Source organism: Fringilla coelebs, assembly GCF_963513975.1.
Source record: "Fringilla coelebs genome assembly, chromosome: 2".
NCBI lineage: Eukaryota > Metazoa > Chordata > Aves > Passeriformes > Fringillidae > Fringilla > Fringilla coelebs.
Genome location: NC_140029.1, coordinates 48,070,309 through 48,142,397, shown reverse-complemented (window position 1 = coordinate 48,142,397; position 72,089 = coordinate 48,070,309). Strand labels below are relative to the sequence as shown.

At 37.9% G+C, this 72,089-nt stretch overlaps 1 protein-coding gene across 2 annotated transcripts; it reads left to right on the top strand.

Annotated features, from left to right (window-relative positions):
* The first annotated feature begins 16,472 nt into the window (after nt 1–16,472).
* NDFIP2 (Nedd4 family interacting protein 2) lies at nt 16,473–61,645 on the top strand. 2 transcript variants are annotated; one of them, XM_084201344.1, is made up of 9 exons: nt 16,473–16,669; nt 34,655–34,811; nt 36,254–36,381; nt 40,071–40,130; nt 43,175–43,262; nt 51,514–51,638; nt 54,698–54,764; nt 58,112–58,217; nt 60,094–61,645. In XM_084201344.1, the coding sequence occupies exons 1-8, from the start codon at nt 16,634–16,636 to the stop codon at nt 58,213–58,215; spliced, it is 765 nt and encodes a 254-aa protein (XP_084057470.1). In that variant the 5' UTR covers nt 16,473–16,633; the 3' UTR covers nt 58,216–58,217; nt 60,094–61,645. The 2 variants fall into 2 exon arrangements, with proteins under 2 accessions (XP_084057470.1, XP_084057471.1); XM_084201345.1 differs by lacking the exon at nt 40,071–40,130.
* The last annotated feature ends 10,444 nt before the right edge of the window (nt 61,646–72,089 follow it).

The window sequence follows — 72,089 nt, the reverse complement described above, 5'->3', positions numbered from 1 at the left end:
TTTCCAGAAAAAGCTGTTTGCTTATGAGATTATTAAGAAGCTTACTCAAACATTCTCTCAATTTTTCTATAACTGTATTCTTTGAAATAAAAATATATCCATTTTCATTCTCCATTAGAACTTCTCCACTTCAGTGATAGTGTCTTCCATATTTCCCTCTGCTCCATTTCATCTCCTTCAGAGCTATATAGCCAGGGATTCTACAACCAGCTCTTCATTGGTTTGGAAGTCTGAAAAGGAGGAGAAAGCAGTCTACATAAGTAAGGTGAAGTGTATGGACAGAAGTCAACTGCTGATTATCTTTTTGAAAAAAAGAAATAGGGGTGTCCAGTAAAGGTGGTGAGGCTCAGATTAAGAAATGAGAAAAAAAAAAACCAAACAGAAAAGGAAATACTTCACACAATGTAGAAGTTTTGGCCATGTGGCACTGGAATATTAAAATGTCACAAGAGTTCAAAAAGCAATGAACAAATGTATTGAAGGAAATTCTGTGGGGACTGTTAGCTACAAAGACAGTGCATGCACTTTGCAAGATACAGGCTGGGAAATTATTCTGTGATGTGTCACTATGTACTTGTCTTGTTCTTACTTCCTTCTCTGAGCATCCAGCAGATTTTGGGAGTCAGATCAAGGTAGTCAACTTCCCTTATTAGTAGTCTGACAGAAAAAAGTTAAGTTGCCACCAGCTAACATCATGATATTTCAAAGCATCTTATGAACTCATCATTTTGAATATGTAAAGCATATCTATAAATTCTACATATCTGATATAGAAAAAAAGTCATTGTGAGTAGTGCAAGCTACATATCCCTCAAATGATAAATGCTTGGGAGGTAGAGGCTATTAGGCCACTGTAATTACTATCCATAGCTTTTACTTCTCATCAATACTTAATTGCAATCCAGTCAGATTCCAGGAAGGAATATTACAGAATCAAATGCAAGGTTATTATACACCAAGTGCAAGGTGTTGCACCTGGATCAGGGCAACCTCTGGCATCAACACAGGCTGGGGATGTGCAGATGGAGAGCAGCCCTGCTGAGAAGGGCTTGGGGGTGCTGGTGGGTGAGGGGCTGTACATGAGCCAGCCATGGGCACTCACAGCCCAGAGAGCCAAATGTGTCCTGGGCTGCATCCAAGGCAGTGTGGGCAGCAGGGACAGGGAGGGGACTCTGCCCTTCTGCTCTGCTCTGGTGAGAGCCCACCTGGAACCTGCATCCAGCTCTGGGGTCCCAGCACAGGGAGGACATGGACCAGTGGGAGTGAGTCCAGAGAAGGGCCTCAGCATAATCATGTCTCCCACGAGGAAAGGCTGAGACAATTGGGATTACTCAGCCTGAAGAAAAGAAGCCTCTGCAGGTACCTTATGGCACTCTTACAGTGCCTAAAGGGGGCCTAAAAGAAGGCTGGAGAAGGTCTTCTTACAAGGACATGCAGTGACAGGACAAGGGTGAATGGCTTCAAAATGAAAGAGGGAAGGTTTGGGTTAGGTATTTGGAAGAAATGGTTTACTGTGAAGGGTGGAGAGACCCTGGAACATGTTGTGCAGAGAAGTTGTGGGCACCCCATCTGTGGAAGTGCTCAAGGCCAGGTTGGATGGAGCTCTGAGCAATTTGGTCTAGTGGAAGGTCCCTACACAGGCCAGGTGGGTTGGAACTATGTTATCTTTAAGGTGTCTTCCACCAAAACCATTCTATGTTTCTATGATACTTTATTATCCAAAAAAATCCAAAAAAACCCCTGTTTTCCAACAGAGTCAGATAATGGCTAGAAAAGGGACTCTGACAGCTCAAGTCCTGGCTGTTCTCAGTATTCTTGATCTGTTCCTCTGCCTTCTCTAGAGTTTACTGTTTGTTTCATTTGTAAAATATGTGTGGAAATAGTGTTAAGATTTTCATGACAGTCCATCCAAGAATAGAAATTAGGCAAGACCTGTGAGGGAAAGACTTTAATTTAATAGATAACTGCTAGATCAGGGAAAAAGGCAAACATTACTAGTTATTTTTTCAGGATATTCTTTCTCTCTACATGCTTTTCCTCCTTTATCTAATAGCTGCATAATTTAAAATCCCCATTATTTTTCTGGGCATTTCTCTTATAATAATAGCACATTGTTAGTGGATATAGTTGCAGATCTATACACTATTTTACTCATCTGCTGTGCCTTTATTGTCAGCATGTTTCTGTTTCACTTACTAATGATTTGTTTCTGTGAAAATTTAAACCAGTCTGTTTTTAAACTTTGAGAAGTTTAAAAAATTTATTTCAGAAATATAATGTTATCAATTTAAAAAAATGAAGTGCTATTGTGAATACCTCAATTTCAAATGAGGCTGCTGTGTGAGTTTACTGAGCAGAGTGGGGAGAAGGAAAATAATCAGACAGAAAAAATGCAAAGTTGGTTCAGTTGCTTTAACTTTCAGTTGCTATTTGAAAGTCCCTCTGGTTTCTGAGGTAGATACCTTCAGACACCCCTAAAAACTGAGGTATCACCTAGGTTTGGCCAGGACTATAGGGATGTCTTGATTATCCCAGGGAATTTCAGATGAGTCTCAGATAGAGCCTCAAATGATGGGAAAATGGAGGGAGTGGGAGTAGCTTGTTTCTTTGTTTGTTTGTTTGTCTGTTTTTAATCTAGCATTTCCAGTTGATTTGGTAACTTGTGTAGCACAACTAAGCAAAGGGAGACAATGAAAGGAAATAATTGCAGTCATCCAGCCTTACTTTCCCAGGAACTGGGGCAAATCTAATCACTGCCACAAGTTATTTCATGGCTATGCTTTTTTAAAATCCAGTAGTCTGTGTTCTGTTCCATGGGAAAGCAACTCTGTTCCAGAAAATAATATCTAAACAAAAAGAAGTTTTGGAGCAATACAGCAGTTTGATAACACGTGAGTTTATTTCGTTGGGATTTATGAATCATGTTTTTAAAGCTATTTCCTTATTTTGAGCATATGAAAGCAGTTAAGGACACGCAAAGTATCTGGCCCTCACTTTCCAAGATGTTTAGTTTAGCTTTGCTTATTTTAAACATACGAAGTTCTACTATTGTGGTACTAACTGTTAGTGCAAAAGGCAGTATTATTTTATTCTAGACTTATTTTTCAATAAATTGTAACGACTCCCTGAATCAATTACTCATACTTTGCTGAAGTGACAACATGGTTTTTTTCTGTACTAATATACAGGAAAATCTAAAATTGTATTTGTTCCTTAGCTGTGGACACAATGCCATTTTTAAAAAATCAAATACCAGTGTGTACTTTGGCAGAACATTGTCAGCATTTGTGCCTCCCTCTGATAAAGTGCAATGCAAGACCTTTCTTACAGCCTCTGTACAGACAAGGACACTGCTTCGGGGGAATGCCAGCCAATGTAGTAGCTCTCTGAGGTAGCCAGGGAAAACATAGTTTCCCTTACAGTTAGCTGCTAGAGTAACCTTGTTTTTATCATTTTTCCTTTATAAGTGACCAGTTTTACTCTCATTCAGGTGAATGAGTGTTTTTGCAGGAAATCTGTTTTTGTTCCATAGAAATTTATGGGAAGGAAGTGGTCCTTCAGGAAGAGTTCATTCCTGTGCATTTATGAATTTTCTATAGCAAGGTTTACAGCAATTTCACTACATTTACCTGCAATTCAGAAATAACCTTAAATTCTCATTGTTGTCAACTACATGTGTTTATTTGTCTTTAAATCATGACAGACATTTAAGATCCTCCTGTGACCTTTGTAAACTAACTCTATGTGCTTTCCTAAAACACCAAATAACTTAAATTTATGTCTTTATGTATCCATTCCCACCCTCTTGAGGGGATAACTGGTGCTGAGGGGCTGCACATTAGATGTTGCATCTATTTTGCTCTCATAATGGGAAAGGAGTTAGTTTGTACCATTGACTATAGTTACTATGAAAGAAAATTAGATTTCACCTTGAACTGTGAAACAAAAAAAAGAGGAAATTGCAGTAGGTTTTAGCGTCTACAGGAGATACTGAATCATAAAGAAACTATTCAGAAGTCACAAGCAATTATTACACTCATTCTTGCACGCTTCATTTTGTGCAAACAGTGAGTTGTGTAAGATCTGCAGCTTTTCCTGGTTATCGTGGACATAAAGACGTGACAGTTTGGAGGCAAGTACTCCAAATCTTGAACTCTGCATGACATTCAATACAAAGTCAACATACTGTTCCTTATTTTTCTGAAGAATCAAGTTGGAGCACTTGGCTATGAATATTCCACCTGTGGTGTACACAGTGCAACACTTTAAACATATTCTAGTTAGCAATGTCCATGGTGATTGTGTTTGTGTCCTAAGTATTGACAGATTTCTGTACTGAAAATATGAAGAACGAAAGAAGCCTAATCACCACACAGTGGTTTGTTTTTTCCTACTCATGCTGTTGGGAAGTAAGCCAGTCATTAACTGCTGGGGCCATCCATGGACTGACTCATTGCCATTTTTGCCTTAGTCATTTGTTTCTGTACAGACAGTATTTTTTTCCCTGATAGAAGTATTTAATCTAAATTTTTCAGATTTATGAGCTCTTATAGGCAGGCTGTGAGATGATGATCACATAAGCCAATTCTAATGGGGTTTACAAATAGAAGCACTAAATATAATTATGTGCTTTTAGTGGCAACAGTACTACTAGTGAAATGAATTAGCAACTTGATCTATTTGATATATTAATTTGCCAGCCAGATTTGGACAAAATAGCCTTTTTATCTTGAAAAATAGAGGACACTGGCAGTGATTTCCTGAATTGCATCACTATTATTCTCTCTGGCATATGAATCACTATACTTTTCACTAACATATGTCAGGTATAATGTTTAGAAACAGCAGAGTTACAAGTTACAGCAAAGATCCATACTGCTTTGTCGTTTGTTAAATCCGAACTTTGTACCCTGGTGATAAGCAGCCTTCTCAGAACTAGAAGGGGTTAATTACATGACAGATACCTAAACTCCCATGAAGAAAATATTTCCTATTTAAGCTGTACCTTTCTTTCTGGGGTGGGGGGGAAAGGCCTAAAAAGCTGTATTTTTTCCCCTCTTAGCTCTGGTCTTATGAACATCTGGTTCAGATGGAATTAAGGGTCTTCTAGTTCATTCAGACATCTGGTACTAAAAATATTCATGAATTGGTATGATTCAAATTTTTTTTTTTTTTGTGTCCATTGGTTTCTTTTGCTAAAAAATATTTATGAGGAGTTTATATGAGAGGAACTTTCCTCCTTGTGAGTGCTTGCTCAGAGTTATGACTGTATCTCTAAAACTGCTGAAGAAGGAAGAAAATGGAAGTTGTATAAAAGCATTATAACTAGACTGAGTCAGACAAAAAAAACACACCACAAACATTTAGACAATCATCGTCTCCATGACACCAATCCACAATTACACATTCAACTGGGATTTTACATCGAGTTCCTCAGTGTTTCATTAATCCTTGTTTAAAGTTACCAGAGAAGCCCTTCTTATAGCCAACTTAGAGAACAGAATTAATGTTTTACAGTTGAAACAGATTCTCCATCCTGGCAGATAGTCAAAATTTGACTGGGTAAGGTCTGAGCAACCTGACCTTACTGGCCCTGCTTTGTGCAGAATTGGCCTAGCTGACCTTTGCATGTCCCGTGTAAGCCACATGATTCTGTGACTCTGATTGTTGTATTTAGCCTCCATGAATTGACTGCTCTCACCTGGCATCTCTTCAGTTGTACAATGAGAATGTCAAAACACACATTCAGTATATTTTTGACAGCACACAGGGCATAGCTAGATGCCTGTGTATGAGCTTGACACTGCACCTCCCGTTACAATCTGTGAAAACCAAATCAATAGTGTTGGTAGCTACATCAAGATTTAAGAATCTAGGCCCACAAACTGGGTCCTCCACAAAATTAATACTGATTTGTTGCATTTAACTTACAACTTAGGTCACCAATTCAGTGCAATAAAACTTATGCAGTTTATGTGAGTCACTTACATTTTATGCAGAATTGGGAATTTACTGCTAGTCTAATTCATGTCTCAATAGTCCAATCAATGAATTTTTATTATCCTGAATATAATGATACTATCAATTTTAATTCCTATTATCCAGACATTATGGCTAATCCCTGTAATCATAGGGTGAAAATCAAAATACTTAAACTTTATAGTAATTGTCCCTTTCTCTGGTATTATGCTCACACTTCCAGTGTTACTCTGGTGACACAGAGATCCTGCCCTAAAGTTGATGGCTTCTGTCTGGGGGGGTCTGGGTGTGTCATGGTGAGACATCCATGGAAGAGATGTGACATGGAGGGTTTCTTACTTCTCTCTACCAAAAATATGATGTTGGTATTCATGGTTTTCTCCTCCTCACTCTTGGGTCTTCTTAGTGTCATAATTATGTACTTCCTAACATGATTTGCTTGCTTCTTACTCATTGGTTCACAGTTCCCTATTACAGCAAAATCTACTATGTACAGTGTGTTTTAACATAGATACCTGTTTTTTCCTCTTTTTGTCACCCCTAAATTGTTTTACCCACCTGCCAAGGTAGTATTCCTTTGGCAGCCAGTAACTGTCTTCTCCCAAGTTGTTTACAACCAGAGGCCTCTGTTATCAACCTGTGTCTCCACTGTTAAGGCTGCAGTTATCATCCAATGCCTATACATCTTTACCCTGTATTTTTATTGTAGCATTATCATAGATCACTAGAGAAAGAAAAATTACATGCTGCATTTACATGTATATTTATAAAAATATGTATTGTAATAAGCCTTATAGCATTCAGCTGTACAAAGCTAAGAAAAGGCTGAAAGAAATCAGGTAACTGTCAGCTGGTTATCAGACAACAGCTGTTACAGCTAAACAAACTAACCTCAACCTTCAGGCAGGTCAAGGCAAGTCCACATGAACCCTGATATGTCTTAATAATTGTGTTGTCAACTTAAAACACGCAGAGCCTGCAGCCTGCTACTCATACTGGTACTGCATGTGCTGGGCTGTAAGGCTGAAGAGTCTGCACAGATAACTCAGTTATCTGAGTTATCCTCACTCTGAGGAAATGCCTCCATTTGAGGCACCCAGTCCTGCCTATAATGTCCTGAAAAAGTTTTGAAGCCTGGCGATGAATGCTCAGAGTTATGACTGTATCTCTTGATCTTCAAGGACAGTGAATTATTAACATTTAGTTTACCTAGTTCTGATAGTGCTCAGATAAACTAAAGTTTCTAAATGTCATCTTGAAAGGCACATGCTTGGCAAAACTGTTTTGATATACAAACACCATGGTCTTATCTCAGACGCTTTACCTCAGCAAGAGCTCATACATCAGAACAACTGGCATATTCCACATTTGGAACCAAGTTTTCTATCAAGTCTGATGTCCCAATGAGCCAAACAAATGCCACACTTCCTGCATGACTGGGACATCTGCCACAGAGTGGAAGTAGTTGAGACCAGCACATCCTGCCAAGTGGACATTTGTGTGCTGAGTTAAACATTCTGTGCTACATGTTAACACCTGAGTTGAAATCCTGCTCCTGTGGCACTTCCTGAGTTCTAACTACAGCTGCTACATGTAGATTCACTTTTACTGGGATTCTGGCACAATTCCAGTTGAAAATACCAGTAAAAGATGCTCTAAAATACTATGGGTCCCATTCAGCTCACAAGTCCTGACTTTGTTTCAATTGAAACATGGTATGTTAAATATCAAAGGCAAGGGAATTTGGTATAATGCATGCCTGAGTAGGTTCCTCAAATGGAGTTGAGATATGGTCAAGGGAAACTGGACCTAGGAAAGCAGTCTTAGATCTCTAAGTATTGGGAGCAAAGGATTATTTTTTAGTTCTAGTCAAACTCTCTCAAAGTATCAGCCAGCATCTTAGACAATATGGTTTCTCCCATTTGTTGGTTTCCAAGTTTCCAAAGATTATCGCAAATTATTTTTCACCTTTTCTCCTTCTCTGGTGCCTACTCTTCTTTCTGAGACTCAATATTGCCTGCAGATTTTACAGATGTTTCCATTTTCAGTTGCCACCATCTTAAAAGAGTATTGTCAGCACACGACCCAGCACTTCTGGAAGATCTCACTGAAGAGCTTTCCAAATTACATGGAAATCACCTCACTTAATTGTTACTCGGTGTACTTATAGACTTATGGCTGGAACATGCCATAGTCCTGATCTCCAGTCACTCATTCTCTTTTCTGATTTTTGGTCTGTTTATTTAAATTTCTGCTTTGGCCACATTGCAGAACTAGCATGGTGGTTGATGCCCCAAGGTTCTCATCTCCAAGAGAATATGGCTGGCTTGTGAATACATTCCCAGAAGCACAGGAGACTTATCTCCTGTTCAAATTCTTGAATATCCCTTGCCTCTTTCATCTTTCCTCCCCTATTTCATGGTGAGAAAAAATTAGCCCCTTAACATCCTTTCCCTCAACTTTCCAGGTAGAAAGGGATAATCAAATGATATATCCAAATAAAATAAAATAAAATAAAATAAAATAAAATAAAATAAAATAAAATAAAATAAAATAAAATAAAATAAAATAGCTCCAACATTGAAATAAAGTACTTTCTGCTATTTTTTTGAAAAACATACCCTTATTAAAGATACATTCTGCACATCTTGTGGGTCATCTGTCATTTCCTTTATCTCATGTACTTCTTTTTTATATCTGAATTAGTTTAGGAGCTCCTTGCTCATCCATGCAGGATTCCTGCTGCCTTTGTTTGATCTCTTACTTGTTGGGGTGGAGTTTTCTTTAGCTTGAAGGAGGTGATATTGGAATTTAAACCAGCTCTCCTGGAATCTTCTTCTATCTAGGGTCAAGGGTCACATCCTATGGGATTATTCCAAGAAGTTCTCTGAAGAAGTTGGAGTCTGAGCTCCCAAAATGCAGGCTTGCGGTCCTGACTTTTGCCTTTCTTCCTCCTCTCTGGATTTTCTTCCCTCTGTATCCTTCTGGATCTTGTTACTCCAGTGGTAATACGCCACTGCAGGTAAGGCTGCTCCAACTTTCATATCCCTGACCAATTACTCCTTGTTTATAACTATGAAGTCCAGAAAAGCACCTTTCATTATTGGCTCCTTGAGGAGGCTGAGAGAGTTGGGCACAGAGAAGAAAGGCTGAGGGGAATCCCACCCATGTGTGAGAAAATTCCCACCCTGCAGGGAGGGAATGAAGAAAAGATGGCCACACATTTTTCAGTGGTGCTCAGTGACAAGACCAGGAGTATGTATCTTAGCATCATGAAAGGGCCTTTTTTCATCTATTCACTATAAAAAATACCCAGATTTCTGGATTCATTGCAGGCATCTGTGACAGAAACATCTAAATTTAGGTGAGCTAACTGCTCTGTAGTGGAATAAATCAGGGCAACACAGCTGACAAATATTTCAAGATAAGTGCTCCTCCTTTTAATTAGCACGTGCGGGATCAGACCCTTACTGAGCTTCTTGGTTTAGAGCCCTTCTGCATATTACCAGCAGCATTTAAGACTTTGAAGCCTAGCACTACTTTCTTTGTCTCCAAACTGACAGGAATGCTGAAATATCATGCCTGAAGCTACCTACACATACCACACAATGGAACAAAAGCTAGCTTCAGTGGAAATCTCCACTGAAGATTATTTCTCAATATTTATTTCGCCTTTTTACCACTGCAGCCCTGGGTCCAGTCAGATGTTGATGGACACTTCCACTCAGATTCACCAAAGGAGGCATTTTTTCCAGAGAGCTACATACTTCTCAAAACAAGAATATGCAAAAGACCTGAGCAACTTTTATGTGTTTACATATTACTAGTTCCTGAGCAGTGACTGAATAAAATTTAGGCAACTGTATCTGAAATAGTAGAATGTATTCTGACAATGGGACACAATGTTGTTTGACTGTCAGCATGCTGGAACAGTGAAAAAGAATATTTTTCTCCATGTTTAAGAAATTATCTATTGAGGTAAGTGGTCATATTGACATGCTACCTAAGCTTATGTGGCTAGCTAATAGGTAAAATCTACGTACGTCAGAAATCCTCTGAAAGTCATTTGTAGAATCAAAGAAACAGAATGCTTACTCAATTGGAAACTCAAGGCATGGGGCCTTAGCCAGAATTTAGGCTGAGTTAGCACTTGCTGGCTAGGTCTGGTTGATGATCTGGTGGTTAACAACATTTCTGTTATATTCTGCTCTATTTCTGTTTGTAATCTGCCTTATGTTCAAAGGAGACTAAGCTGGCATTACAAGGAGCCACTTTAACAGCTCAACTGTTCTGAAACTACTGTGTGGTTTTTAATGCAGTTGCATTACAAACAGAATAAAAGAGGGGAGCATAATAAAAGAGGTTTATAATTTATGTGGAGCTGTATTTTATGTAGAAGAAAATCAATTTGGGCACAAAGCCTGCTCAAGAGCTGTATATATGGGGAACATATACAGTGATGAACAGACTGAAACTTATTTAGAAAAACCTACTAACATTGTGCAGGGCAGTACTGTGCAGGGCAGTTTCACAGCACATCTGATTTGAATGATCAGCATCATCTGGATAACTGCAGAGATCATTTTCATCTTATAGCTTTTTCATATAGATCTTTATATTGTGTTGTAAGCGTAAGGAGAAATGCCAACACTTCAGACTTACTGATCTAGCAGTAAATGATTGTGAATATATATCCAGCTTCATTCTGTTCCTTTAGGACAGAGACTATGCTTTGCAGTTAATACTTACAGCAACGCTGGCACTACAAGACCATGGAGTTATTTGAGTATCTAGTGCTTAGTCTTTCCTTTTTTGGTTGTAGAAGAAAATTATTTTCAGATAACATCAAGTCCTTAACTGATTGGATTTTGTTTTGCATACAGCCAATTTAATATCAAAGTAGCTTTCAGATAACTGGATTATCAAATGTTTGAATAATCTTTTTCCTACAGAATACATGCTAAAACTGTTTTCTACTTAATCATGCCATATTGATGTTACAAAAATGACAAGTAATGCCAAGATCATAATAGAAATATCTTGTCCAAATAAGACATAACAGCATTGGAGCTCTTCTTGTAGCATGCATCTGTGTTGACTCTGATGCACTAAGCTTACAGATGTCTGTATTTTCTACCATTTCCTCCATTTTTTCCTCAACAGATTTTAAGGGTTTGGGGATTGCTTTGTTGTTCATTGTTCTCCAGCTGGAGGTATTTTCTCACATATTTCCCACATTTCTTCACAGTTTGGTGTACATTTACATTCTTTATTCTGTATTTCAAATTTACTGTCATCGGTTTTATCAACTCTGACTGACTTCTGCACATTCCATTCAACCTCACTTATTAAATAAAAACTTCAAAGCCATAGGGGTTTTTTTGTTGTTTGTTAAACATTGTGTATTTACATAATAGCACATGTTGGCAACTGTCAACATCAGGTTTTTAACATCAGATCTGTAGCTGAAAACACACTGAAAAGCTAGGCCATATAAACTTTAGAAAATTCTAGTTACTTCTCAGTTTTTGACATTTGTGGTGTGTTTAGGTAGTGTCCACCATTGTTCTTCACACACAAATATTTAAATTATTATATATTATTACAAGGGACTTTTAAAAAATAGTTATAAACTCATTTTTAAAGTGAGAATCTAGTTTTAAATTGAACAACTTCAAACTGGCACACACTCATGTGTCTATTCCTGTGATTCTCCTGCTTTAAACTGACTTCTCTCATGTACATGTCTCTCCAGAAAGGTGGGACTTGGCAGGTTCTTTTTCTCATCGTTAGGCCCTCCTCTGTCACCTGTGTGAAACACCAGCAGCCTTTGCATTCATTCTTCATTCTCAATGTGTCACATTATATGGAAATATGACTTTCGAGAAGAATCGACTCTGAGAGACAAGCACATACTACCTCAGCATTTATTTATGGACTCTGTACCATTTCCTCTAGACTCATAGCTTACTGCACAGAACTGGCTAAGCAATCATCTTGCAGTGGCAGCTCATTATGCTTTTTTTTTCCTCCTTAAAAAACATTGAGCTGTACTGAAGAAGCTGTACTGCTGCTAATGTGAGCATTGGCTCCCTGAACTTGTCTGAAGCCTTTTTAGAAGATGGTGTTCCTTCACTTCTGTGGTGTCCTGCTTTAACTGTGCTTGCAGTCAGCAAAGGCTGACTACTATTGTAGGCTGTAAAAGTGACAACAAAGATGTAGGGATCTAACCATGCTACCAGCTTAGACAAAGTACAGCTGTGCAATGCACAGCTGTGTGGAGCTTGTCAGAATACAGCTGAGCTAGTTCAGAACTGTCTCTGTGACTTAGCAGGAAATAGCTGCAGCAGTAAAGAGATCCATGCAGGCAAAATCTGTCCTAGACCAAGGCAAATATTTGAGATTTTTCCCAGCCTGAGCTCAGTGTTGCAGTAATGACTTTTAAACCTGGTTTAGACACATCTGCATGGTATTTGGACATATCCAAAGGCCAGGTTTGCAGGACTGTACCCATGTATATAGACGCTGAACACAGATGATGACAATGTAATTGAAAATCTACATTGGGCTACAAAATCTTAAAGTAGCCCAGTGTTCCTGCTAGTGATGGCTCTGGCATTGCTTATGTTGCCTAAAAAAAGGAGAAGAAATTAAAAAAAACAAGCCAAAGTCCTGCTGCTTCTTTCTAAGAAATTCAGTCCCAGTGGTTTGTTTAAGCCAACTTCCTGCTTGAAGTAGCTATCTAAGGACATATAGAGATCACAAATTTGTGCAGTTTATATAACCAGGAACATAGAACTAAAACTAACTAGCTTATAAAAGGAGTTTGAAAATACAGAGGAAAATAAATACAGTCAATAAATTCACAGCCTGCTTTAGGATCGGTTCATGAGTAAATTAATTACATTAATTTAATTAGATTTACCTTTGGGAAAAAACTATTTATTTCTCACTGACATTATCTGTATTAGACATTTAAAAACACATGCTAAAGGTATAAAACAAAGCTATAACACCTGAAATTTTACTTTGTTTTGGAAAGGTATGTACAGCTTTTATTTTAAAATTTTAAAATTATTTTTACAGTACAGCAAGTAAACTACTATAGTAGAATCTATATTTACTTAAAATAGTACAAAATTATGTACTATTAATGTAATATAAATATTTGTATTTTAACCAATATAAGATTTGGTTTATATATCTTTATTAAGATAAAATTAACTTAGTTCTGAAATCTACCTACTCTGTAAACTCCATAAGAAACCTTAAAAATTTGAATGAAGAAATGAAAATAAATACTGAAGAAGAAACTGGTGAAGGAAGGTAAAGATAAATACTGTGCTTTTTTATTTGCTGGCCATTGATTGAATAATGAATGAAAAACAAGATTAAAATTTCTAACAGTTCTTGCCTTTTTGCAGTTAAGTTCAGACTTGTCTGAATTCAGATGCCATCCTTCAAGACAACTTTTCACAGAACTGGGCTTGCAAGAGCTGTTGTTACCGAGAAGAATGTTTTCTTGGCTCCTTTTCATGGTGGAACAAAGTTTAAACTGTTTTAAGTTTGCTGACTAACAGCAATTAAGTTTCTTTTTTCCTTAAAAAAACTGTCCAAAGCAGTTTTCCTTTTAAATGTAAATTTGAAACTATTTTGCTCATGTGCTATTTAGACCACTATTTCTGTTTCTTTAAATAGTTCTTTTTTGACAGAAAAATAATATTCTTCAGGATCCAAAATAAAGTCCTAACCATTACTGTCATTGCAGGCCTGTTAAGGTTTAAGAAGGTCAAAATAAAAAAGTAAATCTTAAAACTAGCATTCAAAGGTTTTAGTCAACAGGACAGTCCACATGATTTGTACATCTAAATAATAAAGTCCTAGCACTTCTGAAAGACACATTGCCTACATTCAATATATATTCTGTACAAGAGAGTACAGAAGAAATATGGACTCCTGGGAGAGAGTCCAGCAGAGAGCCACCAGGGTGATGAAGGGACTGGAGCATCGTTCCTGTGAAGCAAGTCTTTGAGACCTAGGGCCCTTCAGCCTGGAGCAGAAATGCCTCATGGGGGAGCCCATCAATGTATATAAATACCTAAAGGGAAGCTGCCCAACAGATGGAGCCAGGCTCTTCTCAGCAGTGCCAAGTGCCTAAACCAGGACAATGGGCCCATACAGAAACACTGGAGCCTCCCTCTGAACATCAGGAAATTTTCTTTTCTATGAGAGTGACTGAGCACTGATAAGCTGTCCTGAGGACTTGTGGAGGCTCAGAATATCAGAGACACTTAAAAGCCCTCTGGGCAGCCTACTCCAGGTATCCCAGCTCGAGCAGATGGCCTCCAGAGGTCCCTTCCAACCCCAGCCCTTCTGTGGTTCTGTCATTTTAAGGAACCTTAGTGCTTGCCAATTTCTTTTCATTATAGATTAATATTATGCCATGGTAAAAACCTCTGGAATCAGACAATTAAATTAAAATATACAGATAAAACTATTTTGAAAATACACAGATCTGAAAGAAATGCATGATCTGTTTTTGTATTTTGATGTTCCAGAAAGAATAAGAATCAAAAGAAGGCATATTTAAAGCCTAAATTGGTCACATGGCCTGCTTTGTTCTAAGTCCTATAACTACGCCTAAATTCCTGAAGTAAAAGAAGTTTGGTCTCTGTATATAAGCTAGACCATCCATGCAAAATTTGTCCCTAAATATGAAACTCCCTCTACACAAACAACTGTGTAATCTCTACTGAATCTGCTCCTTTCTCTGCTGACTCTTTTCCCAAGCACTATGGAATATTTTGCAATTTTCCTATTAAATGCACTTTGTTCTCGCCTACTGTCCTTTCTTCCCTTAAAAGACATGAATTGGATGAGTTCAAAACTGAAGGTTATCTTAATAAATGCTTACTCATCTTAATAAATGCTTACTCAATTGTATTCCAGCATTTGCAGTGTCAAATTCCATTTGGCAGCTCTTAACTAGTAGGAGTTTCTAGCACTGTGTCACTGAGCTGAGACACAACACTTAAAAAGCCATGGAGATCAGGTGACAACTTCCTGAGCTGAGATGTCACATGCAGCACTTCAGAAAAAGTTTACTTTGGAGATAATTCTTGCTAATGATAGAGAAGATGTTAAACTAATTACACAAATGGTCCAATTTCCATGTCCCGTGAAATCTGGAAATATAATTAAGAGGTTTTGGTGACTGAAACACACTGCAATACTCTGTACAAACTTTCTTAAACTCAAGATGACCTTTACTAAGAACTGTTCCTTTAAGGACAGAATAATTAAACATTTATTATATATAATGAAGGAATAGGAGAAAATCCTATTAGGAAAATAATATTAATTCATTTCTAACCTATAGAAACCCATCAATTTCTAACCAGCTTTGTTTCCTAACTGCCGATGCTTTTGATGTGCAACACAGTTGTACAAGAAACGAAACAAATGCAACCCACAGAATAGGCCTGAACTTTCCAAACATGTTTATCTTTTCATTTGGACAGCTTTAGTAACTGCTTGCATTAGCCAGGTATGGGCTGCGAGCAAGGTCCCAGGCGCACACACAGCGTCTCCCTTATAATCCTGCCTATCTTCTCTCCCACCCCCACCTAGAAACATAACTCCAATAATGGAGCTGGCTCTCCACTTCCCTGCGATCACTGCCTGCCCAGAAACCCTCACCCTGCCGCTCAGCTCAGCAGGCAGCTACGGAAAGGTGATGAGCTGAGCTGCAGGATAAGGTTCTGCGTGCCGGCCGCCAGTGACAGCGAGGAGCCAGCCTTGCGAGGGCATTTGCCTTGCAGATCAGCTACGGAGCCGCACACACGAACGCTCCTCTCCGCGGCAGCCAAGAGACGAACCTACGGCTATTTGAAGTTGTTGCGTGCCACAGCTACACATCTGGAGGTTCGGGAACCTAGAAATGAGTCAGCCTCATCCCATACACCTTTATGGGTTCAGGCGTTTTTAACTGGTTTTAATCCAGGAGGTCATAAATATCTGAATATTTAGTTTTAGGAGGAGGAGAGGAGAGGAAAAATCACATTTCCTTGCCACGGAACGATGATTTGCCTTCACAAGAACAGCAGACAAACGGGCTCAACAGCAGGCAAAGGGGCTCAGCATTCTTAATCACTTTAGGCAGATGCCTATGCAAAATCGCTCTCCGGATCCCCAGTGTGTCTTCTGTGCCACATTGTACTTCTTCTTGCCCCATGGTGATCAATAGCGATAAATATCCAGGCAAGGCCTGGGCTTGGGACCTAACAGCCTCACAGAAGGCTGCTGCCGAGCTAAGAGCGGGGAAAGACGAAGAAGACCCTCTCTTGGCAGCCGCGGTAGAAGCGCCCCGAGCTGAGCGAGGCCGGGGCGAGCGAGCCCCCCGGGGCCGAGCGAACGCGGCTCCCGGCGGGGCGGGGCCTGGGCCGCTCCGCCGCCGCGGGGGCGGGCGGGGGGCGGCCGCAGCGGGGCAGGGCCGGGCCGGGCGGCGGCGGCGCCGGGCGAACGGGCGGGGGAACGAAGGAAGGAAGGAAGAAAGAAATAAATAAATAAAGAAAGAAGGGAAGGACGGACCAAGCGACGCGGCGCCAGGTCGTAGAGCCGCGGCCGCGCCCGTGCGTGTCGGCGGGCGGCCAGGATGGATCACCACCAGCCCGTCAGCCGCTACCAAGTGGTGAGTGCGGCGTCCCCGGCGAGGCCCCGCTAGCCTCCCCCCGCCCCTCGGGCCGGCGCGGCGGGGCACGGTGCGACCGGGGCGCCCTTCCCCCGCCCCCGCTTCTTGGCTCCTACGCGCGGGGGTCTGGCAGGGACCGGGACCGGGGCCAAGCGTGGCACGTCCCACGGAGGGGCTCTGACAGCCGGGCCTTGCTCCGGGGGCGGGGGCTGCCTCCCTCGCCCCCCGGCAGCCCCGGCCTCGGAGAGGGCGGCTGCCCGGCCTGCTCGGGAAGCCGCCTTTGCTCGCCTCCCTCTCCCCTCCCTCCGCTCCCGCGGCGGCCGGTCCCGGCCCGGGCTCGCCGGGTTTTCCCGGGCGCCTCCCCCTGCCGGGAGCGGGTGGCGGCCCCCGGGAGAGCGCGGCCGAGGAGGAGAGCGGGGCGCGGCGCGCCAGTGCGGAGCGGCCGGGGGAGGAAGGGGCTGGGGTCCTTGTCTCTGCCAAGTACGCGCCGCGTAGCGAACCGCTGAAACCGTGTGATTTCTAAAAGCCTTTAGCTGTCTGGCAAGGCCTGTGTGAAGATTAGGGGGAGGGAGGGAGGGAAGTGTGAAATGCAGGGAGGAGACTGACCTTCAGTGTGTTTGTGTGTGTCTGTGTCTCTGTGTATGCACATGCACGAACAGACTCCTCTCAAGAACGGTCTGCAGCTTTGTGGGTCACTGAGACCAATTTTTCTTTTGTCCCTGAACTTAACCAAGGAAGTAATAATTTAGAATACAAAGATTTTCATCCTGCTCGAATTGATTGTTTCTCTCAGTCATTAGTTTAATGTCACTTACATAAATCTTGCAGTCATTAGCTTAAGGTCAATTATACTCAAAATATGTAAGCTTTCCTGATTATTTGGTGTAAAAATGACTTAGGTGCGGTCAGTCTCCTCAAAAGTTTAAATTTTTGTCCTTAAACTCCTTGTACTTTATAGCTTTGCTATGAATGTAAAGATAAGGAAGTCTGAAATCTATTACTCTCTATGATACAAATTTTTACTGCAATCTTCTAGCTAAATCCTGAATTATTTATCTTAGTGTTTGTGTTTTACAGCTTGAGCAGTGAAAAGAATGTCCACAGAAGTAATCACACATACATCTGTCTGTGCATATGTAAATAGTGGTATTTATATTCAGATTGTTCCTAGGTTATGATTTAAGTAAAAATAATAGGAAACACTTTTATTATATTTATTTTGATAGTCTTGCAGCATCATAAATTTCTGTATGCTTTTGGGCACTTAGATATAGGGGTTGTCATAGAGGTGATGAACATACCACGCACGCTGTGACGTATTCCTTTAGGGTGGTAGTTGGTCACCAGCTGCTTTTTTTTCTGGCACTGTGCTTCCATAACTTGAAATCAGTAGAAGTCCTAAAGTCATTCCTTCTTCTCTGCAACAGAGAACAAAAATGCTGGCAGAGCATTTTCTTGAGAGCCTACAAACACTATCTTCCTCGAGGCCTGAGGTAACCTGGGCATGTTTTGAAAGGCCTTGAGAGAGCATATGTTATTAGAGGTCAGACAGGTAGAAGGGGTACTTTAGTTACTCAAAGGAGTAAAAAACAAAACCAAAAAAACAACACATGAAGAAATAATTTGTAATATTTTATCTTATGCTTGTTAGGAACTTCCAGTGATGGTGCTGATCTCCAGCTTTGGGTAAAAACTATTTGGTATGGCCTTCCATAAGGGCTTTGCTTAATGTTTATCTGCATGAGTTGGCCTCCTTAGTTTGCTGTGTACATTAAATTGTGTAGTCATTTGTTATAAATTAGTCTGCTGCGCTCCAGAGTTTAAAATACAGCCTTACTGATTACTGCTCCATAAGAAGGAGCATATTGTTTTAGTTTCTTTGTTATATCTGACTGCTGCAGACTGAGATTTTTGTAATGTTGTTTACTTACTGTTTTGGGTCAGAGAAAGGAAGGAACAAGGCAATTGCAGATATACTTAATTAGCAGCTGATTATTCAAGCATGTGATCTTAAGTGTTGGGATGTATTTGCTTACATAATGGCTATAATAGGTACTGAGCAATAGATTATTGCAGATTTTATGGCTGTGTCCTAGTTTTTAAAAGACAAAATGTAGGGAAAAAAGATGACTTAATATGGCTAATACCACATTTTATAAATGTTTTATGAATTTAGTTTTGTGAAATCTGGCCAGTTCTGCTGTGCTCACTATTTTTTTTATTTGTTTTGGTTTTTTTCCTTTCTCCCATGATTAATATTAAATACTTTTTGGCCCTGCTTGTACCTGTTCTGCCTTTACTTCTAGCTAATCTGTTTGAGTCTATTCAGGGCAAATTCTCATCTAAATAGAAAGATTTCTAGGTATGTTTTATTATCAAAAGAATTACTGACTTATGTTTCCTGGCAGTAGTGCTTCAGTGAGGTTGAAGGAGCTATCTTTCTCTTTTTATTTGTGGTTTCTTCAAGTAAGTTAAATTAAAAGACTTTAGATTGGCAGGCAATTTAGTTTTGAGTTTTAGCACAAAAAGCCAGTTCTATGACTTCTTATCAAAGAGAAAATGTCTCATCCTAATTTCCTAAAATCCTAAAATCATCCTCTGATTTTCTTATTTTTATCTCTGTTGAAAATAGCTCTAAAGCTTCATTTTATATCTTGTTCTTCTTTGTGTGTCTGCGTTTTATTTACAAAGCACTTTAGAAGTGTTCAAACCGGGGCAGCTCTTAAAAGCTGGTACTTGGAACTGCAGCAAAGTAAGTGTTGTGAGCAAAGAGCAGGCAGTACGTCAGCATTACGTAACTCTTTGCCGCGGGCATGTGTGATTTGTATTGCTTTCTGGCCCTCCTGTTTTGTCTCTCTTCGTAGGGCAAAAAGACAAATAATTGATGGGTAAGAATTTGTCATGCTTCCCTGCAGGAGTATGACATTAGAAGTATATTAGCCAACCTTTGTTGTCTTGCTTTACTTCCTTTTTTCTTTTTCTTAGTCACTTGAATGACTGCATTCCTGTTGGTGAATGTGTCTTAAATTTTACATTTGACATTCCTTGCAGGTAAAAGTCAGTTACAGCTGCATCATTTACTTATTGTTGTTTTTTTTCTATTTCTTCCCCTGTTCTGATCTTTGTTGGATAAGGCATCAAGTTTAGGAAAATTATAATAAAAATTCTTCAGTAGTCATTCTCCTGATTGTTTTTACCTTCTAGTTCTTTGTCATCTGACCTTAATATCATTGCTATCTTGTCCGAAACGTCTGCTTCCAGTCCAGCTTGTTTGCAGAAAAAGTGATTGGAATGATGCTTTGTGAATCTGTACTGGAACAAAGAGGAGAAAATGCAGCTGTTTTCTGCAGCACATAAAACTGAGAGAGCTGCTAAACATTAAAGCTCAAGGTTGCCTTTTTTACTTAGAAATGTGGCTTTCCAGATAACTGAGTCACGAGGGAAGACTTCATGTGCTTGTGAGTGATTTAAGCACAGAAATTGTATTGAAGGCTGCAGGACTTAGAAGCTATACTGCTCATGAATTATAATAACCAGTCTTTCTTGATTAAAGTTTGGGGTCAGGTAGTCTTGAGTCTTTGACTTAGGGTTTGGTCAGAGCTAAACAGGTAAATGCTAAAATGGGAAGGTTACAAACCGATTTGGGTGGGGCCAAAGGCAGCTCTCCACAGGTATGTCAGTTCAGCTATTACTGAACTTGCCATGCCACTGTAGCACTTGGTTTTGGTGGGGTTTGTAAGTGATGGTTGAAGCAAGCCTCTGATGGCAATTTCTATGGTGCTATGCAGGGATAAAGAAATTGTGGCTTTTTAAAAGGGATCTTAGTCTTGTATGAGTATAAAATGTGTGTGCTAATAGAAATGGGGCTGAGAGATGAAAATTTGTTCTGTAAACACTATAGCAAAAAACATACTGAGATAAGGCTTTATTTTCTTTATCTGTTACCTCCATTGTTGCTGACCCTTTACTCTCCCAATGTTACTTAGTTAAAAACCTTGATCAAAGTCAAGCTGTCATTGTAACACTCATGAAAGTCCAACTATGCAGGAAATGTGAACAAAGAAAAATCTCTTCTTTCTTTTCCGGGGACTGAGCCTAAGAGTGATTAGCAAATAAACTCCCAAATGTAGGTAATTCTATGGCTTTGATGTAAGACTGCTAGCTTATATCTATATATCTACTGTATTTTCTACAGTATATGTGGTCTTAGGAAACTCTTACGTAATTGCTGTTACTGAGCAACTCAAGCTAGCTTAGGGAAATTCTGTTGCTTTCCACAGATATGGGTGATGTCATAACTGAAAGATAAAGTTCTGCATCTGGAGCACTGAGTTTATAATACTGAAAAATACTGAGGAAAGATGCATTAACTGATAAGTGTTACAGTTGTTTGCTTGTGATAGTTGCACCAACAACTGTATTTTTAGTGATAGGAGCCTCAATCATAAGAAGATCCAATTTTTCATTACACTGATTTTTTGCACATGAAACACCTAGATTAGGCTTTTAATGGCTTAGAAAAGCAAATTACGCTCTCCTGAAATGAAGTAAATGATGCCTTCAGACAGTGATCTGTCCTTGCATTTTAGTTGCTTTTTGGACTGTAATATTAGCCATTTAAAATTTTAAATTTCTTTGTAGCACTTACCTGTTACAAATTTCTCTATTAAACAGTAGTTTCTCTCTTGAAGGAATAGCTTTAATATTTTTGTAAATGTTTTTTGCTATTTTTTATGAAGATTCCTGCTACAAACAAGAAAAATTATAACTGCTGAAACATTCGCAGATACAGTAGGGATGCAGTTAATGCTTAAAGGACTACATTTAACTTTTTTTCACTTTTTATTTAAATTTATAAGTACTTTCTCATTTTATATGGACAAGGAAATAAACTTCAAGACCCTCTGTATATTGCTTCTAAGTAAAGGTGCTGAGGTACTGGACAGATAGAATACTTTTTGTATAAATTTAAATCAGGGTTGTTTAACTGTGTTTTGCTGTTACTATGTGATTTTTGAATCTCTTGGAGGGCCACAGACATAACACCCTGCTCTGCTGTGGATTCATAGGAAGAAACCCTGGCTCACTGATACGCCAGGAATATCAGTGGTTACAGTAACTTTCTGGGTTTTTATGTGGGCAGTTGCCTTTCTTTTTGGTGTGGGTACAGAATGACCTAAGCAATTTTGCACACAAATTGGCTTAGTTTCATAAGTTTTACCATGTTGAGAGAAAAAAAAAAAAAAGAGTAAAACTAGGCACATGTATCAGGGTTGCTCCACTCAGGTTTTTCACCAAAGGTCTTGGTAGGCCAGAATCTAGGGTTGGATCTGTGCAAAGGTGGAGGTGAGGTTGGGAGCAGGACGCCTTTCTAGTGGCAGCCACCTCTTGGTGTGGCTGAGCCTGTCTTGTGAAACTGGGGGATTTTTAGGTTCTTGAAAGATGCATGAAATCTGAAAAAAGAAGTACCTGATCTGTGCAGTGACATGAAGTCACATAATATAAAAAGGCAGCTTCAGGCTGTGGCGTGCATGTCACATCTAGTAAGTTTTCTAATCATATTAGAAAAGTTCAGTAACATGAATAAAATTACTTCAAATAGCAGGGTTCTGAGCACGAGTCAGCTGTGTTATGGCCAAACTAGATGTTTTTTCTGTGGTACTTTAAAAAGGAGAAGCTGTAAGCCTTTTCTCAGCTTGTTTGTATCTGAGAAATGTAGTAGGGACCACATCAGGATAACCGCAGAAATCAAGCACTGCATTCATACAAATGTTAGTGGTGTTCTAGATGGGGAAAAGGAGTTACTTTTGACAAATGGCTAATTACAGGCATATTTTGAAACTTTCTTCCCTGTGACGGTGTTGACAAAACAAGGAAGATGTGGCAACCGGTAATGTCGTCATACCTAACTTTGTGAGACCTCAGTGTTCAACTTAGCCATAGATTTCAGAATTTTCTGAAGTTTCATAGCCTCAAATCTTCCTCTAGATATTTAGCTGTTTTGAAAAGGGGAATGAACATATACCAATACCCTCAAGTCAGGGAAGCCATTTTCAAATGAAGAAAAGCAATCCTAAGAGATTGAGTAAAAAAAGAATGAAAAAAATTGGCAACTTATAAAGTTGGAGAGGCACTGCCAACTTTTCCTACTGAAACTGAACTACTGCAGAGCCAAGACTGTGGGTTTGAGCTGCCTCAGGCTTAGGTCTCCCACTTCCTGGGCAAGTACTGTCACAAGTAGCTGATTTTAGTAAACTGGGCACCCCCTTCACCAGCTGTGTTTTTTAATGAGAATGACTAACTTTTTCTGGTTTGTGCTTAAGTCATGTCAGGCATAGCCCACACTCAGAGCATGTCTGATTTACAGTGAAAGTGAAAAATAAATTTCCATTTTAACATGTAACTCTTTATTCCACTTACAATACTTAAGTATTGTTTCCATTATCATGGGCTAAGATTAGCCTAAAACGGAGATAGTGTAACTTACTCCTCAACCACTCCATAGCCAAAACATTAGATATTGAGTCATGCCCCCCAACCTCATCCATGGTTGTGCCTCCAGCTGTGTTTGGAATGCACAGAACAATTTAAAAAAAGTCCTCTGAACTTTGAGTGGTGTAGACGAGATAATATCTGCAATAAGCTTTATATTGCTTTATTTTTATTTGTAAACCCATCTTACTTTTTCTTTAGTTACTAAGGTGCTTGGCAGCACCTTCTTACTTATAAAATGTGCACTTCTTGTAAAAAAATGAAGAAAAAGTTGGTCCCCCCACTATTGCAGGGTAACTTAACATATTCACAAACATGGTTTGTCCATTTTAGCTTTGAGCAATATTTATCTGTTGAAAGTAATCCTATAAATGTTCACTGATTGTTCTTGTAGGGGAGGTCAGAATCATGTGATGGTAAAGATGTATATGTAGGTTCAGCTACTGAACATGCTTTTGCTTTTCCCTGATTAATCTGAAAAGATTGTGCAGGAAAGGGCCTTGAGGAGCTGTTATTGAAAAGAGGGTACTTATAGTAGCAGTTCTTTCCTTTCTGCAGGAAAGAAATTTAGGGTTCTTTTAAAGTGGTGCAAGCTGGTGGGTAAACATTGCTTTGGCAATACTTAGTTTTATTAACACTTGTCATCTTTGAGGAATAAATGATGCCTTTGGTAAAACATGAAAAAATTGGGCTTGGGGTCTTGGCTGATACTGAAGCCAATTGTCCATTTTGATCATAGTACTTATGAATCAATTGTTGTAGCTTGAAATTTAACAGAAACAGTCCTTAAGGTATTTTTCAAGAAATGTACTGAAGCATTAAGGCTCTTAATTGAATCTCCAGAGTAGTGGTCATAAAATTGACTTGCATCAAATGCATGGAATAAATGGTTAGGAAAAAAGACTTGCACAAGCTGTTTGCTCCTTAAAATCTGTTCCAAATTCTAGAATGAGTGTATAATTCAAATAAAGGAGCTGGCCACTAAATCCCTGCAATGCTGGGCCTCAGCTGATGTTGAACAATGTGGCTTACGCTCCTTTCCTGTGTACCTCTTGTGTGCTTTGTTTCGTCTACCTGCCCTATAATCAACCAACCTGCTGAAAAGTGCCTGCTTTCAGGTGTGTGCAATCTTGCTGGCAATTGAGAGGTCCAGAGAATTGTCCTTTATGCCACATATTTTGTTGGATTGCTTTGAAATCCTCAGTCAGCACTCTTTAACAGTAGTGTTGAAAAAATTCCCAACTACCTGTTGAGACCTAAACATGTTTTTTTTTTAAAGGAAGGACCCTGAATGTTTTTAAGTGTGTGTGAGTTGCAAATCAAAATGAAAATATTTTCACAAGAGCCTGTTCTTGAAATTCACAGTAAGTGTGTTCAGCTGGTGTTGTGTGTGTTTTTTTAAGCTGTTGAAATTTGTCTGTATTATCTCTGTAAGCTGAGGAGCTCAACTACTCCATTTCTGTTACTAAGAAAATGGGTTATACTGAAAAAGTCAAGCATGTCTGCCCTGCTAATAAGAATAGAGTTTACTCTTATTGATTAATAGTATCCTCTGGTTTATATTTTATTTAATTAATGATTTCATTTTGGGCTACTGAGCCATATTGTTGAGTAGGAAACTCTTTTGCTAGGCTGGCTTTATTTAAGTACACATGCAATAATATTCATGGTTTGTCGATAATCTTGAGACTTTTTAAGTTTTTCATATTTTTTCTGAAAAATTTTCAACTACACTTATGCATGGTACAGGAGATGTACGTTTGAGTCCTTTTTTCCCTACTTCTTTCAAATCAGGGGCTTGAGGTGAAACTGTATGCTGCTTCTGCAGTTCACTTTCCATAATACATTTCCAGTAGGAAAGTTGTCTTCATCTTTGTTATTCCCTCTTAAAATAAATTTATCATGTTGGCATCCTCCTGCATTGTCTTTAAGAAGTTTTTGTTCTTGAGCTCTCTCATTATACTTTAACTGAAATCTGTATAACATTTAGAGTAATATTCAGCATTTTCAATCAACGTTGAATTTTGCAGCCCAAATGAATGCAAGCTAAAATGGAACTAATTGTTGAATATTGAGTCTGCTCTTGGTAATGTTTCCTGATTTTACAGGCTGTTCTCTCTACTTTTACAGTTTTCATGTTGTGTATGTTCTATGTGTCTTAAGAGTGACCAGGATCTACTTTCTGTACTTATTCTATAAAGTTGCTTCTGAGTAAAGACATGACCTGATGGTTTGCTGAAGCTGTTGCTTAGTGGCAGCTGCCAACAAATCCTGATGGAACACTGTGCATCATTAGGCAGTACAGGGAGAATGAACAGGAAGTATTGTATGAGACACAAGACCTACCTTTGTGTTGGGTCTGCTGTTTTGGTTGCTCACAAGGGGAGCTACAGAAGGGAAGGGGAAGCAGACTTCTTAAAAGTGCTGGGAATTAGTAGTGACCAACACCTGCAGAGTCACCAAGATAGTGGGTAAAAGCAGTTGTGGAGCTGTTATTCAAATTGTGCAATATTAAAATTGTAGAGTGTTGACTGAGTTTTTATTTAGAAAAGAAAGTGCACAGGAGAAGTAAACATACTCAGTTTTTTGATAAACAAGATTTTACAGGCAGATTGTACCAGCAGATTCAAGAAAACAAACTTACTTGCATCAAATCTGTCACAGATGCAAGTGGAATAGGCAGAGCTGTACACTTCAGCAGCTGCAATGGAACTGCTGTGCCTGTTGGGGAATCTGAGGAAAATGGATGTCAAAGAAGTGATTAAGGCTCATGTGCTGGTGATTGTGTTGCAGACAGAACACGCCCTTAGACTGACCTCTGGTCTCAGTGGAATGCTTCTGTTTTGTTACTGAGTTTCTTCTATCTAGAAAGTGTTCAAGGAGGAAAACCTCATTTTATACTTTGTTTAAAAAATTAAACCAGTTCCTAAGCTCTTCTCAAGTTACTATTTGACAAACAGAAGGCTACATGATAGGTGGTAATGTTTTTAGTACTTTCTACATTCTGGAGTAAGTCGGAGTTGCAATACCTCGTTGTGTACAAGCTTTAGAGTAAGCTTTTAACAACTTCTTTTTCCTAGAATTTTTTTTTATATAATGTGTGAAGATTTGAAGATGTTGGTCCCAGCCATTGTTGTCATTAGTATTTAGACATATCAGTTTTTGGTTGGCAAGTTTCTCTGTTAATTCCTATAACTAGGTAATAAGAAGAACCCTAGGAAACAGTGCCCAATTTATAATTTTACAATGAATATGAAGCATGTATCTGTTTGGATCATACCAAAATTCCAGTATTCAAAATTATTGTGGCATTATTCTTTAGTAGACAAGAAACCTTCAAGAAAAGGGGAGAGAAATGGAGGTACTTTGAAGAATAAGACCATACTTCTAGCATCATTAGTCTTAGAATACTTAATTTTCCAGAAGAGTTCATGCATTCATACCAGATATGCTCTCATATTCACTAATACCTCTACTTTTACTGTTAGTGGGAGGGATTAGAAGGAATACATCCCAATGTAAGCTGTAGGGAATTAATGCAGCTGTGTATGTTGTGCTACTAAATGTATAATTAATTGGTTAAATCTGAGTTATAATGCATGTAAAATATTACATGTGAGGTAATTGTTGGGATGGACAGAGAGACACATCAATGTACATCTATCTACATACACATTTCTTTTCCTTCCCAAAGTCCTGATCACCATTGTTTTCTTTGGTTTATATATTTTTTTTAAATCGGGTTTATAAGACTCTTAAAAAATTCAATAGCCCAAAGATCCCTTGTTAAAAGAGTACTAAGATATTTTAAGGGTTGCTTAAATACATGTGAAGCACTTTTGCTTGCTACAGGTTAGGTAATTTTTGCACAAGGAAGTTCACTGTGATAGAAAAGCCATTCTTTTGGCAACTTATTTTTCAACGAGATTCAGTATAAATCTCTGGATTCTTTTCAGTCAAAGTTTGTCTCCAGAGGTTCTGGGTTTCCATGGTATCTAATCACTGTTTAACAGACACACTTGGTATTTTTACACAGCTGTGGAATGGCCAGCAATGGACTTCTGTCAGCTTTCCTGCTTCTAGTGCAGATTTTACACCTTTGACCTTCTGACATGTTAACTACTGTTGAGAACTTTCTGCAGAGATGCTTCATAAAAAAAAACCCAAAAAAACCAACCAAAACCAAACAACAAACCAACCCACTTGGTTCTCATGAAGGGGTACTGCTAGATCTGGGTGTTGGATAGCTGATGCTTGCCAAGTGATGGGATGGTGAGGAAAAGAAAATTATGTGCATTTGTTCTGTGCAGTCAAGAATTCTAATCAGATTTGATCACTTAGTTTTGAATATATAAAAGCAAAAAGTAGCTGAAAATTTCTATTCTTCTGCATTTTACTGAAATGCCTTATAAGCTTAATTGCTTACTAGTTCAGTGTTTATTAATCTGAAGGTTCACCAGTCTTTAGAGGATGGTGTTTCTCTGGAGTGCTTGTGGCTGCAGCCAGGACTATATTGCAGCAGAGCATGTATTTGGTAGAGAACTGGAATAGTTGCCCTCCTGCTAGCTGGTCTGCATGGGTTCATGGGAGATTGGTGTCAAAACACACATTTGAAGAAAAAGGCATGTTGTAAACTACCTTATTTGCGGAGGGAAAAAAACTGATACTGTGGAGAAAGCTAGTAAGTTAAAGTACAATGTGGTTTGTTTGGCCTATTTTCTCAATAATCCATGTATTCAAGAAAACTGTGAAATATTTCTTTCAAAAAACTGTTTTGGGTATGGTTTTTTTCCAAATAAACAAGAAAATGAAAACATTTATTTTACAGAGTTTTTTTTTAGCTCTCCTGCTCTTAGTTATTCTCTAAGTTTATTTACAGATTATTTGGTTTAGTTTTGATTTTTCAGTGGCTACTAGTGACCTAAATCAGAGCTGATTGATCTTAGCACTTGCCTTCAGCAAGTTTGCTGATGACACCAAGCTGTGTGGTGTAGTTGACATGCTGGAGGGAAAGGATGCCACCCAGAAGGACCTTGACAGGCTTGAGAGGTGGGTGGATGCAAACATCATGAAATTCCACAAGGCCCAGTGTATAAGGTCCTGTGCCTGGGTTGGGGCAATCCCAAGCACGAACACAGGCTGGGGATGAGCAGATGGAGAGCAGCCCTGCCGAGAAGGGCTTGGGGCTGCTGGTGAGTAAGAGGCTGGACATGAGCCAGCCATGGGCACTTCCAGAAAGCCACGCTTGTCCTGGGCTGCATCCAAAGCAGCGTGGGCAGCAGGGACAGGGAGGGGATTCTGCCCCTCTGCTCTGCTCTGGTGAGAGCCCACCTGGAACCTGCATCCAGCTCTGGGGTCCCAGCACAGGGAGGACATGGACCAGTGGGACTGAGTCCAGAGGAGAGACATCAAAATTATCAGAGGGATGGAGCTGCTCTTGCATGTGGAAAAGCTGTGAGAGTTTGGATTGTTCAGCCTGGAGAAGAGAAGGCTCCAGGGAGCCCTTATGACAGCCTTACAGTGTCTAAAGGGGCTGTGCAAGAAAGCCAGAGAGGGCCTTCTTACAAGGAGATGCAGTCATAAGACAAGGGAGAATGGAGGAGGGTAGGTTTGTGTTAGATATAGGAAGAAATTGTTTCCTGTGAAGGGTGTGAGGCACTGGAACATGTGTGGAGAAGCTGTGAGCACCCCGTGTGAGGAAGTGTTTAAGGCCAGGCTGGAGGGGGCTCTGAGCAACCTGGACTAGTGGAAGGTGTCCTTGTCCCTGGTGGGGCAATTTGGAACTATGTTATCTTTAAGCTCCCTTCCAACACAGGCCATTCTGTGATTCTATTCTTGGTGATTATAGTTTAATGATACCGGTTTTACGTGTTTTTCTAAAAATAAAAAAAATAGTAGCTGATAGTATGAGCTGTTGACACAATTAGGTGGCATTCAGAAAACAGAAACATCATGAAGTGTTTTTCTAGCAGGTTCAGAATCAAATTTTACTTCAAGATTTTTTTTTTGCCTTGAAAATCCCACGATTAAGAGTTTGCTATTTACAGATAAATAAATCTTATTTTTAGACTAGTAAAGCTGAATAGTACAGTATGTGGTTACAAAACAAGCATTAAATTTGCAGCCTGTATTTGTTGAAGTTATTTTTATGTAGCAAGAGATCTCTGCTTTTATGCCTCATTTGTAGAGAGCAGTTTATTGCAAACTTAGAAATCACTACCAGTAGGCAAGTGTAAAAGGACTTGAATTTTTCAGCAAATGAAAGCATCAGGTGAAACACAGATGTGAAAATCTCCCTCTTAGCTTTTTGAAGAGGATAGCTTTTATTTTAACCCACTGTTGCCCTTATCATATTTACAATGTTATGATTTCTGTGGAGTAAATATGTGTGTACCAGTATGGAATATGTCATTAAGTTAAGGCAGAAATGTCAGAGTTCTTGTGTACTACACTGGCAATCTTGAGTCTGGCATGCCTTTCCCTCCAATGCTAAAAGCTGCAATAAATGGATATTTTTGGTTGGCCTTTTGTCATAATCAGAATAATTGATACTAGAAGACCAAAGTATCTTCTACCAAGTGAAGAAGATATATCTTAGTTGCCAAGAGTGTTTCTTTTTGTGAAGAAAGTGCATCAATGGACTGTTTTGCATACAAAGGTTGAACTTACATGATCTACTTGGCTGTCTTCACAGTTTTATTTGAAGCAAAGTTTTAGGTCCAACATTATGGATTTTCTGTGTATTGTATTAGTTTTAGTGCAGTTTGGAAGAACCCACGAACTTGTCAGTGTAAGGTCAAAACTGGATGAGTCAAAGCTTCTTTGAAAATGTAATTTCATTTGAAAGGTAGAAAGAAGGCTATGTTAGAAGTGCTTTGTAATTTATGATTGCTAATGAGAATTTTGTGTAGGTCTGTGATGCCCCAGACAGAACCATCACTGTGAAAATTTACCTAAAATTCACATTTTGACAAGATGAGCTAGTAATAAAGGTATTACAAGAAACAGGACAAGAAAGCTGGCTAGTTGTTTGAGATTTTGATGTTTTTAACTTGTATGGCAGTATCCCCTGCATAATTTTTTGCTACACTAAAGAAATTATGTAAGCAGAGTGAAAAAAAAAAGTTTATAAAAAAAGGATTTTAAAAATGGGCAATATGCTGTTGAATTTAGTTGTGTTGCAATAGTTTTTATAATATACTGATTTCCATAATCATCTTTTATGAAAGGAGTAAAGAGCAGCTTTTGAAATGTAAAATGAGGTAACAAATTGAGTGGTGTTTGTATACTATCACTAGAATTATCTTGTGCTACTTCAATTCACTTTATCAGAGAGCATCATTCTAATGTTGTGCATTTTGGGATAGGTGATAACAGACATCTTTTTATATCCTTTTCCACTGATTTTTTTTTTTTTTTAATGGCATAATTGAATAACTTGCTTATACCATCACTCTTGTACAATCAGTCAGTTCATCAGAAATGAAGCAAACTCTGTTTAGTGAGGAAAGCAAACATCTGTAGGTCAGATAAAGTTGCTATCTGTAGATAGATAAAAAGTGTAAAGTAGATAATGAGATCTTCCACTTTTAGTTTTTATTTTGATAAGCCTAAACATTTAAAGCATCTGAATCCATCCCCTCAGTAAAAGCTTCTGTTCTAAGCACTTTCTCGTGGGTCATGTTTCTTTGTAAGCTGTCAGCTGACTTCAGATATTGCATCTGATTACTTTGGAAATAATAATACAAAATAACAGACTTAAAATCAATTGTAGAAGGAATAATTTTATACATTGTATAAGAATAATTTCTTTTTAAAAGAAATTATTAATGTAAAAGTAGAAAATAAATATGACTGTGTTTTATACAATATTTTGGTGCTGAAAGGTCTGGCATTGATTTTAACTTCTTCTGAAATGAAACAGTGAATCACTGTTTTGTAGATCTTTTCTGGGAAGGAAACTGAAGATTGTGTAGGGTAAAAATCATATGAAGGAAACTATTATGTTTTCCTGTGTTGTTCCCCCTTTTGTAACTACCATGACACTGAGTCATTGTTGGCAGAACAGCTGTTGCTCCTCAGTTGATCTTTGAATTTTACGTGTCCTATCATAGATAGGAAAAAAAAATCAGTATCACCCACTTTTAAAATGTGAGGGAGGGAATAGGGGAAGGTACTAATTTACAGTTCTCTGTGGTTTAATAGGTCTTGGTAATTGTTTTGATCATGCTGTTCACAAATATGCCTACTACCAAATTATGGTTCATTGAAGCCATGGGAGGGGCTGAGATAATAAACTCTGAGTTTTCCTCAGTCCCTTAATTAAATGTTTGGTGAAACATTCTTACTATTGGAAAAGGAAAATCTTGGATACTATTTATATACTTTCAATGTTAAATGCTGCTTCAGGTGACACTTAAGTACATAGCATAAGTAGTGCCTTGAAACAGACATTTTCTGTTCCTTTCTGGGTGTTTTTAGCTTGGTTTCTATGGCAATGAAGCCTATGAAGAGTGTCAGGCCTCTTCTTCCCCTGTCTCCAAAAATAACTTCTAAATTTACCGCCAGTAGAAGCCAAAATTAAATGTGAAGGGGGAGGCTCAAAGGTAGTCAGATTCCTACTGGTTTCAAGCAAGCTGGTGACTCCAGAGAGGAGAGTCAGTGCTCTGTGAAAACAAGGCAGAGTTGCTACAGGACAAAATGATATAATCGCTGCTGTCTACCCTGTTGGTGTGGGCAAAATTACCAGTTTACTAGGGCAAGTTCTGCTGTAGTTGGGGCGGTTTGTTTTGTGTTTTGGTTTTTTTGGGTTTTTTTTACCCAGTGAAGTAGTCCTCTGAAAGAAACTGAAGTTACTGCCCTGAGGAGAGAGTAGGATACAAGACACTTGAACAAGAGCTAACAAAAGCTAGTTTGTGTTCATGGAACAACTTGTGTTTATTATGCTAGCTGTAAACACTCAAGCTACTTAATCCAGTTATTGTGGGGTTGTTGTTGTTGTTTTTGATGCTGCTTTTTTTTTTTAATAAAAGGGGTGAAGATTTCTTTTTAAGATGCTGCATTAGGATAACCTTGGTGCTTTTCAGAATGTCTGAGAGGCCTCTATAATAGAAGGGAGAATACATAGAAATATGATTCCTATATATAAGTCTTACAAAATAAAGGCACTTTGAGCAGCACTAAAGGGTATAATGTGTCTCTATTATATGGAACCCTTAGGATGGAATTTTTCCATTTCCTAATTGCAGTTGCTATAACCATTGAATGACTCATTAACTTTGTCTTTGAAGGCAAGAAGTCTCATGTACATTTTTCTTGTCTGATCTTCATGTTAACTCCATCATCTACTAAATTACTCCACTGTTAGTATATTACAGATAATTTGGAGTAAAACAGCTTTCATGAAAGAATGTAGAAGTTGTAAAATTAAATTTCTGGGGAATGACAAAGATTTTGGTTTTGTTTGTTTGTTGGTTTTTTTTTTTTTTAGGAGTAACATGCTCCTTGACCTATGATGTGCTTGTGGATCTCTGTATCTTCAGAATAGTGACAGCATTTACTGTGGTAAGGTAGGGAAAAAAGTTGCAGTGATTGAAGAGGAGGAGGGCAGGAGAGAAAGAATGGAAGTAACAGAGATCCATTTTAGTTTTTTTTACTTTTTCCTCTGCCCAAAGACCAGGTTGGTTTGGGGAGGTAGTCAGAACTACACACACATCCCATTAGTGTAAGAACTATACACACAGCCATTAGTGTAAGAACTATACCAGTAGTGTTTTGTTCTTTATACCTTAGTTAATCAAATTAGTTTTATTTAAGAATGGGCTTATTTTGGCTGTATCTGTTGCAATACTAGATTTTTCTTGTGAATGATTGTACTTAATTTAGAACCATAACATATATAGCTCTCAGCTTGCTTTTCTGAGCTGATCGACCTTTTTAGAGTTGACTGGTTTGTGTTCTCACTTGCTTTCTGTATCCCGGAATATATTAGGTTATTTTAAAGTGTTTTTGTTTTCTTTGGCTTTAACTACTTGAAATGGCTAAAAATATTTCTCATATTGCTGCTACTTCTGGATCACTGATAAGGCATCAAATGACCTGATTGCTCAGAACCCAGAAACCCTCAAAAACACCTATCATTTCTATTGAAGGTGACCTCTGAGCATCAGGAATTTTTTTTTTCCCCCTTATTTTTAGTAATGTGAAGGTGACCGAGCCAGGAAACATGTTTTCTGTATAGTCTGTGTAGTCTCTATCCTTGAAGGTATTCAAAAGATATTTGGATGTGGTCTCGTACATCCAGCAGTAGATGCTTCTCCTTGAGCAGAGAGGTTGAACTAGATGGGCTCAGGGGTCCCTTTCAACATCAACCATTCTGTGAACTTTAATCTAATCTGCATATTAAAACAGTTTTGGTGTCATTGTTACACTGCTGAATAAAAAAATTCTTCTTAGAAGGCACTTTTTCCAGTAATGTGATTGTACTTTGCCTAATAGAAAATAATCATAGTTATATTCTTAATATTTGTTACTGAAATATTTTGCTGTAGAGTGTTAATAAAAAGTACCAACTTGAGGTTATAGAATTCTTCTTTTAGATATGTTTAACAGTCTTATTTTTTGGTCTGGTTTTTACATGTGGTGCTTCAGCTGTTGCCTTCTAGGAATCTTATCTTGTAGTTCACACTACTGGGAACTAGCGCTTCTCTAATTCTGCTACTCTTTCTTTTTAGAAGCTTGATACATTCTAAGTACTATCAAGTCAGCTAAAATAATAAAAAATATCTTCTCTAAGAAAAGATATTAGCAGCTGGATCTGAATTCCATAGTTGTAATCAGCATTCTTCCATATCCAAGTTCTTACTTCTGTATATGCTTTACTGAACATGTCTTTTTAAAACTGCATCTTAATCAAGGAAAAAAAAAACAAAACAAAACAGCAACTTGAAGTTTTGTAGGGAAAGGATTGTTTCCAGAGTGTAAAGAAAGGCAGAATATTTTGAAGTTTTAGAATTTGCATGGAGAAGCTCTTTGACAAGATGAAAGAGAATGAAAGTCCCAGTTACAGAAGTAGGCATGTGTCTTAATTTATTTTTTTCAAGACAAATACAATAAACAATAGTATTTCTCACCTGATGTGTTTTAAAATACATTGATGCATTTTATGACTGTACATAAGAATAAAAATATAGTGGTATTAAAGTAGTAATATAATAGTATTTTGCCATATAGTAAACATGGAAAACTTCAGATTTTTCAGATTCCCTGAAAATCACTGGGGAAAAAAAAGGCAAGACAGTTAAGATAACCTTCTGATGATTGCTAAAAAGAATTTAGCTGGACTACTTGAAGTGGTCACATGCTGTTTTGTAAATAATTTGTTTTGTTGATGAGAGTAATCTTGTCTGTCTTTGAACATGTTTCTGCATGTATTAGGTTGTCATGGGAAGTATTCCCTGAATGCCTCTGAAATGTGTGTGTTTTTCTCCTAAGCTTCACAATGAGGATGATGCCCCAGAGTCTTCAGCAGCTGAGCAGCCTTCGACGTCTGCAGAGACTGCACAGCCTCCGCAGCCAGCAGCCTTACCTGAGGCAGATACTTCCCCTCCTCCTTACTGTAGCATAGCTGTGGAAGCAGCTGCAACCTCAGGTATTTTTCTCGAATAGCAGCTTGTCAGGGATGAGCATGTATGAATCAGCTCTTCACAGTTCAAAGTGGTCTGATGCTGCCATGTAGTTTTTTTTTCCATGCACACAATTGCAGTAAAAAGCTGTCCTTTGATGTGCAGCCCTATGGTTTGTTCAGAAGAAGCACTCTTGTAAATTAAGCTGATTGTTCCAAATTGCTAGACGAAATGGATGGTCATTAATTAGCTTAATGGGTTTTATTTAAGTCTGCTTATAGTTCATTTCCACATTTAATCTACGTCTTTGAGTCGTGCTCCATTATTAGACCTCATTAGCAAGTTTCATTGCCTCTTTTAAAAAAACTCTTCAGACTTCTTTAGTGTGTGACATGGGTTGGTGAAAATATTGCCATGAAAAGGTTAATTTTGCTTAAAAGGCTCTTGATGAAACTTCTCATGAAAAATGAGTAATGGGTCTCTATTAATTTATTCACTGCTCCCTTTCTTAGGAGATTGTGGTTTTTCTTAGGGGTATGGGAGACTTAGCAGCAGGCAACGTTGAAGTTCCTGTTTAAGTAAAGCTACATGGATTTGTGTCTCCCATGTGCCAAATAAATATTTTAGGAGTAGCTGCCAACTGAATTTTTCAAGTATTTGTTAAAAGAACAGTTTCCTATCCGTGTTATTTGAGACAGTGTTTGCAAGTATAATACATAGCTGTGTGGAATTATTCCTATATATAACATCCTTGTGTTGGTGCGCTGACAAATCTGTTGACCGTGTGACCTGTGCTGACAAATCTTTATTGCGTAAACAGCCTTTTAACGACCTACTGCGGGCTGTAGGAGGAAGCTCGTGCTGTGTTTTAAGTACTTTTAATTAATATTGTTAATAATTCTATTCTATATGGTGATGTCTTACTGTTACAACAGAGAAGAATGAAGTCTGTGGTCCATTTTGACGGAAGGAACAATTTTTAAAAGAATGTGTTGAAATTGAAATCTTGGAAAAATTGATTTTCAGAGAGCAACCAGAGTTGGCAACAAGGCCACACTAATAAGAATACAGCATGGCTATTACTGGACTGAAGTAACAGATTGATGCTGATACTTAAACTTTTTTAAAAAAGATTTTTGTGTGTATATCTTTTGTATGATTGGATAAAAAGTATTTGGTTGGAATGCCTGGGGATATAACTAACTAAATATGATTTTTTTTTCTTCATGAATTTGTTGATTTCTTGCCAGCATCTGTGTTAAAGTTTCTGCCTTGGGTAGCAGCTCAAATTACCATCAAACTGTTAAAAGTTTTTCTTTTAAAAAGATTTTTAAGAACTTCAAATGTAAATATCCTCAGTTTTAGCCTCTGTAAAAAATATACTTTAAAGGTAATTATTTATGTGCGTGTGAAAGTTAATATTCTTGACATCTTTCTGGTTTAAAAATAACTTCTTTATTTTGAACAGACACACACAATGAGTTTTATCCTGTACCACCTCCATACAGTGTAGCTACCTCTCTTCCTACATACGATGAAGCGGAGAAGGCCAAAGCTGCAGCCATGGCAGCTGCTGCAGCTGAAGTTGCCCAGCGAGTAAGTGGTACAGTTCTGCCGTATTTCAGTTTTGTGAAACATGTTGGGCTACTTATTTGTAACAATTGGGCCCATATTATCACCCATGACTATAATAATGGTGGGCTGATGTTTTAAATATTTTGGATGTTTAGGTTTGTATAGATAGTGTAAGTTAGTCGTGAATACTATAAAAAGCACATTATGTTCAGTCTTTTGTAATACATAGCTGTCTAAACAGCTTTAAAAGCCAAATTTTGCCCTGTTTTAATAGTTTATCCAGTTTTTTGTCAACTTGTAATTAGGTATCCCCTACTAATGTTACTTTGTAGAGTTATCACTAATGTGTACTGTTTTGGATGGTAACAACAAAAGAATTACCGTAGACTTTAGAGTGGAAGGGAGAATTTCAACAGTCTGGAAGAGTTATGACCCCAAATCACGTAGATAGCTTTAAAAAGGAAGGGTTCCTGTTGTTTTATCTCTGGAAACTTCAGTATTTAAGTTCAAACAAATGTTCCAAGTACTTAAAAAAGCCCCTATGTGAGTTGTGGTAAACAATTAATAGGCATATATTCAGTGTTTCTAGTTTTGTAAGAATCAAAATTATGAAGAATACAGTCTTCAAAATAGAAGATGGGTATCTGCAATTAGTGGTAAATGTTAGTTTTGTAAGCAAGTTTCTTCTTTTCTCTAAAGTTCTGGAGCATGTCAATTCTGCTGCTTGGTAATATTGACCATAATATACTATACCCAAAAAAGACTTCCAGTGCTTTCACTAAAAATATCCTCCTTGAGATCAAATGTGATTACATTTGATATACATGTAAAATCTTACTGGCTGTGGTGTGCTTGTGACTGGGAAAAAAACCTTTACTCACTTAGCAGGAGGCAGGTCCTTCCTTGGCTGCTGCACAGTGCTTGCAGTGCACAACACTCACTTTAAGGTATGCACAGCTGATGTTAAAGTAGGTTTGTGTAACATCACCAGTGATGGTGTCACACAAAGCTGTTTGACTGAATTCAGTAGGAAACCACAGAGATTTGACTTGTCAAGTTTTAGTAGTGAGGGGATGATCTCCATTGTCACATTTTATCTGCTCTAACAGGAGCATGGATTCTTTGTAGTCTGTCCTTACTGCTTGTCACATAAGTAAAACTTTTACTGAAATACTGGTCTGATTCAAGTCCTTATTCTGAAATTACAAATTTGGAGCATTAAAAACCCAAACTCTAACTTGCAGAGTACCTGTGACACTGCAGACAGGATGTGCATCTCTCGTAAGATTCTTGTTCTCACATCTAGAACCCTATGATGCACAAGTTTCAGACATACAAGCAATCTCCCTTGTCAACTCAGCCTGAGGTTCAGCCAATTTCCAGAAAAAAGCTAAGCGAAACAAAGAAAATTCCAAAACAGAGCAAGTATTTTTAATTTTGTAATTTTAAACTTTTATTTACTCTTTCCTATAAGTTCAGGTCACTGTAACAGAAACATCTTTTGCCCTTCCTCAAGCAGTCTGCCTGCTTTTGGTCAAACCACAAATTTTTGAAAAATTAGTTTCCTCAGTTGATAAATACAGCTTCAAGTTTTTAAATGCATGGAGATGGTCTTGCATGAAAAAGTTTAGGCTGCTCATCGCTGTGAAGGGGATGGGACTTCAGATGTGTTGTTCCCAGAGAACATTCTCAAATGTTCTGTATCAGAGTAGAATTACAGAACTAAAAGTAGATATACCTTATGGCTGCTCTTTACTGCTTTTGGTGAAAACATTGGACCTGAGAAATGGCAATTTTTGGTGTGCCCTGAAGCAGATTTATTATTCTTAGCCTTTGGTTAGAAAGGAAGGGGAAAGCCACTATATTCAGATATCTTCAGTGGTGGGTGGCGGGGAAGAAGGACAATGGCTGAGTGTCTTAGCCTTACATGTTGTGGGAAGAGAAGTCTGATTTTGATTGAGTAGGGACGTAACTCTAGCAGGGATCAGAGTCTAAGTCAAAATAAGAAAAGGCAAGGATGAATGGAAGCAATGATATGGACATGGTAGAAAAGCTTAAATGAGAGACAGAAGGGGAAAGGGTTAACTGAGATTGGTGGGGACAAAATGTAGTACTGGGGAAGAAAGTGAAGCTGATGAGAAAAAAAGACCAGGGACAGAAAAGGAACCTGGAGATAAGAGGCAGGAGAGTTGGATATAGTGATGAAGTGAGAAATAAACTTTTTCACGGCCTGCTTTGCTAGAACATACAGGAGAGCTTGAAATTCGAGAACTACATGCTGACACCTCAAGAATTTCACTTATGAAAAATCAGTAGGAATGCACTATCATTCCCCCAAAGCAGAGATGGACTAAAAGATTCTAGACTTAAAGGCAGTACTAAGTTAGTATCAGAAGTGTATCTGAAAGTCACTGACTGCTGGAGAGCTCAAATTTATCAGTACTTCTGCTCAGTTTGCTTCTGTTTTTTTTTCTTTTCTTTTTTAAGCAAATGCATGCACACACACAAGCTGTATTAGAGAAACAGCATTAAGGTTGCAAAGATGGGATTTGGGGAAAAAGTAAGAAATGCTGAAGCTGAGTTTCAGCTTCGTAGATAATATTAAAATTAAGTGCCAGTGCAGTTTTAATTACTGCTGTTTTAATTATCTTACCACGTGATGCTTCCACAAAATCCCTACCTTAATACCTCTGGACTTACACTGAGATAGACTAAGACTGTGTAATAAGGCTGCCTTAATGTGGCAGATGGCTGGAGTAAGAAAGAAGGCTCTTGTTACAGTTTGAGTGGTGCTTTGCCATCTTTAGGGGAAGGATTTAGCTCTGAATACCCATAGAAGAACAGATAAGTAACTTAATTATGTAACAGTAGTGCAAAGTTCAATTGTTTTCTCACTTTCACAAGTGACAGCTGCAGACATTATCTGACCTGCATGTTGCACACTTTGCAAAACCTAGACAAGTGATGTAACATGTAGATTTTTCTGTTTTTATTTTTGGCCTTATGAAATTAGTGCTCTTACAAATGTGAACTCTGCTGTGTTCTAAGCTTCTCAGTTTCTTCCTTGTATGTGAGGATATATTGCCTCTTTACTGCAATAATGTGAACAGTTGGGAAAAGTTCCATGTCCTTATGTTACCTTGAGTGATGTGTGAAGCTGATCATTATCATGGTGTACTCCAAAGGGTGCAGTGAAGGTTCAAATCTACTCATTAAGCAAAAGAGAGGAAAATTACATGGAAGAGCAGCACACTTATTACACAGCTTTCATATTTTTTCCCCCAAATCATGAAGGCCACTTCAAAAGATTCTTTGTGATCATATGAAATACTTTATCATAGGCCCTGTATTAACAGATAATATAAAAAATCCAAATTTAACATTTACTGAAACTTTGAATAATTTTATACTTCTTTGTGTAGCTTGTTTTGCAAGAATAGATTGTGTATAAACATGTGTTCCTTTCAAATGCTCCCAGAGATCTCATTTTATCAAAGAAATGTACTAGCCCTGTGTCATCAGTAGTGATAGCATTAGTTATCCTGGCTTTTTCTTTTCAAATTCTCAAGGTCAGTTTTGAAATGGCAATTTAAATGGACAAAAATGCTGCTAACAGTTTAATGACTTTGTTTGTATGTTGCAATGAATGGCTTTTACTTAATGCTTTTCAGTTGCATTTGTCTTATGTTTTTCTGTTTTTACATGCTTAGCACGCCCAGTTTAGGGAATCTAGGAGTCTGTTTGATGAAATATTCCTCAGTCGTCCAGAGGTATGGTATAGTTCTCTCTAGTTTAGACTTTGCTATGAATTTTCCTGCTGGCAAACAAATGCTTCTGGGGTTAATTGTGCCTTTTTTTCCCCATTATTAATTTCTTCCTATTGATTTATATGCTGAAGGTATAATTTATGGGGTTTATTAAGTAATTTGACCCTTTCCTCAGAAGTTTTTCTCTGTAAACACTGCATTGTGAAGAGTTACATCAGTTTAGTGGCTCTTTACTTGATTAGGGGGGTTGTCTCCCTATATGCCATGCTAGATTTCAGTTTGAAAAAAAGCTACAAAACACTGAGGAGAAAAAACAGTCCTCCTCTTGCAGAATACTACAGAGAGCACTGTAATTTATGGGGATTTAATAGATTCAACTTCAATAGATGCTGTGTACGATTTGATGTTCTTTTGTTTAGAGAAATTACTCTGTGTGACATGCCATTATGTTGGTAATATGCTGTTCAGATGTTTCTCTGGTCATAGGAGCAGTAAGCTTTCTGTTCCTACAGATGTCAACTTATTTAGAAAGCAAGAAATGCTGTCCATCTTCCTTAACTTGGCTAAATTTGTCAAAAATCAGTGACATACTGAAACAGTGTTATGTATCTTATAGGTTTGTGTGTGTCATGTTACTTTCTTTTCATTTAAAAGATAAATATAGATAAAATATATGACCTCATGGATAAAAATGTCCCTATCTAACAGAAACATTTTGTAGAAATCTGTTTAACACTAAGCATCAGCGTAGAGGACAGTTGTTCTTCATTGCCCATTTTCATTCCTCAATGCATGGTGGCAAGCAATTATATTTTGAAGAAAGACTAGAATAATTGACACCAACCAGATGAAATGAGAGCACTGAAAGACAGCCAGTATTGGTGGGGCTTGAGCAGTGGTCAATTAGTGTTTTCTGTCTACAGGACTGCTCATAAAACCTCAAAATCCTACATGATGTGCATATAGGCTGATGTAATTTCTTAGTATTCCAAGTATTTAATTTCTTAAACACTCATAATTTTTGACATTGGTTTTTGGAGACAGTAAAGAGAATTCAGTTTCATCTTCCTTTTTGACATGGAGTGTGATAAATTAATACTTGTTCACACTTAATACAACAGTGCATCTTGCAAATATCTGCTGTCATGTTCCTGAGCTGTATTTATTGACCTGTATTTCTCACATGTGTAAGCATCAGAGAAGCCTCAACTAAATTTGTTACTGTCATTGAGCAAAATTTTCTTTTTTCTGAGGCAACTTTTTCACAGAGCATAATTCACTAATTGTTTTGGAAATGCCAGTATGAAGTGCAATAGTCAGCAAACAGTTTTTAAAAAATCCAAAATTACTATGTATGGGGTTTTGTAGACCTTGTGAAATTAAAATTGTAGATGCCTTTTTTTTTTTGGTCCTACTTGGAAAAGGAAGTTTTATGGCATGCATTTCAGAGATAAACGCATTCAAATGCAGCTCTTTTTTTAAAGCCTTTTCAGCCCTTCTTTCCTTCCCATTCCCTTCCTCTCCATCAGTCTTGTATCTGCACCAAAGCTGAGCTGAGCAAACTGATGATTTTTTAGCCACTTAAGATGACCATTTAGGAATGCCTGAAATTATGTGGAGTTGAATTATAGCCCCTTTAATTCATGTTTAACTGGCTTTTTGTGCTTCCATTGGAATTGTCTGCGTGAATAGCAGTGTTTTTTAAGTAAGTTATCTGATACAGTGTCTTGGTTAATTCATCTGAAACACAGAGCACAGCTGGAATTTCATGGCCGTATCACTAAGGGTGAAGCTGACTGCTCTGACTTGGTACAGCAGTCATTCAAGGATGTTTTTAACCTAATTGCCATACCCTGGTAAATTACTTTGCTCTATTGACAAAGGGGAACATGTGACAGAGCTTTAGGTCACTGTGCTTGTTTAATGCCCTTTTGGTCATAAACATTATTTCTGTAGTAAGTGCTTGTGGGTGAAACAGCCAAGTAAATTTCCCTTGATCTCTCTTGATTTCATTTATTTTAATAGGAAATTTCTTATGTCAGTTCCAATACGTTATGGTAATAGGAGGAAAAATTAGGAAAATATTGTTACCTGTACTTCTGTTTAGACCATTTTACTGCTGCTACTGACATTATTTGACTTGTATCATGCTGCATTGTTTTGATGTTACTCATTTAAGTATAAAAATGGTGTATAATTTGGGTTAGTTTTCATCAGGCTCTTTAGGAAGTGCTGTCATTGTGGAAATTCTTGTGCTTGCCAGTCTACAGCTGGAGCACTGTTCCACCTTTGCCTAGAACCGCATATATAATACCTGCCAAGTTCTGTTGAAAAGCGAGTGCTGAGAAACAAAGCAGATCTCACTTTCAGTATTTTAAGGTCCAACATTTTGACTCAATGGGAGAAATCTTTGGATGTTTTGACTGACGTCTCTGTTTGCTTTTGTTTTACTTCAAGTGCTGAGCCTTGGGAGTTTGGAAGCCTTTTAGACACTTTTAATGTGCTCACGCCCTCTAGTGACCCTGGAGGTGTTCTTTGCCTTTCTTATGTTTTGCCGTGGGTTTTAAAATTTGTTAGTGCAGTGCTGTTGCATCAGCACTTGAATTTAAGATACTAACTTTCTTCTATAACTTTTATTTTATATTAAGGAAATTATTAGAAGACCTTTCCAGCAGGAAAAGTATAGAGCATACTGTGTGATGTCTTTTCAAAAAAATATTTAATAGTTTGGCTACATATCAAGATAGTTACCTTAAAAAATGTATGTTGGTTTTGATTGTCAAAGTACTAATCTGGAATAATTTTAGTTTCATTTAAGATGAATAGACAGTATGTACATATCGTCTACAGAAAATTTGGGCTCTGTCAATATAAACAACAAATAAGACTTGTTTTATACTTATAAATTAATTTTTTTAAACTTCCTTTATGTGGACATGTTGCAGGAATGTCAATTTTCTTCTAGCTTTAGAAACATGATTAATACTTTATCCTATAGGTAGTTATTCTAAACTTTTCACTAAATTATCACTAACCTGTAAATCCAGGAAGAAGAGTATCCACCACGGGATGATTTCAGTGATGCAGATCAGCTTAGAGTGGGCAATGATGGCATCTTCATGTTGGCATTTTTCAGTAAGTTATCTTGTATCCCAGACCTACTGAGGTATATCTTAATTGTACCTTTTTCCTATGGAATATAAAAGAGAGCTGTGATAAATTGCAATAATGTACTGTAATGAACAGATTTTTCTGCCTGTGCTCAGATATAAACACTTCCTGTTCCAGATACAGCAAATATGTTGCCTTTTTTTTGTGGCATCTGTCACACATAAGGAGACAAAGCAAAATTATAGTAAATGCTTGAAGGTCTAGCACTGGAAATTCTATCATCTTCTGGTTGGATTACCAACTTGAATTAAAGGCCAGATCACAGAAATCTGGCAATTGATTTTTAACTAGAAAAAATTTGAGAGAGGTGATGTGCTGTATAAAAGTTGCTGCTATTAGTGTAGTGAATTAAAGAGCCGTGGATTGATTTTTTGGAACAAATCCAACCATACTCATTTTCAGGTTGAACTAGCCACTGTTTATATAAAAATGCATTGTTTTCAGGTAATCTGATTTCAACAAGCCCTCCTGTAGCTCTTTGTCATGTACTGTGTGTACACTGCACATGTCTTGTAACTTGTGTACTGCATTAAACAAAGTTAGATTTAGCAGCTAGAAGCTGTTTCTATGAGGAAGCTGTGTTAGTTTTACCAACTGCTTATTTCTTCTGAAATTCTGAGGGTTTTTCCCTTCCTGAAATAAATGTTTGGCAACCTGGATGGAAGTTTGGTGTTGAGGATATATCTATTCTGCTGTGAATTCATCACGATTAAAGCTGATTGATTATTCACTGAAGTCTCAATTAAGTCTTTTAACTCTAGGTTTTGTAGTAGTTCTGTAATCTTTTTTCCAATCTCTCTAACTGTTGCAGATGCAGGTTACAATGCTTTCACAGAAGGTTTTTTCATGTTGGTGTATGATGTGGTGTTTGCATCTTGGGATCAAAATATATGTGTCTGCCTCACAAAGCAAATCTTTAAGGATGTTTATAGAGTAGCAAAGTGAGTTTTGTAGTCTGACCTCTTTCTGTGGTCGGAGTATATTCTTGGGGGCAAAGGGATGTGCGACTAAATTTTTCTTTTTTGCTTTATTTTCCTCTCCCTTTTCTATGTTCTGTATCTTTGTATTCAATCTATTTAGATCCTTTATTGTGCAAACTTGTTCTTCCTTTTAAATTCTGGTTCAGGCCTTCATTAGCAGTGCACTAGGAGGCCAAGGGGATTGTTTGCTTTAATATGTCTTAAGTCCTTGAAGTCACAGATGTCCAAAATTGCATTCCCAGAACCTGGTGTCCACCTTCAGTAATGCAAGCATTTACTTGGATAAATTGCCAACCTTCTCTTCAAATAGATATTTAGCTGAGTCTGACTGCACAGAGCTGTACTCTGAAACATTGAACAAAAATACTCTGTAGATCATAATTTTTCATGATTGTTCTGAGAGTATTTTATTGCAAACTTTGCTTGCCTATGAAGGAAATGTATTAAATGAATGTGTACACATTGTAAGGTATTTACGCAAGTGTGTGTTTAATTGGAATGTGTTGATTATTATGGATACTGGTTACACAGGGAAATTGATTAACTTTACTTGCTGTTTGTGCTCATAGTATGAGGAGTTCACAAAACCAGTTGTGAATAGTAATAGACCTGAAATGTTTGGTTTTAGTAGTTTTTCTTAGGAAATCGTCAAATTAAATTAAAAATGAGCTTAACATAATGAGGGTATACTTTATATGTGGGTCGTGTATTCATGATTGTCCAATAAGGAGATAAAAGTCTCCAGGAAGTTGAAGGATGTAGATTTAGGAGAGCAGCATTTAAAATGAAATTTACAATAAGGCTATCTTTTTGTTTTTTTCCCAGAGTAGAATATCTTTAAATGCTGCAAGTAGAGGTGGCAGATCACAGAAAGCCTCAAATAAACTCCCTCACATAGTTAAAATGTAAGAGAACTCTATCAGGAACCGCTCTCTAGTGAAAGGAGGGTGAACAAATGTCTTGTTCCAGATATGCTCTCCTACTTCCTCCCCGACTGTCAAGTATACCGATGGAAGCAGGGGCAGATAGCTTTATTTTAAGTATAAGAATAAGTTAGAATTCTTTAAATTCATTTTATGCAAATGAAGCGTAGCAAAATAAATGTTATACTGAGCTTACCTGCATATTGCAGTCACTTAGTGATATGTATCCACCATCTAGTGGTAGCTGCCCACGTTGCATGAAATTGCTGTCTCCAGGCCATCTAGTGGCCTGATCTGTTTGTTGGGGGGTTTTGGTTGTTTTAGGAGCCTGGTGCATGCCGATTACAGACCTGTTTCCCATCTAAGCTATTAAGTGTTGTCCTGTTTAGCAGGACAAAACAGAATAAGAAAATACACACTTAAGAAGTGAAGTTCTTTGCATGAAGAAGTGGATTTTTTGGCTTGATCCAGAAACTTGCTAAAAAAACTTTGAAAAACAATCCATTTTATTTCTAATATATGGTAATTGGTGTTGCCCTTAGTCTGTGATTATGTTGGTGAGCTAAGAATCTGCTCTCCAATGGTCAGTACGGGTGTCTGTCAGCTTCTTATTTTGAAGGAAATGAATATATAAGTGAATATTCATTTTGCTATGCATGCAAAATGGAAAAAAAATTGCTATCAGACCACTTCATGTGGCTTTTTTCTATTTTGAATTTTTAAGTGCCTCATACAGCATGGTAGAAATTTTCAAGAATGCCAGAGGAAGCTAGTAAGTGAGTTTCTCAGAGTATTTTTCTTTTTTTGTATGCACAACCAAAAGGAGGAATTTCTGAGCTATATCTTTCCAATTTGAACACAGCTGTTGTTGTGATAGAGCAAGTAACTATCATGAACAAAGGGCTTGGTTTTCATGCTTCATCTGCCTGCAGTGGAAATCTTTTGAATTATGTCTGATAAACTCATACTGGTATGTTATCTGAAGGAGATCCTTTCGGATGTTATTAAAAGGCTTATGTGGTTTTTCTTTATATTTAAGGAATGCTTTAGAACCAACCTTTTTACCTGTGGACCCCAAGAGGAATTGTGGAGCTTATCTGAATTCTTTGAAACCATGTAAGGGAGGTTTGGGTTGTCCATACAACATAGGAAAAATGAATTTGAACTTCACAGATAGGTTAATAAGGAGATAAAAATGGAGAAAAGTGTTCAGTAGTACAACCAAAACTTAAATTCTCATGCAGAAATCTGATCTTTTTGAACATCTAGGCTGTTTAAGCACTGTATGCAACTCACAGCAATAAAACCTGATTTTATAGGGAAATGCAAATGTACAAAGTGTCATAGACACTATACTGGAACAGAAAATAACCATACCAAAGTTTTGTAAATTAATGTTCATGTAGTTTTCCAACCTGTTAATTGCCTCAAGCAGTCAATAAGCTGCACACAAGCTGGGACACCTTCTTTGGGGGTTTCAAGGGGGCCCAAGTTGGAAGGCAGAGTTGTAGCACAGTTCAGGGTGAGCAGTCTCCTTGTGTATACTTCCTGAGGAGTGGTAAGCATGGTTGAAGTTCCCATGGGAGGCTTCTTCTGTATAATTTCAGGAACCTGACTTCTGTATGTCTATATCACAAATGTTATGCAGGTTTCCCTTAGTCATGCAAGAGAAGCTGAGAGGAAGTTACTTCATTAAAATGTTGGGAAATAGAGAAACTGTTTTGAGCTCTTATTTCTCTCAGGTTATTAGGGCAGACTGACTGACCTTCATACACAGTCACCTAACTTCTTACTGTAGAAGCAAATTGACTTACATAGTTTTTCTGTATGTATTAGATATAATACAAAACAATTGGAACAAGGAAGCTTCTAGGTGGGTAGTAAGAAAAACATAGCAACAAGAGTAATGAAGAAGTAGACATAAATTGCCAAGGAATGTTTCTGAACATTAATCACTTCGAAAAAAGTTATCTGTTTTCTGTGGAAGCTGACAGCCAACGCTTCCAGTGATGATCATCAGTCTCAAAGTGAACCCTCAGGATGGAACAAAGATATGTATCCCAGTTAAATAAAGGAACAAATTGTATGCAGGAGTAGGAAGAACAATTCCTAGTGGCAGGAGAGGATTATTTATTATTGCAGTATGCTTAGTAAGTCTAGGCCACATATAAAGCATTAAGCTCTTTGGTGTTTGCTATATATTAAAATAGCAAGTAAATGAACAAACAAATTGTGGAGTAAAGACTATAACTGAGCATTAGTTGCTTTTTGTATATGTAGTTGCCATTATAATCTTTCTACAGGCTTGAGTCATGGCTAAAATTTGGAACATAAAGCTTCAGATCAATTTTACTGCCTTCTTTTCATGACACTTAAAAACTTAAATGATTAATGTGTAATTGTGGAAAGCTAAGTAAAAAAGATCAGGAGGTGAAGTGCTGGAGCAGCTAAGGAAATATCACAATGTCGTGTGCTTGTCATTATTGTTTCATCTGTTGTATTTCAATATGTACAACTCCATGGTCTTGTACTTTGTATTTTGGCTGGGGTTATTTTACTGAAAATCTTAAGGAGAAATACAACATAAATGTAGGAACTGCACTGGATCACAAACACTCCTTATTAAAAAGGACCTTTAGTCCAACCCTCCTCCTCCCAAAAACCCATTTCTTATGTGGGTCATTATGACCCACGTGATTGTTGTCATGAGGAGATAATGCTAAAGCTTATGTTCTTCTTAAGTGAATTACATTTATATGGACTTTTTCCTCTTGTAATCACCTCAGGAATTATAAAATTCAAACCCCATAATTTCATTGGTCTCAATTCTCTGAATGGTGCTAGAGTATTGAAAGTAAATACTGAAATCATGGTGCCAGTGCAGTCAGCATGAGTTTAGGCTAAATGTCTGAAATGTGTTAACGGAAAGCTGACAGTAATTGAAAGTTGGGCTCAAGTAGGCATGTAATCACTTTTGGGCTAGATAACAATTCTTGCACAGTGGTTTGATTTGCAGTGGAGATCTACAGGATGCACACAGAATCTGGCTGCATGAAGAAAATGGGCAAGCAGAAGTTAAGAATTCTTTTTTAGGGTCATGATGTGGTTGTAGCAGCTCATCGGATTTTTCCCCCTTGGTTTTAGGAATAGCTTTCCTTATGATAGCACGTTATTAGTGTCATGGCAGGTACATTGTCTGTGCAGGAATGTCATGGAAGCTGATGTTGTATGATGGATGAAGTCATCTCTTGAACAGCTGAGCAGTGTCATTTACATTTCACAAAGTAAGTGGTTGCAGAAAAGTAGTGGAGGGTAGCATTTGTTAGAGCAAGGAACTTGTACAATGACTTAGTTGTTTCTAGTAGGTAGAGAAGGACGTTGGCAATTCTAGAGAAATTAGTGCATAATTCCTTTTACTGATCACTCCCCTCACCAGTCTATTTTGTCCCTCAGCTTGATGGGGGAGCTTGTGCTGTCGCTTCTCTATGACAACATAGGGATGAAAGTTATGAAGAACTTTCATTGCAGTAATAAGTTGAGACAGGAATTATACAGGAATTAACTGCAGTAACTCTTACCAGATGCAGTGTAAGCTGTAAAGCTCAGAGCTTGCATGGCTGACAGAAGATACACATGGATGCACATGATGGAAAAAGATATACAGATGGGCAAATGAGCCTGATTTTGATGTAGAGAAAAGCAATTGGAGGGGATTGCAGTCTGCTCAGAAGATGCATTTCTGAAAGCAAATATTGTATTTTGTAACCATAATCAAACAAGGAGAGTGATTTTCAAAGTACTGGTGGAACATGGAATGTAAGAGAGAAGTAATGGGAAATATGGAAAACATGTAGACGTTATAGTTGCCTTTCTTAAGTTTGTTAAAATGATGCAACACCCAGGCAGTGTTGGGAGAATCTCCCTGTTTGCCTGTGTTTTAGAGCGGTGGAAGTAACATGTTCCTTGTGCTCCTGAAGACACATATTTTTGATTAGGTCCTGACTGTACAAGTTTTCTAGCAAATGGTTGCGGATAAAAACTTAAATAATGAGATTTTTCTTCTGTATGTACTTTTATTGGAATGCACGAACTCTCATAGTTTACAACTTTTATAAGATTTGTCTTTTCTGCTTGTATTAGCTGCTTATGTAACTTGATGGAACAGCAAACTGATTAGAGAGAAAAAAACCCTACTGTGAACAAGACTGGAACACTGGAACATGCTGATGCCTTTACTTTCAAGAGTTGGGCAAATACCTTGATGTTAAACATCCATCAAATACTTATGCAGTGACTTATGCATTCTATTTTGACTATTCCTTTAATTCAAGTTGAAAGTAGGGTAAAATTGTCAATGCTCCTCTTTAATTATAAAAGCTAATTTTTCCCCCTCCTCTATTTGTGATTGGGAAATCTCTAATTTTTATAATGCATTTAAAAATTAGTTGAGGTAATTTTAAAAATCTATATCTGTTAAAATTGTACATTTTCTGAGAATTTCTCTAGTGCTCATAGACCATTAGAAACATGTGAATCTTGTGTCCTTTTTAAGATACCTGTCTTTAGGTATACCTAACCATGATCAAAGTCATCCTTAGTAGCTTGAGTAGTGGGGAGAAAGAGCAGTGAGCTCTTATGCTGAGGCAGGATCAGAGCTTTTGAAATCTCTTATTGTTAAAAGATGGTGGGTTTGGAGAGCTTGCTTAAAATAGGGAAATCAAAACAATTTATCAAATGTGTCTTGGAAAAATAGGTAAATGTTCAGGTCACAATGTTGATCTGTAGGGGTTTTTTTTTAGCAGAGGTTGGATTGGTTTTGTTTCCTCTGCATATGCCAGGTTGGATCAGCATCTGTTCAAAGTTAGTAATTTGTATAGAAGTAAGAATTCTTGTTGCTACCATCTGTTACCCATGTCTCTGACCAATGCAAGATGTTTTCCCACTTGTACTAAATGACTATTTTGATGTGAAGCCCTCCAAAACTTTTGGAACTTCAATGTGTTTAAAGTTCATGGAATCCTGCTGCAGTTTCACAGACTTAATTTTCCATATCATTGCATCTTTATGTGGATTATTGGAAGAATTGTAAGAAGGTTTTAAAGCATAAAAATAGTGTGTTTTTATAGATAGTATTGCAAAATGCTTTAATTAAAGATAACTATTGAGCAATTTTCTGTTCCTAGTTGTTTGTTCAAACTTTAACTGCAGAGACAGGCTCATTTTTCCTCTGACAATTTAATGTCTGAATTTTATGTAGCTAAGTTTGGGATTTTAAACATTGAGGATTTGTTGGCAGGGGTTTTGTTCCAGGCTGCCCCTCTTCCATTCCTCTTTTCCCTCCTCTGTGATTCTTGTGTTAACTGCGGAGTTCCCTAATGTTTTCAATTTTCCATTGTCATGTTCTCTCCAGAATTCCTGAGTTACCTTCCTCTACCTGTTCCTCCAGCTCTTCTGTTTGGTGGTTTTGTTTTTGGATGCCCTCCCTGATTTCCAAGCTGGGCCATTCCCCTAACTGTGAATTCTCACACTCTGATGTAATGCATGCAACCTGAAGTCAATACAGATGATGATGCTGATTGCCAAGTACATATGCAGAAAAGAAACTTTAAATTGTTAAACTGGGGGTTGTGTAAAAGTGTTAATTGAAGCAATAGTGGTAGTTATGCTCAATATCCTTTTTGTTCATTGATATTTTTAACTTCTGTGTAAAGCTTCCAAGGCTTTTTATGTCTTATGAATGTAGATCTAAAAGTGAAGGCATGAATATAGATCTAAGAGACCCATGAAACATCAGCTTGTCAACTTACCTTCATTTCTATGCTAAGTTTTTGGAGCAAGAGTGGATACTTTTATTCTATTCAATCCAAACTGGATAGAGCTAAACATTGCAGTCTTGATACGTGCATATATGTGTGCATGTAACTATATTTTTGGTTATCAAGGTGTAGAAAGGGTTTTTCTTCTTTGTTTTAATCCAAATCTCGTATGTTATAGTCCTTCTTGTAAATTTACTTTCCATGTCCAGTATAATCTGGTTAGGTGTCTATTGCAGTATAATACTTTCTTTTATGTTGGAATTTTCTCTTGTGTAAAGTAGTAGGTTCCAGCCTGTTTACCATTTGCTTTGTCATTAAGTGACTATACCATGGGGAATGTCTGGGTTCAAAGTCAATCTCTGAAAGCCTGAATTTCCGGAAGAGAATTAACTGACTGTGTAAGCATGTCCTTAGTAGTTTAAAAGTGAAATTACTGTTAAGTCTGTTTGCTTAGCTATACAGATTAACAGAAGCTACTGTTTCTTTTATTTTATAGTGGCATTTATTTTCAACTGGATTGGATTTTGTTTATCCTTCTGTATAACAAATACCATAGCTGGAAGGTATGGTGCAATCTGTGGATTTGGTCTCTCCCTGATCAAATGGATTCTCATTGTACGGGTATGTTTCTTGATTCACATGGTACAGACTCTGTACAACAAACCTATATAAATTTATTTAAGGATATTATAAGGGAATTGAAAACCAGTATTTTTTCTTTTTTTACCTGACATAGCATTTCATGTTCACATTTCCACTAAAATAAATGCTGAATGACTCATTCCTTGTACAAGTATTTAAAAGTCTACAGAAGAAGTGGAGCAAGTACCTAAAATATCACTGGTATTATAGTCTCATTTATAAAAGATTTATAAATGTCTTAGCCTGTTGGGAAGGGAATTTAAGAAAGCATTTCTTCCTTGTATTTGATTCTTTTATTCTTTGTAAGATACATATGGGTTCAAGTCCAACTTAAATATGAAATTAGTCACATTTTTATAATCTTAAATGCTTGATTCTTGATGTTTTCACTGCAAAACTAGATACTTTTCCAAAAGGCACAGTAGCCGAAGGCAAGTTACTTAGCTAAGTGGATGTTAAATGAAATGTAATGGTGCTTTCTGAACTTGAATTCGGCTTATTTGTGAGACACAACATTTGAAATCCTGTCCCTTTTAATGAAGAAAAAGATCCTGGATAATTTACATATCTTTCATATTCTGCCATCAATAACCTTTTTAAATTTTTTTTTCTGTGTGTGTGTGTTAGTAACTTGATTTAGACTTAGCATGATAGTAAAAAAATTGTCAGAAGATTGCATGGTCCTTCCTGGACATGTATGGCATCCTTCTTAGAGCTTTTTTTTTTTTGAATTTCCTTTTTGCTCGTTCAGAGCAGTGAAATGCTGCTGGACCAGATGTGATTCTGGTGTATTTGTTGGAAATCAGGGGCTGGAATAGAATATATCTTAATGGAGAGAGAAGACATAAGTTTTTCAATTATGCATTCATTTGGGATATTTTTAGCTCCCCTTAAGGCATACTGAACAAAGGGCAGAATTGCTGATTATGTCAGTTTTATTATTTCTCTCTGCTGGAAAATGTGCTCAAAACAAATATACAAATTAATATATGCTAAACTTCCTTGTAGAATTACTGTGTTCTAGACTATAATTAAATTATTGTATGTAATCCATTACTAATTCAGAAATATTAGAGCTGGCCAATTCCAAAACTCATTCCAAAATTCCAACTCATGGGTAGAGTTTTTCATAATGAAGATCATCATGTTCCTCTATTGTCTCCCTTCCTAGAGACAAGAGCAGAAAGCTTGTGAGGTGTGTGTTGACAGTCATTTTAATGGTGACACACAGGCAGGCCTGTGTGCACCAAATTATTCTGTCCTTTTCTTCCAAGCTCTTCCAAAGGCTTGTGCCACCCTTTTTCACTCAGGGTCAGTAGTACAAAACTTCTTAGTGTCTAAACAGCCTGAATTCATGTATGCTTGATCTGTATCAGTTTTTACCAGGGAGAAAGAAGGATAGGGGGAACAAAAGCACAATTTTGCTATTGGGGAAATTGTGCAGCTGTGGCTGGTTCTGCCCGAGGAGAGTAGGAGAGCAATGCACATGGGCAAGTATTTGGTTATTGGTTTTAGTGAATATTCTTTCCAATTAAAAGAAATTGTAACTGTTGGAAAAGTATATTGATATGTTTGTGTGTGTGTATAGATATATATAAACACACACATCTAATGTTTAGAGAATTGAGAATACTGACTAACAAGTGAGACGGGATCAATGTCAGTGTATTGTCAAAATCGTAGAAATTGAGTATTTATATATGGATAATGTAAAACACCAATTCTTTAGTTCAACTTAGCATTTCTGTTTCTTGCTATTTTTTTCTTTGATTGATGATAGAAATGAATACTCATACTCTTATATAAGTATACTCATATACTCAAAGAGTTCACACAATCTGGCTCAAAGAGTTCACATAATCTGGTTTTATTCTGGAGCAAACATGTGGATTAATTGAAGAAAAAAAACCAGCTTTATCTACAGTTCTTTATATGTCTTAGATTTTCATGTGGTTGCATATGTGGCCCAGTATCTTTTGTTTAGTTGGAGTTTTTTTTTTTGTTGGGTTTCTTTGTTTTGTTGTTTTTGTGAGGGTTCTTTTGTTTGTTCAGGGTTTTTATTTCCCCTCCCATTACTTCTTGTTTGATATACTGAAATGTCCTAGAAAGGGCAAATGGGAAGCACTAAGCACAAAAGTCAGGATGCAGTAAACATAATGAATGATAGCAGGATAGAAGTGTATGGGAAGTGTGCAGAGCTGCTGAGTGGGTTATTTTACTCCTTCTGGCAACTCTTCACTCATCTACCCATTTCTACTTTTTGTGGGGGTTTTGGAGACATTTGATTAGCCTTTTTATCAGTGAAGCATGAAGTCTGGAGTCTGGTAAAGGCACAGATACCTGTCTCCAGTACGATCACACCCTGCCCTCCAGCTGCCTCCCACATCACAGGGAGGACAAAACTGTCTGCCGTGGTCACTGGCAGGAACAGTTGAAATGGCACTTCAAGGTTCATTTAGTTGCGTTCAGCTCACTGCTGGGAACTGAATGCTGGTTTGAAAATGAAAAGACTTTAATGAGTTGGGGGTCTTTATGGGGCTGGTATTCATGGCAGCGATTAACAGTAGGGGGTATACAGAAGGTCAAAAGCTCCCCTTTTGTAGGGTCAGCAGAACATCCCTGTCTGATAAGATTAAACTAATGTGGCTTTTCGTGTTAATATCTAAAGCAGCAGGCTTCTGTAATGTGTTTGGGATGGCAGGCACTGAGGGGAAAAGGGGAAAATCAACAAGTGGTGACTCATTATAATAAAAAAATGTCAGATTACTGGCAAGTAATACAAGGGTGTTTTCATATATACATATTTTACATGGGTACACACACATATTTTTTAGAGATTTTTAATTACTTTGCTGCAAACCAACTGACAATAGAAGTGTTTTATTTGTGTATTAGACTGCTGAATAGATATTAGTTTTGCATTTTAGTCGGATACATTTATTTTGCTCTTTCCACCATGCTTTCTCTATTTGCATAGTGCATTAAATATGTCTTAGTCATCTATCTTACTGCAGCTAAGCCTCCTCTATGAATTTCAGTTTTCAGATTATTTTACTGGATATTTCAATGGACAGTACTGGCTTTGGTGGATATTTCTTGTACTTGGTAAGTGGCAGTTGAATTCATTTCTGTTTTGATGTGGAAGTACTCAAAGATGAATCATGTAGTTGTAAATAAGAGTTTTGTAACATGTTTAGCTATGTGCTTTTCCTTAGCTGCTGATTAATTTTGTGTTTTGTTTTTTATTTCCATACTATTCATGAGGTTTTTGGTTACCATAGTGGTGTTATTGTGTGAACTGTGGACTATTCAAATACCCTTCAGCTCAAAAAATTTTGTTCTGCATAAGGGATTATGTGTAAAACTGAAACTTGTGACTTGTGCTTTTTAAATTGCTTCTACTGTTCTAGGGGTGCAGAACTGTGTAATGAAACTTTGGCCTTATATGATAAGTAGTATTTACATAAAATAACCTATATGTCAAGTATTAAATTTTAAGAAATGTGACTGAACCCAGAAAGGTGGAGTCTGCTCTCTTGTGCACAGGTCACAAAATGTCCTTTTTGAGTCCTTTGAAATGCAAACTGCATCAGCAGTTGCTCAGTAGGAAGAGAGAATGGCTTCATGCTGGTTGATCACAGTGGTCCCATGATGTCAGCTTTCTCTTAAAAGCTCTGTCTGCCTATGTTTCGAGCCTGATGCACATCAAATTCTGCTCTTGTGTTTGTTTTTAATGAAGGTATACCAAAGCCCAACCACTATACCTTTTCTCCAACTGTAGATTTTGTAATTTGGATATGGGATCTGGAATGATTTTCTTTTACAGAGTGAATGCTGCTATGCATTTCAATTTCTGTTTCCAGCTCTGGAAGCATGGTAAACTGTTGCTGGTTCAGTAGGTGGCACTCTTCCCTTTGAGTCAATTGATTCTAACAGCAAATGTTAGAATGAAGTGTTGAGTAAGTTAAGAAAAAAAGACCAACTCTGAGATCTTCACTGTGACTCAGTATTTATCTTGCAAGTGTCAAAAGTCTTAAACAACATTACCTAAAAATTCCTCTATCTGCCTCTTTAAGGGCATTCATCAGACTCTCTGATGGCCACCTTGCTCTGCTATTGTGGACTTTGTTGTTTGATATACATAAAACCTGCAAATGTTTAACAGTTCACAGCATCAGTCCCTTGAATGCTTTCATATTGTTTGAGGTTATTGTATTGAAGTAGGTGAAATGACTCTTTGCAAGCACAAGCAGACCTTGAAGTGAAATGACTCTTTGCAGGCACAAACATCTCCAGATAAGTCTTTAATTAAAACCAAGCCCTGTGGTGCCTGAAATTGAGGTTTGACACCTTTTTTCATTAGGATGAAAATAGTGTTCTTCCTCGCCCCCACATGTCTATGGAAAAAGCTGTCATTTTTCTTTTTATTAGTCTTTTGCACATATTCAGGAAGTAGCTTGCTTTTATTTGGGAAAGCCTTGTTTTTGGTCTGAAGTGTTTGAGGATTTGTTATTTTTTCTTTAAATCACAAGCTGGAATAAAAAACACTCTGAGGCATACAGCGTGCATCTGGCAGTCAGCATTCCCTTGTCCTATGTATGTTTTGCATGAAGTATGCCAACAAAATTTTTAAACTGATGAAGTGACTTTATGGAATTTCTAGAACACCATAGGAGTCTACCTAAAAAAGCTACTTAGCAGGACATGGAGGAGGATTATCATGTCATTGGAACACTGCCAACCAGATCCGTGTTTCGTTTTTTTGGATAACCTTTTGTTAGAGCACACAAAGTAGTATGTCCAGCATCTCTCCAGAAGTGAATGAGTTGGAGTCATTCTTTTGCATAGCTCTTTGACATCCTTCAGCCCACCTACTGCCATCTCCTCTCTTCTGGCGTTCATCGATCTCCTTTTTGTTCGCTTTCCTTCTTTCAACAGCTGGAAAAATCTGCTTGTGCATCACGGAAGAGCAAAGTGATCTACTTCCCAAGAGCTGTCATGTATCAGTGAAAAAACTGGAGAGACACAATTCTAAATTTCAAATTTAAATGTTAGACAGTGTTTCTTATTGAGGAACACAATGGAAAGTGGGGTGGTATTTCTTTCTTCCCTTAACAGAGAAATGTAAAATATGGGTTGAGCTTGGACTGATTTTCCAACATGTATGATGCAGAAAATATTCTATCAAGCACCTAAAGAGCTGCCTGCCCTCATTTTGCTGTTTCAGTTTCTTTTCAGTTGAAAGGGGACTACCTCTGGTAGCTTTCGGGTAGCAAGTTTTGTAGCAGACTTGCAGGCAAGATCTTACTGCTTTATTCTCTATGCAGAATTCACCTTAATCACAGAAATGTGTCCGGCTTAGGTGAAGTTCCACTGGTTAGCAGAATATTCTCTGGGTGGTTTTTTTTTTGTTTGTTTGTTTTTTTGTTTGTTTGTTTTGTGGGTTTTTTTGGTTGTTGTTTTGGGTTTTGGTTTCATTTTTGTTTTTTTTTCTTGCATGCATGCCCTAAGGAAGCTTTAGTTTCAAAAAGCAAAAGGAAAGTTAAAAAAATCATAAACAAAAATCATTAATCATTTAGAGAGGAATTGATTATTGGAAAATATCAAGAGCTTATCCAGTACAACAGGAAGGAAAAGTGCATCATGTAGGAAAGAAAAGAATTAAATCCTTTACTGAACTCGTAAAACCTCAGTTTAGATTTTCATTTGAACCTTTGGAGTTTTAATGCACGTGTGTATATTCACATAAGCATATATCTTCAATTGCAAATGTTACTTTTCTGTGACTATTGTGTACATCTTTTTCCTCTTAGCTGAAATATTCTTTCAAACACAGTCAAATGTAAATAACTTAAAAGATTTTGAAATTTAGAGTTGACAAAAACTTTAATAATGACATATGTTGAGTAATTTTCTTTGGCAATTGCTCTTCCTCCTCTTGGACTGGTGGTTTTTTTATAGATAGTTAAATCCCAAGTCCTAATCTACTATAATTCATTACTGGCTTCTTGCTAGAGCAATCCTTACTTTTTTTTTTCCCCCTCTTTTGACTCACAGTACATTTATTGTTCATGTTGCTAAAGGTGCATTTTGTGAACCTGGTACTCTTCTAAGACACTAGTAATTTATTTTGAAAGTTTTACTTGAAAAGAATTTGCAAAACAGATTCTTTTATGTTTCAGGATTTTTTCCCATCTTTGTAAGTATTTTCAAGCAGTCTCTTTAGCAAATGACACTTGAAGTGTAAATCATTAAAATTTGTGGAAAACCTTTCATAAAATTGAATCCTTGCATCACAAGATGAAAGCTCATTTAGTTGTTGAATTTGTGAATGACAAAGACTTCAATTTACTTTGTAGGCTAGGTTTTAAAACTTATGTGAATAAGGATAATGTGGGGTAGCATGTATTTATGTTAATATACTTAATTTTGTGCATTTTCTACACTTCCAGGACTCCTTCTGTTCTTTCGAGGCTTTGTTAATTATCTTAAAGTCAGAAATATGTCTGAAAGCATGGCAGCTGCTCACAGAACAAGATTTTTTTTCTTGTACTGAAGGTAAGCCATTTTTAGTGATGAGGTTATCTTTCCCAGGAAAATGAAGAAGAAAGAAATGTTAGAAATAGATAATCAAACTCCTGTCATGAAGTAGATGTTGCATGGTTTTTGAACATCTGTCATGAATACTGTATGTGTATTCTTCATGGGCTTGGAGATGTGTGAAGGTTCTTACTTGAAAGCAAATAATGCATCCTCATTGCCTCTAGTCATCCCTGGAACTAATGTTCAGCAACAAAAATTAGGAGGAACATGTTTTTCCTAAGAAACAGTATCTGCTGCTGTCAGGATACTGTCCTTTGTGCTGGAAAAACTGGCTTTTGTAGTCAACCTGTTGTCAGCAAGTTAGGAAGCCCTAATCTGCCTGCATATTAAATCTGATTGACATGGGTCTGAACATGCAAACAATAGTTGAGTACTGTCTCTCTTTACATGGCTGGATTAAGACAGTCATGTACAAGTATGATTATTGTGTATGCAACAATGTGCTTTATGTATCCTTCAGGTAGCTGACTAATCAGTCTGGCACATGTCCACTCCTTTTTTTTTTAATACTATTTATCCATTAAGTGGATTTATTGGACTTCACTATGTAACTTAAACCAAGGGTCTTTATTTGCATTTATTTTTTTTTAATTTAAATTGCATGACAAGATAAATTTAAGCCTAGAAATAAGAATTGCAGCATTTTCATTGCTCTGCACTTTAGTAAAAGTGCTTAAAGACTGCATTTTGACATACCTGAGAAACTGTTTGCTTTAAAAAAAAAAAAAAAGAAATCTCTTATAAATTTTCTCCAGGATTGATCACAGGATCAATTTGAATTAACCTACAACACATTTTCAAAGCCTGAAAACAGAGACACTATTTGAATGGGAAAAAAAAGCTGGTTCTTTTTATATAAGACAGCATAAACATTTAAAAACAGCTAATGATGAATGTGTGCTATACAATATGCACTTGATTATGAAAAATCTGTTAAGGTAATTGTGACATAATATTTCTTTTAAATATGCTTTTTTCCCCTCCAAAGTATGCAGTAAGTTAATTAACTGAAGTGTGTATTGCCTTTTAGCAACCAATATAAATTAGCAACTACATGGCAGCATTGCCTTTTTGCAACAGTTGGATATTGCTTCTTTTCTTAGTGTTGGGGTAACCTCTTCAGAATACTGAAATTTGTAGTTGTGACTGAAAATATCTGTTAGCTTTCAGTAAAGTGTAAAAATACTATTTTTAAAAGGAGTTGTTAGGACTAAATGGCATTTGAGAACTGTAGTTTGAAGAGAATAGTGAAAGTGTAGGATAATGCAGTCTGGGATTCCTTGCTCTTCTGCAGTTAAAACTCTGCATTGGGACAAAACACTGTTTAACCCAGGACTTACTGAAGTTACTGAGCTGTCCTATCAGAGTTCAGTGGCTTTGAATTTTTTCTTTATCTGTAAGCACCACTGAGATGTGTGGGTTATGTGTGGGTTGTGGGCTTATAAGATCTGTGGGTTGTTTAGAGAGATGAACACATAAATAGTATGTTTTTGAGGCATCTTATGTACTGAAACAAGAAGTTCAAATTAATTGCTATCACATTTAAATGTCCTTGGTCTTGCATAGACAAGTAAGCTCCTCTAAAGTGATTCCTCTACACTAATTATTAGTTTTAATAAATAATAACAGACCTACAGTTGGAAATATTCTCAGATGCTCTTCTGAAATTGTAACAAAATAACAGAAAATTTTTGTGATTTTTCTCCCATCCTGACATGGGGGGTAGGGAGGCTGCTGTTTTGCTTGCAGTTCAGGTTTGCTGGTCACTTAGCAACGCTGCTTCTGGTGAGTCACGGCGATGAACTGAAGTACAATTTTTCTTTATCTCCAGACTGCATCGAACAGACATTCCTTTCCTATGCTGGTGTGAAACTTCCAGATGATCTCTAACCCTCCAAGTTAATAGGATAGAAGACTACTAAAACCAGAAGACAAATTAATGAAAATATGGCTTCAAAAATGAATGACAGGATGGCTTATGATCAAGTACCAGTTCCGGTCATTCTAGGAAATATTTATAATTGCTGCCTTTCCTTATAGCACATTTGTATATGTGCTTGTTAAAAAGATAGTATTGAAGTAAGAACAAACTATCTGTAAGTATAGATTAGGTACAGTCAGACTCAGTTAATCTGTGCTTGTTGTATCTGAAAGATTTGAGTGGTAACTTGTTTCACAGCTTGTGTGTACCACTGACTTGGTGATCTGAACTTCTGAGTACAATGAAATGCATTAAATGATTCAGATTAACCAGTTTAGACAGGATTTTTTAATATAATTTAGATTCATCTAATGATTGTATAGAACATTTTTAAGTTTACTAAACCCCAAAATTCCTTGTCACAAACTTATATTCGCCAATATTTTATTGAATTCAACCCGATATACTGGTTTGTGCTAAAACTGATACACTTTGAGTCCCCTGTAAATAACTCTGCATAGATGACTGTTTTAATTGCTTCTTAGGAAATATGTCAAAATATATTTTGTAACAGCATATTCTCTAAATTTTGTTTAATCTTAGAGTTATATACATATTTTTTGTTAATTGGCTATTAAAGGTTTAGTTAGTAGTAGATGTAACTTTGGAGGTTTGCATTCTTGAGGTCACTATAAATACAACATCCACATTGAGTGCTTCTCAAAAAAAGTCATACAACTACTTTATAATGCTTGTTTAGAATAAATACATTGCCATTTCATAAGAACAAACGAGTTTAAATGCAAGGTAATTTGGGAAGTAATCTATGAAGGGAAAAAAAAATCTTTTAAAGCTCTGAAAGTAGAAAATGTGTTTTACCTCTCCCTTTATTCATTTAAGGTATGCCATTAACGTTCTTATAAATATCATCTCTTTAAGGGGTACTGTCTGCAGTTCATGCACGTGTAGTTTCTTTTAAAGTTTGTGAAATTCATGCTTCTTTAAATAGAAGACATCTCTCAGTCCTTTGTACAACTGGAATCTCAGTTGCAAAAATACATTGGCTGTTGGTTGCACCTTTGAGGAAAAATGTACAAATAGTTTCCTCTGTTTTTCTTTTTAATTACAATTCTGTTTTTTTATTACTAACGTTAAAAACAGTGAGGTTTATGTTGTGTTAAGCTAGTGCTGTGTTGAGTTTTGTATCTATAATTAATGTTTAAAATATACATATGTAAACATTTTCATTTTCCTAATCTTTCAGAGATAACTGTTAGTGACTAAAATTTTAGGGGCGCCTCTACTTCTCAGCTTTTTATGGAAGAAGAAAGTTAAGTATTATGTTCAATATCCTATTGGGATTTCCTTCTAAACTTCTATTTGTTTCTGTGTTCTTTTGCATTCATTGTCCAGATGAAAAAGAAGCGAATAATAAAGCATTGCTTTGTTTTGCTAATTAAGACTTAATGCTTTTTTGGGGTTTTTTGTACTCCATGTTGAAAAATGCACACTGCAGTATTTGTGTCAACATGGAATTACAGGCAAATTACTTGGCAAAATAGGTACTAACCAATTCTCCCTGCTCCTTTTCATCTCAATTTTTATGGCAACAAACTTAGAGGACATTTCTTATAAAGAGTTAATGCAACCTTGCAAAGCAGGAAATACTTCTTCATTTTCTATGCTTACCAAAATCAACTATCACTATTTTTCAACTCTATCAATTTTCCCATATTAAGTAACAACTTCTGGTAGAATTACTTCTGTTTGGTCCATGCATTTTATAGGAAGGTTCATGCACGTACTTTGTGTACTACCTTGGAAAAATTCTCATTTGGTTAGAAAGAATATGCAGAGTTATAAGGTACACGTTATCTAAACCTCTCTAGTTGGTGCATCAGTTTGGAAGCCTGAAATCTCATCAGCAGGAGGAAGGGAACTGGGACAGTATTTTCAAAGACTCTGCAATCTTTTCCAGATGTGTCAAATGCTGCATATTTTCCTTGCTATTTCCTGTGAGCTTGGTTTGGAGCAGCTGGCTCTGTGGTTTAGAGACACCTGGCCAGCTTTGCTTTGTGTCTTAGGGGTATGGGGGAGAAGCTCCAGTATCGCAGTGAAGTTGACCGTAAAACAGATTTTGCATGAATGCAAATAAGGCTTTGAAGCTTGGGAATAAAACAGCTGAAGAAGGGAGGTGAGGAGAGAAAGTTCTGGTTTATTTGAGCAGATGGCACTGGAATTTTTCTAGTTTTGTCATCTACTTCTATTGCTGTAGATACCACAGGAAGATTGACATCTTGAATGGGATTCAGGTAGCCTGTGGGACTATTAACACATTTCAGAAATGATCAGTCGTTCACGCTTTCAGTCCCCTTACAGAGCAGAGATTGCCTCCAAGCTTCCTTGGCTGTCTTAACCTAAAGTATGGACACAGTCCTCATCCTGCAACATCTTTCAACATGATTTCAACACCCTGTTTTTTCTGTATCTGCTTCCCTCCCTTTGAATGATGACAACAGGTGAGGAAAAGTGGCTTTATTTGTGTGTTATCATAACATCAGAAAGCTTTTAATCTCTCTTCCCCTTTTTGAAAATGTTTTCCCATAATACTCTGCATTAGTCCCTCCTTTGTGGTTGCTTTCATTGTTCACTTGAGCAAAAAGCATTCATCTCATGAAATGACAATATATAGCTGCCTGGACTTTTGAAGAGAAGATGAATAACCTCTGATATGGGAGTAAATATCTCTTACTAGGGCAAAAAAATATTTCTAATCACGCTAAAACATTATTAACATGTGCACAGCTACCCAGAGACAGCAGAGTCCAGGCTACTGTTTCTCCAGTGTATGTTATTCTTTTCCACCATCCAGAAATCCTTATCTTTTTTCTTTATAATATGTCATGGACTCAACTCTTTCAACCCTGAAATTTATATTAATGAAGAAATCAGTATTTTCAACTTTGTATTTTGTCACGAATTTCATGATGCTGACACCTTCCTTACCCTTTTGCTTAGTGTGGTACCTACACAAGTTTAGGGTTGAAAAAGATGTGTTCCCTCCCTGATTGCTCTTTAAAATCTCAGAAGTGGGTGTGATGCATTCATTGACACTTGTTCCTGATCTTGGCAGGACCTCTCTACAACTACCTGGTGCTAAGAGTCAGTGAATTTTGTGACAGGCTGCTTAGGAATTAGCATTTTAGTCATAAAACTTGCACTATTTAAAGAGAAAGTGCTGCGTACTAGAAATGTTATCTTTTCAGTAACAGCAACAGCTGTAGGGGTAGCATAGACCAGAACAATAACAATTCTTACCAATCACGTCTAATATAACATTTTTCAGTGAGTTAAAATTTTTGAGTACCATGGTAAATTATTTATGTAGCAGTGTTATTTTACTTCTAACTTTGATTTTCATATTTAATGTGAATGGAGGATGAACACATTTAAATGGTGAATGTTACAGTTGTCAGAGACTGAATCACTTTGTTCTTAGAGGGCTATACATTTTTGAGGTGTGAATCTGAAAGTTTCAAGAGCAATGAAGTATCAAGAATTTAAGAATCAAATTGATCAAGGAAGTATACCCAAGAAATAAAGCAAAAGCCATTGTGTGTTCTCCCCACTCCCCCAAACAAGTCTGTCAGCTTTTTTACTTTTCACCATTGCTGGTTGTGAAAAAGTATCTTCAGTTCTGCAATATCTTGCTTTGCACATCACTGACCTTAATAAGAATTCAGCAGAAGAAAGTGTCCTTCCAATTATGCCTTCATAGTTGAATTGGTATTTGGGGTCTTCCCACAGTGAGCACACATATAGTTCATGATATAAAAATTCCCTACAAAGAAAACTAATGATTTTTTAAGTTGAGAAGGTGTCTGTCCTATGATAATAATTAACTTGAAATTTTGTGTGCTTGCTGTTAGTTCTAAGGAATGTCTGGGGTAAAGGGTTGATGGGATTTTCTTTTTACCTCCATGATCAGACTCTTCAATGGGGTGTCATGAAGCCAGTACAATTCATAAGGCAGGCTGTAAATGTTAAATCTGACAAGTATGTGTGATGCAAGACATGCCCCTTTGCTCAGCTCTGTTCTGACCCCACCTGCAGTGCTGCAGCCAGCTCTGGGCTCTCAGCACAGCCAGGACATGGACCTGGTGGAGTGATTCCAGAAGGAGGACACCAAAATAATCAGAGGGGTGGAGCAGCTTTCCTGTGAGGAAAGAGTGAGAGAATTGGGATTGTTCAGCCTGGAGAAAAGAAGGCTCTGGGAACCCCTGATGGCAGCTTTATAGTGCCTAAAGGGGGCCCACAGGAAAGATGGGATAAAACTACTTTAGCAATGTCTGTTGTGATAAGACAAGGGGTAATAGTTTTAAATTGACAGATATTAGACTAGATCTAAGAAATTTTTTATTATGAGGATGGTGAACTGCTAGCAAGGTTGCCTGGGGAAGTGGTAAATGCGTCATATATGGAAATGTTCAAGGCCAGGTTGGAGGATGTTCCTTCTTATTACAGAGTGGTTGGACTAGATAACCTTTAAAGGTTTCCTACGACTAACTTCATAAATGCTATCACAGCATTTTTGGTTTCTTGTTATTTCCCTGTGGCTTTTCTAAAGACTTGCTCATGGTATTTGTGCTATATAAGTACTTTATATAGAATTTGATCTCTGTCTGTGGTCCCTGCTTATAAAGTGACCTACTATATTTTATGTGTGGGCAGTATACATTTAACTTATCAGGAGAAAAAATGATGTGTGGGTTTTTTAAAATAAAAAGTTTAGTGAAGTTTGCTTTTGTTTTGCTTCAGGAGTTTCAGCAGACTGTTTATTACTTCTGCATCTCAGCCCTAAACTGTTAATTGTAATGGTGATTTTTGCATACTTATTTCCTTGGATTTTTTCTCATCCTTTTTTCATACCTGTGTTAATGCTGGACAAGTGTTTAGCTCAGTCCCACTCCCCATCTCTTTCAGAGCTTCTAATTATAGACCATCTGTGTTACAAGAGTGATTAAACAGCTCACATTACAAATCACATATGTGATTTAATCCAGATTTGGGGCTTGTGAAATGCATAGAATTCAGTCCAGTATTATTTGTACTCCTGATTAGTACAGAGTTGTTTTGCACTTCAAGTGATAGATACCATACTATTAACTCTCAGCTATCCAGAGGTAGCTTATCTTCATGGTGAATCCCATGGACTGACTCCTGCCCTGGTTTTGTTTAGCACTCAAGTCTGTGTTTGGATCTGTTTAGTCACAGCAAACATGCTAAGAGCTTGGCTTTAGGTTTGAGTTTGGAAAAGTTACCACAGTGGCCCAGTCTCCCTGATCCTGAGCTAATAAGACCTTTGCAACTGATCTAGCTGCATCCAGAGCCATCTTTAATTTCCTAGACTGTGACTAGTATCATCAGGACTACTGGGAATTATGGTCCAGAAATTTAAATGTGGAGCCAGCTTGGGTTTGACATGGCTGGTTGCGATGCAAGTAGAACACACTTGGTGAGGCTGAAACACTTGCCTTTGGGGCCAAGCTGGGTATGAGGTAACTCTCTTCAGCACATCTTGACTATCCACATTAAGCAGTTCTTTTTTAATGATAGTGAGAAATGAGTATCAGATTGATGTATTTAAGTTCCTTTATGATGCTAGGTTTAGATGTATTGTTTGGCTGTACAACGGGTTGGCTTGAATTTCTTTTCTCAGGATTATTTCTACATTTATAGTAAATAAATGTCACCTTTCTCAGGAATCCCAGCTGCTATCTGAGTGCTATAGCTAATTTACAGGGTTAGGCATCTTCTTACCTGCCTTCCTTTGGACCAGTAGTTTCCACACCCACTGCACAATCAGTCAGTCATTCTGGTGGGAGGGAACCACAGGAAGTAATCTGGTGTGAGCTCCTGTTCAAAGCAGGGCTGGTGCTGAATTCAGACTACATTGCTTAAGACTTTGTCAGATGGATCTTAAAAACCCCAGAGCACATCAGTTTCCCACACACCGTGGGTGACTTGTCTCAGTGCTTGATTATCCCTGTGTGTTGTCACCACTGATCAAGTATTGATGAGGGGTATGCTCAGTGCCTCCTTCCACAGCACCTCTGAGCTCTGAGCTCTCTCTTGACAGGGGAACCCTGCCATGAGGAGAAATGTAACCCAGGTCTCTGGGTTACTGAGCAGCCCTGAAAATTGCTCTGCTGTCAAGTTACAAAGGGCAGAAGGCATTTGGAGGGAGAGAATGTTCAAATTCTAATGAATTGCTCACATTTCCAACACTGAGAAAAGGATTGTGGGTCTCCTACTATTTCCTGCCAGCTTGTTTAAGCATTGTAGCACTCAGGGCACTGGATGCTTTGAATAATCTTAACTGCTTCTGAAATTATCTCCCTCACAAGGCCTCTTCCTCAATACGTGGCATCTGGGTATTGTCTCATGATTCCTGTTTCTGACTAATTTTAGGTTTAAGTGCCTGGGTCACTTGCCACAGCACTCATGTAATCTAATTTCATTTGCCTAAAAGTTTGCATTCATTTGCCATCTAGTCTAAGCTACTTACCAGGGATTGCTCTGGCACCGGATCAAGAACTGCAATTTCAAATGATGCTTTTTTCCACTCAAAGCCATATGTCCAAACCGGAGTCAATGGAATCAGCATTTAAAACATTGGGACTATTAAATGCACCTTTCAATACCTTTCAAAAAATGTGCCTAAGAAAACAATAGCTTTTGGTGTCACTGGGACTTGCTGAAGAGTTCCTCAGTTATAGGAAAATTGCTTTTCTTTCTGTGAAATTCAGTTGTGCAATTTTCCACGGTTTCCAGTGTTCCTGCCCTTCGGGAACATCTGTCCTGTGGCTGAGGATACCACAACTTCCAGAGTTGCCAGTCCCCTGGGTTTCTCCCGGATCCAGCCTTGTATTTGGCAATAGACTTCACTCTGTGGTGTTTCGAATGGAATGGTTTGGGCTTTGTGAAATCCTGTTTTCCTACAGACTTTGTTTCATAAGCAAATAAGGATCAGCTGTTTGTTCCCTTCTGATCCAAGAATTGTCAGGACATGATGAAGCAAGTATACAGATTTCAAAATTTTTTCACAGAACATACCATTGAGCCGGGGGGCTTCTTCCCCCAGTATTTTGGTAATTTTTGTGATTAAAGTGGCTGAGTTCTTTACAAAGACCAAAGAAACCAGTTTCCACAGCCAGGCTATTTTTTTGGTGCAGCTTGTGGGGGCTGTTTCCATGATAGAGCTGGCAAGGTGTGTTAAGAGTGCCACACAGCAAGCTGCTGGTCAAAAATTTTCACATTCCCAGCTCGTTTACTTAGTTTATGAACAATCTTTCTGGGTGTTATTTTGGGATTATTTGCTACTTGAGTAATTTTGAGATTTTGAGGGGTCACCCAAGCACTCTGTGGCCTAAACTCCATTTGATTCTTGAATCCTTCCTCTGTAAAAGCAAGAGCTCCCCCAGTTTTGAGTGTTACTTAGACACAAATAAGAGCAATCCTGCTGCAGGAGTGCTGTTCAGCTGCTAGACAACACTTTCCAGATGGGAAAAGTTAGGGACTGGCGCTGACATGGATTGAACTGATTTTCAGAGGCAGCCTGGGACACTCAGTGCAGGGTAGCTGCAGAAAGGGACCCTTGACAGCCAGGCCAGCGGTGCAGAATAGCTTGCATCTGTGCAGATACAGCAGACCTGCTGCAGACTGACTGCATCCATGCTGCGTATATATGTGTAATGCTCAATTGTCCTAGGACTTCTGAGGTAGTGTTTGGAGGACTGAGATGGTACAAGAAGAAAGAGAGTGCAAGCTGGTGCAGTCTTAGTCTTACTGCCTGTTGGGAGCCTCCTCTAGAATAATTTCATGCCTGAACTGCATCCAAGTCCCGTCAATGGGGAGAGAACTTAGAGCAGTCCAAAACAGCACCAGAGAATGACCTAACAACTCCTGTGTACAGAAGACTGGGACTTTGGTGCTTGCTTTCAATCCATGACTCCTTCATTGAGCAATGTGGGCATAACCTTAAAACCTATTTTCACCACAAATTTATTTTGCTGTGAGCTCAATCAGGTAAAGCCTGAGAAAAGCCTCCATATTGTTTAAGAAGTAGTGGAGACTCCTTCTGTCAGCTCTGGAAAACTGAGTCAGTTGCTCCTAAATAAGCAAGATTTTCTTGTGGTTTGGAAGGTTAAGCCTGAATGTTTTAATCTGTTACATGACATGAGAAGTGATCCAAAATGGAGAATGGGAGAGTTTAACTCCACTTGTAAGCTCAAAGTTACCCTCACCACCACTATACAAGTTAAAATATTGTGACTGTGGGACTTCCAGACAGGTAGCAGAAGGAGCACGTTAATATTTAATTTTCATTCTGTGTGACATAGGAGTGCTTGCCTGTTGCCACCTCCACTCCATGTCCCATCTTCTGGTAGGGCAGTTTTGACACAAAGGAAGGCAGTTTCAGAGAGCTCTGAAAATATCAGGTCCAAACAAACATGAAAGGAAGGTGTGTTACCCAATACACAGGCAGAGAGACCACCCTTTGGGTAGTTTCACAAGCTGTAAGGCCTCAAATCCTGCCAACGTTTGCACATAACCTTCACTTTGCATTTATAAGTGGTCCCCTTGCTCTTGAAGAGTGGGGAAGTTTAGAAGAGACACTTTTCGTTGTGAGGCTGAGGTTATGTCTGATTTTTTTAAAAATCTCAATCAATGGTTTTGGTTAAGTAACAAACAGAAAATGTGACTTGCTTAATATCTTAGTTGTGTCTTTCCTTGTTTGTTTTTCTGTAATGAGGTACAGAGAGAATGGCAGAGCTGTTGGCACAAGCATAAAGGATAATCAGTTGCTCTCTGAGGGGCTGGATAGGTATCTGGGAGGTAATGCTTCACCTGGGCTATGTCTTCATCCCTGGTGGTTGTGCCCACCCAGAAGGCTCTATAAAAACCTGTTTTGTTGGGGTTTTTTCTTTTTGCCATTGTTCTACTGAGAAGAGGCTTCCTGAATTCAGCTATATAAAGTTTTAATGAGTGACCTATTTGTGAGACTTGTTTCCACATTGGCAAACAGTGTGGAGGGGAGGCAGCTCCTTGTGCTCTCTGCCCTGCAGCCACCTCCTCCTCCCCAGCCCCTCTCCATGGGGCCTGAGGCAGTGAGAGCTTGACCTGAACTCACCACCTGAGAAATACAGCAGCTGGACAAGGCATTTCTGCACCTTGCTGTATCAACACCAAAACAAACAGGGGCCTTGTGGTGAAACTGGTGTTGTGTGCTGCCTGCCCCGGCTGATGAGAAACTTCTCAGGTCCAATGCAAATATCTCTTGCTGAATGCTGGGGCCCTTGCTGTTGTTGACACAGCGATAAAATCGTGTTTGCACCGTACAGCCTCCTTTCTTTCGCTGCTTGTGGAAGGTGAGGTGCGTCCCAGCACCGAAAAAGCTGTGGGTTGGGATCTGGTGTGTCATGCTTTGCAAGGAGAGATCCCAGCCTCTGTCTGGATGGGGCATAACATGCCCTGCTTCCTCCACCTCCTCTACCTGCTGCTCTCATGTTTGGGATTTTTCCTCCAAACACAAACTCTGGATTAATTTCTCCATAAAGAGAAAACACAGTTCCTTAAGATAATACTTTTTGCATGCTGATATTATTTAGATATGAAGTATTCCTGAAAATGGGATTAAGAACTAGAAATGGGGGAGAAGCCCAAAATCCAAAGCAAAATAATTAATAAGAGTGATTGAAAAAGTGAAGATGTTACTTAGCACATTCTTTGAAATCCAGATGGGTTCATAGTATGCAAGACAGTAGGGCAGAAGTTTATAATGAATAATCCAGTTCATGATATGCTATTCCAGCAAGTACTGAAAAAAAAAAGTATTGCTCAAGGTAGGCCAGGTATTTTTTATGAAAATAGTTCTGAATTAACTTCCACAGGCAACTCTGGCCAGATTTGTTCCACAGACTGTTAGCAAAGACTTTTTAGAGAAAATGCCACCAGTTGACTTTAAATACTTAACTTTTGCTTTAACAGAAAGGAGTTCATAGTATGTACTGATGACAGCTTAGTCCTCCAACTCTGACAGACTTGAAAGGTATTCATACTGCTACAGTGAAGATGAAATATGTACATTACATATGTTGTAAAAGACAGGATACATAAAGAGGAGAATAAGCAGGCATCAATTAACATCTGGTTTCACCTGAGGCAGATGTGGGTTTCACGTCTTGGATTTGGTTCCATTTTACTGTTCACATACAGGCTTTGTGAGAGACACAGGTTGATTGCAAGCAGAGTCCATCTTTCATGTCTACATACCTAAGAATGCAACACTTAATGCTGTATGCAAGGAGAAGGACAAAACCATCCATGTTTGTCTTGAAGTTGTACTTAGAAAGTGAAAGGAAAAAGCCCATTTCAGGTCTGCAGCATGACTCCCTTTTCCATGGTTTTCCAGCGAGCTGCTCTGTAAGCCCATTTGCAGCTTTGTAGAAAATTGTCATTACAGTTTGCATCCCCAGTATTTCATCTGCTATTTCTCTACAGTAAGTAATAAAAACTACAAGAGTGATACCCAGTGTCCTTGAAATGCCCAAATTTGGTTGCAACAGGGTTGAAGTTTTGTGTAAATATCTTAATCCTGGAACTAGAATTCAAACATTGGTTTATTCAGCATGTTGGATAGTTTATTTGTATGCATCTCAAAACCACTGCATAGTTTGGCATGGGGAGGGAGCAGCAGCCAACTGGCATGTCAGGAGTGAGGTCAGCTGGCAAAATGGTGAGGAAGCTGGCACACTACCTGCCTGCCACTGGTTTTGCTCCAGCTGATACTAATGCTCCATGCCATCAGGAGCTCTGAAGTCACCCACAAGTCAAACAACATTAAAGAAACCTTGTAGACGTTTATATAACATGGTAGATATGAATCAGTTTTGTTACTGGAATGTGCTTTATCAAGGGAAATGGGAATCTGGATTTGGGGGAAAGGAGACTGGTGGGAGGTGGGCTCTTTCTGGGGGTGGGGTGAAGAGGAGTCTTCTTTGAGAATAGTGAAATTCTTTCCTCTGGAAGGTCCCCACCAGGTGTTTTGGTGAAGTCCTGTGGATGAATGTGCAGTAATAAAAAATTGAGATTCGGTGAACAAACCAGGAGGCAAGGATAGATTTATGTCCTTGGCAGCTCACGCCAGTCTCCATATGTTGTTAAAATTAGATAGCAAGAGAAATTAACTGTATCATACACTATTGCACAGCCTGCATATTAAGCCTCTCCTGTTTAAAAATGATTTAATATAAATGGAAAAGATAAAATGGAAATTTTTCTCAAGTGAGAACAGATGGCAAAGTTTTCAGGCTCTGAAGTCAGAGGGAGACTTCTCCATGGCCAGGAAAGAGGTGGGACAAGGAGCTCTCCTCAGGGCACCGTGTCACCCCTTTCTACAGCAGGAGTGTCTAAATCCTCCAACAGCATGCATTGTGTCACATTAGCTTACCTTTGGAGCTAGCCATCCTCCTTTTCTTTGCTGTGGTTTGAAGCTGAAAATACTGTGGGCATAAAGTTCTGTGACAGACATGGTCATTACTCCTGATGACACTTGATTCATTAAGCTGCATTTGCCAGTTCCTGCCTCCGCAAGACTTGGGGAGTGTGATGTGGCACTGTTAAGCATCTTGGTCGTCTTCCTTTCTTACATTTCAGGAAATGTAGGAGCTTATTATTAATTTTTGTGGTGTCTAAATTGCTCTCAGACCATCTGTCTTTCTCCACTTCTTCCTGGGCTGCAGTGCCAGCGAGCAAAGGAGCTGTGACAGACATTTGTAGGACCCAGAGGTACCCTACCCAGAGTCTAGAGCCTGCAAATAAAGCAGGGAGGATGTGTTTAAAAC

What these genes read in the sequence shown, in the direction of transcription:
- NDFIP2 (XM_084201344.1), top strand. Translation starts at nt 16,634, where the DNA reads ATGGATCACCACCAGCCCGTCAGCCGCTACCAAGTG. An exon ending in GGAAGCAGCTGCAACCTCAG is followed by an intron (nt 34,812 to 36,253) that starts GTATTTTTCTCG and finishes TATTTTGAACAG; the next exon opens with ACACACACAATGAGTTTTAT. An exon ending in CAGCTGAAGTTGCCCAGCGA is followed by an intron (nt 36,382 to 40,070) that starts GTAAGTGGTACA and finishes TTACATGCTTAG; the next exon opens with CACGCCCAGTTTAGGGAATC.